The following is a 72089-nucleotide window of genomic DNA, read 5'->3' on the forward strand; positions in this document are numbered from 1 at the left end:
TGTGTGGCATCAAAGTACCACAACAGCGTTTTGAGAGCAGCCAGGGTGACTCTGCTGGCGCAGTTTCTCAAGAGCGCAGGAACTCTGATGACGACACAGCTGTTTCACGATTGGCCAAATTCACCACATGACAACAATGACGTGTGTATCTAAACAATTTTTTTTTACTGTAGTCACAATGTTATATTGAGTCACATTTAATAAAAAAAAAACACTGATAAAAGCAAATATACCTCCACTTTATTGGTATTTAAATAGTATATGTTTATGTTCAAATAATGAATTTTATTCACTTCATCTGTGATAAGAGTATGCAAACACCGCAAGAGCATCACTACCTGGAGCAGAAAGTGTCCGACTTCACATCTCCGCTTTCAATACAGCCCCTGACTGCAAGCGGCTACTCTCCCTGATAGGTCTGCAGAGCGCATGAAGTCGAACACACCTTTTGGTTAGCTGGTTCAGATGTGTTTGATTAGGGTTGGAGCTAAATTCTGCCAGACACCGGCCCTCCAGGACTGAGTTTGGTGACCCCTGCTCTATATGGTCATTGTGACTTTGTTTGTCAGTGCAATCAGACACAGTCAGCTGCTTCTGCTCCAGGATAGCACATCAACACAACACCCTAGCAGAGCTGATCTTGTCTCTCTCTAACTCGAGAACACTCTCACTTTATATGTCTCTCTTTCCTCTGTCTTTCTAAAATTGACATAACCTACTCACAGAAACACACACTATCAACATGCCAAATGAAGTAGGCACTTCAGAACAATATATTATGGATGGTAACTGATATGTGCGTTCATTGAACAGACTGGGCAGCATGGTTCAAGGCTCTGCATTTCGTGCCTGTCAAGGCTTGAGTCAAACACACAAACTTCTGTGTCAAACCCATGGCTGACCTGTTTTTTTGACAGATTCCCTGCAGAAGCATCAGCAGAAAAAATCTCCAGCAGCAGGACATCAACATGAATGTGATATCTGAATCCTTCTGAAGCCTTCAGCTCCTGCAAGATAAATATGATTTTTTTTTCAATATCTTTATTAAGCTCTCAGCATAGACATTAACAGAGATTTGCACTTACAGAAACATAAGTCATATGCAAAAAAAATTAAGCATAACATCAAGCATAAAGCATATTTATTTATCATTAAATATTTATATAAATATTAAAATCAACTAAATTACTTACATATTACACCATATAAATACATACACACCCATGTACTGTATGAGTAATTAAATATAAATTTGAACAATACAGTTAAGTTAATATTAAATAATATATAACTATGAGAATATATATTAATTTTAATGCTGGAAGCTTTTACAGGCATCTAGAAACAGTTATATATTTCAAACAAGTAAAAAAAAAAAAGTAAAACAATAAATAAATAAAAAAAAAAAAAACAAAAATCCATACAATTTCAAATAAAATTACTTAACTGTCATTGTCTGCAGAACAGCCTATATTCAATAATACCAGATGCAGCAAGTTGCAACAGATTGTTCTTGTATAGTTATTAAAAAAAAAAAAAAAAAAAAAAAAAGGCTGTAAACGAGGAGGCTGAGGCCAAGTGTGAATCCATATGCAATTTATTTAAAGGGCAATCCAGAATCAGTGTCAGAAAACAGGCAGTAGTCAAAACAGTCAATCAGTCCAATCGGCAGCCAAAACAGAGGGAAATACAATAAACAAAAGTTGAGTCAAACAGGCAAGAAGTAATACACAATATCAACAGGCAATGTCAAGTCACCTTTATTTATATAGTTCTTTAAACAAAAAAGATTGCGTCAAAGCAACTGAACAACATTAATTAGGAAAACAGTGTGTCAGTAATGCAAAATGACAGTTAAAGGCAGTTCATCATTGAATTCAGTGATGTCATCATGCAGCTCAGTTCAGTTTAAATAGTATCTGTGCAATAATTTGCAATCAAGTTAACGATAGCGCTGTAAATGAAATGTCCCCAACTAAGCAAGCCCAGAGGCGACAGCGGCATGACAGATGACAGAATGGAGAAAAAAACCTTGGGAAAACCAGGGTTCAGTCTGGGGGCCAGTTCCTCCTCTGACCAGACAAAATCAGCAGTTCAATTCCAGGCTGCAGCAAACTCAGACTGTGCAGAAGAATCATCTGTTTTCATGTGGTCTTGTCCCGGTGGTCGTCTGAGACAAGGTCTTTACAGGGGATCTGTCTCTGGGGCTCTAGTTGTCCTGGTCTCCGCTGTCTTTCAGGGCTGTAGAGGTCATTTTTAGGTGCTGGATCCCCATCTGGGCTGGGATACGTACTGGATCCGGGTGACTGCAGTGACCCTCTGACTTGGCAACAGACTGGATCTGGTGGCTACGGTGACCACGGAATAATAGAGAAACAGACTAATATTAGCATAGATGCCATTCTTCTAATGATGTAGCAAGTACATCAGGTGTTATGGGAAGTGTTCCCAGTTCCGGTTGACCTAATTAATGCAGCCTATAACGGATTTGGATATTAGAAGCATATTAGTGTGTTATATTAGTGTGATTTAAACTGCAAGAGTGTGTCTGCCTCCCGAACAATGTTAGGTAGGTTATTCCAGAGTTTAGGCGCTAAATAGGAGAAGGATCTGCCACCCGCAGTTGACTTTGATATTCTAGGTATTATCAAATTGCCAGAGTTTTGAGTACGCAGCGGACGTGGAGGACTATAATGTAACAAGAGCTCGTTCGAATACTGAGGTGCTAAGCCATTCAGGGCTTTATAATTAATAAGCAAGATTTTAAAATCTATAGGATGTTTGATAGGGAGCCAGTGCAGTGTTGACAGGACCGGACTTATATGATCATACTTCCTGGTTCTAGTAAGAACTCTAGCTGCTGCATTTTGGACTAACTGGAGTTTGTTTACTAAGTGTGCAGAACAACCACCCAATAAAGCATTACAATAATCTAACTTTGAGGTCATAAACGCATGGATTAACATTTCTGCATTTGATATTGAGAGCATTGGCCGTAATTTATATATATTTTTAAGATGGAAAAATGCAGTTTTACAAATGCTAGAAACGTGGCTTTCTAAGGAAAGTTTGCTATCAAATAGCACACCTAGGTTCCTAACTGATGACGAAGAACTGACAGAGCAGCCATCAAGTCTTAGACAGCGTTCTAGGTTATTACATCCAAAGCTTTTAGGTCCTATAATTAACACCTCTGTTTTTTCAGAATTTAGCAGTAAGAAATTACTCGTCATCCAGTTTTTTATATCGACTATGCATTCCGTTAGTTTTTCAAATTGGTACGATTCGCTGGGCCGCGAAGAAATATAGAGCTGAGTATCATCAGCATAACACCGTGTTTCCTGATGATATCTCCCAAGGGTAACATGTAAAGTGTGAAGAGTAACGGCCCTAGTACTGAGCCTTGAGCTACTCCATACTGCACTTGTGATCGATATGATACCTCTTCATTCACTGATACGAATTGATGGCGGTCATATAAGTATGATTTAAACCATGCTAATGCACTTCTATTAATGCCAACAAAGTGTTCTAGGCTATGCAAAAAAATGGTGTGGTCAATACCAACTCGAACGCAGGACTAAGATCCAATAGCACTAATAGAGAGATACAACCATGATCAGATGATAAGAGCAGGTCATTTGTAACTCTAAGGAGAGATGTAACTCTCCATAGCTTGGCTTTCGTTATGGGTTAGCAGGTACACCCTACTTTTGGGTGGCATGGCACTAGAAAGAAGATCAATAGCACAATCCCAGGGACGATGAAGTGGAATTGGGTGGCCTTCATCTTGCTAAATACCTCAGCATAGTCATTGTAACAGTCTGGGACTTAAGTGGTTTGTTCGATGACAGGGCTTTCAACACTGGTAGACAGACATTGAGGTGAAATATAAGAGTGCATACAATGGGTTAAGCAGAAATTTGACCAGCGGGTTAACTCACCATGATGCCAGGAAATAACTGGGTCGGGAACTGATAGCCAAGGAAAGCCTAGGATGATTTAATTTCTTGGGGAGTCAATTACATAAAATGAGATAATGCCCCAGATAAGATGCCCATTTTGAGCCCATGCCCACTCTGTATCCCAGTAAACCCATGTGTAACCCATATGGGCGCCACATAAACATGTATGCTGGGTCTACATGATTTATGCAATTTCACACAAGCAGCAAAGGTATTGTGTTGTTATTGTACAAACTTTTTTTATACAACAGTTCAATAAATACAAAGATAATGCTGTGTTTTTATTTAAACACAAAATTGTCAGCAGAACCTTTGTGCATCTCTGAGCAACACATCATTTACTCACCCTCATGTTTTTTTTTTTTTTTTTCAAACCTGTATGACTTTCTTTTGTGGAACATAAAATAAGTTATTCTGAAGACTGTTGGTAAGCAGATTGGTTAACAATTACTTTTATTCCATGAAAAAAAAAAAAAAAAAAAAAAAACCTAAAATACTGAGATGTTTCTTAAATTATTTCCCATAGTTTATGTTTATGAAGCCTAAACAAATAAAAAAAACATCTCTCTAAAGCTATTTTTGTAATGCCTACTTGATTATTTATACATTTAACACAATAATGACTTTAAATGATCTTTTGTGGGTATTTTCACAGACAAATTTAATTTGTGATAAATTTGATTAATCAATCACCACATTATGTAATTAATTAGATTAAAATGTTTAATCGACTGACAGCCCAAATATAGATGGATAGATAGATAGATCGACAGACAGACAAAGATAGATAGATACATAGATCATACACATATACTGTACATGTACAATACTAGATGTTTACAATAAGATCTATAACATGCATTTATAAAACAGTGGGATTTTAATTTCATCCTGACTTATAATCAAGAAGTCTTGCTGGATCCTATGCCACCAAAAACAACACATGCTGTTGTTTTCAGCGCAGTTGAAGACCAAACAAGGGTTATTCTCAGGAACATGACCACTGAAATCAGAACGATAAGCCAGATGGCCGTTTGGTGGCCTGTGTACATCTAACAATGTTTCAGACAATTAGCAAGGTCACGACAAAAGATTATTGAGGATAGGTGGGCATCAAAGAGACCTCAGATGACACTATGTTTAGATAATCACTAACACTGGCATCGGGCTGCTCGCTTTTAGCTCTGGTTCAGATCACTGATGCAAACTGAGCTTTTGAACCTTTGGTTTCAGATGTGATAAGAGCCTGAACATTCGTCTCTGCCACGGGAATGTAACATTGCCCTGAAGGATTGACGAAAGTACAATGAATCAGACAACCAAAGAGGAGTTCAACAATATAGGCCTCACTCTCGTAGTAGGTGTTTGCTTATCCTGTGCAGCCCTGCGAAACACTATCAGCACGTTCATCGGCACTCCTCCAAAGCTCTTTGTGCTTTTGCATTGGCCTTTACTGAAGCAGTGTAAACGTTGAGGTATTTCATGCATCGTTTGCATCTCATTGGTGTAAAATGGGCGTCATCTGTCAGTGAACCTTGATGCTTGTGAATCATGATTACGCAACTTAAATCTTTGTAGAAACACAGTCTGTAGCCCAGCTAACATAAATATTTTCTAAGAATGTTTTGTTAACCTTTCTATTAAGTTACAAAAGCATTTTTTCTGAATGTTTCCAGTTTTTTGTTTGTTTGTTTGTTTGTTTGTTTGTTTTTTTGGTTAAACAAATGTTAAGGGAACATTCTATTGATCATTTTACAAATGTTACTTCTCTGAAAATTCAAGTAGTAACATTTAAAAAAGATAGATTAGTTGAACAGTAGCAGAAATTATTTGAAAGGAAAGTATTACATAAATCATGCATAAATAATGTTTTTGTGCTAATGTTTTGAGAACATTATTAAAGACTGGCTACTTTTAATTAAGGTTACTGGAAGAACATTGAGAGAACCTTGCCAGAACATTGGCCAAAATTCTAAGAAGCTCCCCTGTTAGCTGAGAAGCGGCACGCATTTATTAATTAATTTAGTTATTTATTTATTTTATGATGGTTAATAGTGGTTAATCAGGACTCTTTTAAACATATCAGGGTTAAAAGAGTCCTGATAGTAATCTAACTGAGGATGATGTCACGTTCCGCAGCAGTTGCAACCGATAAAATGTAAGATTGGCAAATCCTGCATGGGTGGGCACGAGAAAAAAGCCTTGCTGAGACACTGGAGCCCACTGCAGTGATCTAAAAACACATTTATTAGATATGATCTGTTTGTCTCAATAAATCAGAAGTGTAGCATACTTTATCTTCACTGGCACCTGTGAGAATGGTTGTGCACCCGGCTGTGCCAAAGATTGCAATAAAATCACACACAGTAGCGCGGATTTCGCCACATCGTGCGGCCACAAGTGGAGGGAGAGAATGTAGAGCAGCTCTGCAGTCGAGGTGAAAGGTAAGCGGGGCCATAAATCACAGGCAGTTCTAGTGTATTTCTCTCTGTGAGCCCAGAAGGAGCACATTTAAAAGCCATTAGTGATGGTGAAGCCAGCTGCACATCAGCACAAGTCGTAAATTGTTTTATTGGATGAAGTTTCTTTCTGCAAAGAGATGAGCTCAGCAATATCGATTTCCCGGCAAATGTGTGCCTTTCTATTGTGCATTCACATTTTAACATTTGCAATTCAAAAATAGTAGTAATAAAGTGATTAAAATTAAAATACAGCGTAAACAAGACATATTAATCTGTTCTAGTTCTAGAATTATGTGGGAAAAAAGGCTTTTTAACAGCTCAGAAACTAAAATTCCTCACAATGAATAAAAATGGTCAGAAATTCATCAGTATACTTGGTATTTAATCAAACTTACGAATTTGCAGTTCATATTCTGCCCTTTTGTGAGACTTTATGCACAAGCATATAAGATATCAGAATCAGAATGAGCTTTATTCGCCAAGTGTGTACAAACACACAAGGAATTTGTTGTGTGTGTGTGTGTGTGTGTGTGTGTGTGTGTGTGTTTTAGGGGCTCAATTTGTACAAACATACATACATACTGTATATTTACACTTACATTTAGTCATTTAGCAGACGCTTTTATCCAAAACGAATTACAAATGAGGACAATGGAAGCAATCAAAATCAACAAAAGAGCAATGCTATACAAGTGCTATAACAAGTCTCAGTTAGCTTAACGCAGTATACATAGCAACGGCTTTTAAATAATATAATAAATAAAAAGAAAACAGATAGAATAGAAAAAGAATAGAGCAAGCTAGTGTTAGAGGATATGAGTGTTAGAAAATATTATATATATATATATATATATATTATATTATATATATATATATATAGATATATATATAATATAATTATATATAATATTATTTAAGAATAGAATTAGAATGATTCTAAAGTTAGAGGGTCAAATAAAGATGGAAGAGATGTGTTTTTAGCCAATTCTTGAAGATGGCTAAGGACTGCTCAGATTGAGTTGGGCAGGTCATTCCACCAGGAGGGAACATTTAATTTAAAAGTCTATAAAAGTGACTTTGTGCTTCTTTTGGATCTCAAAATCAACATAAGTCCAATTGCAGAATGCAAGCTTCTAGAGGACACATAAGTCTGAAGTAATGAATTTAGGTAAAGGGGAGCAGAGCCAGTGGTGGTTTTGTAGGCAAACAACAATGCCTTGGATTTTATGTGAGGAGCTATTGGTAGCCAGTGCAAACTGAAAAAACAGAGGTGTGAAGTGCATTCTTTTCGGCTCATTAAAAATTAATCTTGCTGCCGCGTTCTGGATTAATTTTACAGGTTTGATAGAACTGGCTGGAACCTGCTAAGAGAGCATTGCAATAGTCCAGCCTGGACAGAACAAGAGCTTTAACAAGGAGTTGTGCAGCATGTTCCGAAAGAAAGGGCCTGATCTTCTTGATGTTGAATAAAGCAAATCTGCAAGACCGGACAGTTTAAGCAATGTGGTCTGAGAAAGTCAGCTGATCATCAATCATAACTCCAAGGTTTCTGTCTGTTTTTGAAGGAGTATGGTTGATGTGACTAACTGGATGGTGAAAGTGTGATGAAACGTTGGGTTTGCAGGAACCACAAGCAGTTCTGTCTTGGCAAGGTTGAGTTGAAGGTGATGGTCCTTCATCCAGCAAGAAATGCCTGTTAGACAAGCTGAGATGTGAGCAGCTCATCAGGATGGAATGAGAGGTATAGTTGAGTGTCATCGGCATAGCAGTGGTATGAAAAGCCATGTTTCTAAATGACAGAACCTAATGATGCCATGTAGACAGAGAAGAGAAGTGTTCCAAGAACTGAGCCCTGAGGCACCCTGCAACTTAGACACCTTACCTCTCCAAGATACCTTGAAGGACCTATCTGAGAGGTAAGACTCAAACCACTGGAGTGCGGTTCCTGAGATCTCCTTTTCCAATAGGGTTGACAGGAGGATCTGGTGGTTAACCATGTCAAAAGCAGCGGACAGATCAAGCAAGATAAGTATTGAAGATTTGGATTCCGCTCTTGCCAGTCTTAGGGCTTCAACAACTGAGAGCAAGGCAGTCTCAGTTGAATGTCCACTTCTGAAGCCAGATTGGTCACTGTCAAGAAGGTTGTTCTGTGTGAGAAAGGCAGAGACTTGGTTGAACACAGCTTGTTCAAGTGTTTTTGCAATGAAAGGAAGAAAGGAAACTGTTCTGTAGTTCTCTAAAAGAGATGGGTTGAGAGTGGGTTTCTTAAGTAGTGGAGTTTTACGAGCCTTTCTAAATGTTGAGGGAAAAACACCAGTGTGGAGGGATATGTTAATTATGTGAGTGAGTGCAGGTACAACTGTAGGAGAAATGGCTTGAAGGAGATGAGATGGAATAGGATCAAGCGGACAAGTAGTAGGATGATTAGATTTAGCTTTGAATGACTAATAACAGAAGTAATGAAATCTGCTGTTTACAGCAGACTGGCAATTTATTTTATTTTTTATTTATTTATTTGTTCTGCACGGATATCACATGGATACAGTACAAGGAGGGGAACGAAACCCAATTGGGTTTATACAGAGTTCCACTCCACTTACATGAATAAACAAAAAAAATTCCAGAGACCAATAGAAAAAGAAAGTAGTGTATTAGCAGACATTGGCAAAGTGTGTAGGTTGTTAGGATTGCGCTGCCTACAGTGTGTGATGCATTGTTTGCGAGTGGTAGTGATAGTAGGAATCTGGAAACACATAGTAAGAATTGGTTATAAAAAATAAAACAGAAGTGAAACAAGTAGTAGGAAAAAGGATTAATCAAAACAATACATATATCCCTTGCCGGTGTCCCTGCCCGGTGGAGTTGCACGGTAGAGTTGATGGTATTTACACTCTTCGGTCTTCACACAAGGAGGAATTAACAGGAGGCCTGCCGCGACCACTGCTGCGGTATACTAACCTTTTTTATACCCGTCAGACAAAATGGAAATTGAATTCAGCTGAACACACTTTACTGTTTATCACAACAAAGGCCTAAGCAAGCGCACAACACTGACAAGGTATATGACATTAAGAACATAAAGAACATTTTAATAAGTAAAACTAAGGGAAGATAAATAATAATAATAATATTAATAATAATAATAATAATGTGGTATGCGTATGGAACAGAAGATTTATGTACATATTTGTGCATTATTTACTGTATATACAACTGTATAAATAAAAATATGTTTATGTATTTAAATATTACATAATACTTAAGAGAGATGCAATAATTAGCTATTAAGAAATTAAATTACAGAAGACAGGTAATTATTTCCGTGTTAGCTGTTTAAGCTGGAGATGGCATTGGGGGATATTTGTTTTTATGCTTAGATGTTCTAGTGCACAGAAATCTGTAACGCCTCCCTGAGGGGAAAAGTGCATACAGGTTGTGGCTGAGGTGAGAGGGGACTGTGATGATGTTACCTGCCCTTTACCTTCCTCTGGATTTGTAGATTCCTGAAGGTTGGGCAGGTGCACCAATTACCCTCTCATCTGTCTTAACAGTCTGTTGCAGTCTTCTTATATCTGATTTGCTGGCTGACCCAAACCAGTTATAGAAGTGCATAGAGCCGACTCAATAAAAGCTGAGTAAAACTGTGTCTTCTGTGCCTGTGGAAGGTTGAACTTTTTCTGTTAATGAAGTAAGTGCAACCTCTGCTGGGCCTTTTTTCACAATGGAGTCAATGTGATTGTCCCACTTCAGGTCCTGTGAGATGGTGGTGCTCACGGCGCAGTTCATGATGGTGAGAGGGGGAGTGCAGTTTTTTTTTTTTTTTTCCTAAAGTCCACAATCATCTCCACAGTTTTGAGTGTGTTCAGCTCCAGGTTCTTGTGATCCTCATGTACATATATACATATGAGCTGAGTCTCTCTCATGATATATCTGTGTGTACGTATAATGGCCTGTTGACATTAGGCATCCATTTGTCTTCTCCTGAAGTCACACAGCTGTGTTCAGTCCAAACATGAGTTGCCCACCAACCTTGTATCCAGCCATGACAACTGAAGAACTCACACCGGTTGAAATCTAATTGGATGAGCTGCATTCAGAGCCATTTGTTCTATATTAATGCATCAAATCTACACATCTACAATATTGCTCAGAGTCAGTCTAATGAACTCCAAGTCACCACAATGTCACTTCCATCACATCTCAGATAATGTGCAGTGTCCAACAACATTCTGCAATAGATGGTCCCAGCTAAAAAAGGATATGTTCTAAGAAGATTTGGCTAAAGTTTCCAAAATGTTATTTCTGAATGTTGTCAACAAAAATGTTTAACATAATTTATTTTATTTTTATTTTTTTATTGGTTATGTGAATGTTAAAGACAACATTAAGGGGAACATCCCATTTTGTTATTTTGCAAACATTATGGGAATGAATGTTGCTTTTGAATGCTATCTGAACCATCTTAGGTGAAAGACCAATTAAACATTTTCAGAAAAACTTTCCATAAACAGTGTATATATAATGGTTTTTGTGCTAACATTTTGAGAATGTTATTAAATATCATTATTCTATTAAAATTACTGGAAGAATATTTGTTCAAAACTTTGAGATACTTGGCAAAACATTCTGAGAATATTCCCTGTTAGCCGAGGTGATAGAAATGATAATTTCAGCCTATTTGGCATTAAAAATTGGACTGCTTTGTCTTGCTAAGGTATCTTAAATATATCAAATTAAATAATATTTTATATTTATCATCATCTTAAAAATATAGTAACCAATATTTTTGGTAACACTTTACAATAATGTTCCATTTCTAAACACTAGTTAATTCATTAGTTAGCATGGACAATCAATGAAAAATCATTTAAAGCATTTATTAATTATTTAATGTTAATTTCAATATGTACTAATACATTATTGAAATCTGTATCTGTTAATATTGCTTTTTGGAGATGAGCAAACATGTCCCCACATGGATAATGATACTGATATTCTTATTCTTTTAATAAAAGAATAAAAAGTAGATAGAAAATAAATAGAATAGAAAGAGCTAATGTTAGTGGGTCAAGTTATTTTTTTATCATATAATAATTAAAATGAAACAAGTAGATAGAATAGAAATCGAGAATAGAGAGTTATTAGTGGTGTGCACGACTAAATTATAGTCGATTATATAAAAACGGTCGCGGTAATTGATTACTCGTTGTAAATGAATAGACATTGAATAGTTTTTTATCAATAAACGTGTAATTAACTAATTAATTAATAGCCTAATGCAACATTTACACAACATACGTAAACTGTCAAAACTTTATAATTATGACAATACATATTTTAATTTTCATGTAACCAGTTTTTGTATCTGTAACAGTCACAAAAGTATTAGTATCTGTTTTCGGATAAAACCAGGTGTCGTACAGTTACCTGATAAGACCGTTATGACTATCTTTTTTTCCCATAGTTATCACTGAAAAAATATGCTGCGTTAAAGTAAAATAATTATTAATTAAAAAAAAAATTAATCATATAAGCAGAGATGTCATGACAAACGTTTAGTGATCATTTCAACACGACTGAATGAATTCAAGGCACACATTTTCATTACGCAGAATTCTCTAAGCGAGTCTTTTTGAACTTCACTAAACAAATATGCATGTGCCACGCAAACCAGCAAAAGATAAAGAAGCAAACATAGAAAATCTATCTGCATCTAAGTTGATTATTAGCCTACTTTTAAGAGAGAACTGGTTTGGTTTTTGAGAGACTGGGGCGCGCAACGCGGCTGTTTGATTGGTAAGCGCTGTGTTTATTCCATTCATTCATGTATCATTTCGTAGCCTACGGTTTAAATAATTGCCTTTTAAATATATACAAATAATATAACGTGTATGATGTATTATTATTGGTGATATTACTCTTGCAAAGCTCTGATTTCTGAGAGATGCACGGAGAGGCAACATCAATGCGGTTTTTGATTTGTGCTCTTTTTGTTCATAAAGTTTATATTCATTCACTTCACACTCGTGAATTTAGAGGTCTGTGTATAATATTGCGCTGATCTCCTGGCTCAACTGTTATCTAGCAAACACCGAACTGTGCCAGCCTCACCCGAACATTCAGGCAGAATTATTCCTTATCCGTTATTCGTTTTTTAAGTCATTATACATGCTATTTTGGCTTCGGCCACACCCCTAATTATGAAATTACATATTTTAATTTTACATGTAGCATAGGGAAAGTGATAGAAAGTAACAGCTACACGCAATATTGTAATCCTACAATTTGCGTTGTAGGCAAACTGTGCATGCATTATGGTTAATGCATGCTCGAGTAGTCGATTATTTCCGACACTGCCGACTAGTGGTTAAAGTAGTCGATCACTCGACTACTCGACTAGCCTATGTAACCCCTAATATATACTATATATATATATATATATATATATACATATATATATATATATATATATATATACATACCAAAACAGTTACAAAAATATTAAAGTTATCCAATGACTTTATATCATTTTTTTGTCTTTTAACATTGTGAAGGGCTCACATTCTGTCCATTTTTTGCTTTTGGCCTTCATAGACGTAATTGTTTTTACATAAACAACTGGACAGCTCTAAACTCAATTGTGTATTTCAGATGCATCACATCCCATAACCTCATCCTCTGCAAAGAGAAACTGCTACTTTTTTGCATTTATAAATGGCTGTCTTCATGAGTTTGTCTGCATCCATATTGTATGTTTCCTCTCTCACTTGTAAAGTCTAGTATGGTAGCAGTTATTTCTTTAACAGAAGGCAGTTCTTTCTGTGTTTCCGCTCACATCTGTTTCATTGAGGTTCCAAATAAGGGCTCAGTGGCTTAGATATAAAACCTACAAGCATATATTCTCATGCACACATGAAAAGTCTGTTGCATTTGTTATTTTAATTTTTTTTCTTCAATTCTGGTCCTATTTTGGCACAATCCCTAAACTGAACTTGAGTAGTTTTACTAAGGGCATCCATCTCACATGAAAATGAGCTGCTATGTCAAACATATTCTACCTGCATTCCTGATATAAATCACTATCAATTTGATATGGTAAATAATACTGAGACACTAATTTGGGCAAAGAGCACTAATGTCTTTTTTAAGATTTGAATCTTAAAGTTGAGGACTTGCAACTCGACTTGGACTTGACTGTCTTGACTCAGGACTTGATTTGGAACTTGTCTTTCTTGACTCAGGACTTGACTCAAGACTTGAATGCAAAGACTCGAGACTTACTTGTGACTTGCAAAACAATGACTTGGTCCCATCTCCACTATTTAGAACCAAAAAGGGTTCTGCTATTGTTACAAGCTGAAGAAACTTTTACTTTTACAGTACTTTTCTGGTACTGTTTAGGACCATTTTTCTTAAAAGTGCAGGATGTTAAAACAAACAAAATCTCTCCTTTCAGTGTAGACATTGAACAAAAAGCATGTCCCAGCCAGGTCTGTCACTTTTTGCGGTTTCCTTAAACATTTCTGTTGTGGTCTGTGCATATTTGCTGTACATTTTTGGCCGTGTTTTAAGAATTTACAGCGCTTTTCTGTATTTGGTTGTGTTGTGAGCATTCAGAGGTGGGTAATTACTGATTACGTGTAATCAGAATTATGTAAACAGATTCCAAAAATTAAGTACTTGTAAAAATACTCGGATTCAGACACATTACTGTTTTATTGATAAAAATACTCGGATTCAGACTACGTTACTGTTTATTTGATACATGATTACATATTATTCACACAATAGATTATATAATTATATAATTTATTGATTCTCCCAAATTCCTCTTTTTCATTTTTTAAATGTTCCTTTCTAAAATAGCAGCTTATATACACCGACCAAGCATAATATTATGACCACCTTCCTAATATTCTGTTGGTCCCACTTTTGCTACCAAAACAGGCCTGACCCGTCGAGGTATGGACTCCACTAGACCCCTGAAGGTGTGCTGTGGTATCGGGCACCAAGATGTTTGCAGCAGATTCTGTAAGTTATGAGGTGGGGCCTCCATGGATCGGATTGATTTGTTCAGCACATCCCAATTGGATTGAGATATGGGGAATGTGGAGGCCAAGTCAACACCTCAAACTCATTGTTGTGCTCCTTAAACCATTCCTGAACCATTTTTGCTTTGTGGCAGGGCGCATTATCCTGCTGAAATAGGTATAAATAGGTTTCACTTCCATGAAAGTGTGTACATGGTCTGCAACAATGCTTAGGTAGGTGGTACGTGTCAAAGTAACATCCACATGTATGGCAGGACCCAAGGTTTCCCAGCAGAACATTGCCCAAAGCATCACACTGCCTCCGCTAGCTTGCCATCTTCCCATAGTGCATCCTGGTGCCATGTGTTACCCAGGACCAGGAAACATAGCACATGCACCCTCGGCCATCCAAGGTTGTGTAAAAGAAAACATGATCACACCAGACCACCTTCTTCCATTCCTCTGTGGTCCAGTTCTGCTGCTCAAGTGCCCATTGTTGGCGCTTTCAGCAGTGGACAAGGGTCAGCATGGGCACCCTGATTGGTCTGTATAATAATTAAGTATCACATTTGCATGTTCACAGTTCTCTGACATTGGTTAATGGCCACATGACATGCAGGTAAACAAATAAAACATTTAATTTTTTAGTAAGTGTTTTGTTTTAATTTGTTGTTTTAACATTTTTGTGATTTAATTAATATTTGCTTTTTATTAAACTCATGAACCCCCTGCAGTAATGTAATGTTTAATGCACTTTATGTTGTCACTAACAACAATTTTTTATTTTTTTTTTTGCCATTTTTATATCAATATGCTACAAGATTATCCTATTTAAATCAATGTGTCAAAAGTAATCTAAAAGTAATCAAATAGTAGTCTGATTGTATTACTTTAAATGTGTAATGTAATGGATTATGTTATTAACTACAATTTTTGGAATGTAATTTGGAATCAGTAACAGACTACAATTTGTATGTATGTCTTGAATTTGGTTGCATTGTGCATATTTCCAGCACATGTGTTGTCAAAATTATGAAGATTTTTTTTCTTTATTTGCTAGTATTTTTTTTTTTTCTCACTTGTTTTTCAAGTTACAAAATCTATACAACAATTATGCTATGAACAATTAAATATTGGATTGGGAGACCCACTGATTTTACAATGGTTAAGGATCGTACTAGTAAAACCACTGAAGCGCATAGTCTCTGTGGGTTTATTCCTTTATTTTTTTTTTTGAGTAGCTGTGTGTGAATTTCAGAAATGTAAGGATTGTGTATGTCAGTGTTGCCTGGAGACAAACATCCCAGTGATCCAGGAAACCACACGGTAGTTTTTCTGAGGGGTGTCCGTGCCGGACTGACGTCATCAGATGCTGTGAGAGGGAAGGAATGTGGTCTGGAGGACAGGTGCGCACCACCTGCAGCCCACTAGACACCAGTGATGGACACAGATAAATATTTGTCCCTTTAGAGCAAAGTCTAGCCTGAAGCCACATGTACAGACACAACACAAGTTACATATGTCCTGCCACAGGGTTCTTTACATATTAAATAACACATTTATTAAATGTATCAACAGTTGCCCCAAACAATACATACACCATCCCAGTTGCAAATAAATAAATAAATAAATAACAAAATAAATAAATAAATAAAAATGTGTTCTATATTAATATTAACAAATGGATGTAGATAAATACAAATATATGAATGTATATACATAATTATAAAAATTGCATTTAACGGTAAACGCAATAATAGCCAGTAGGCTAAGCACACATGACGTGTCACTTGCGCATCCGCGACCTTCCTCACCCTCACCTCATATTTGCAACTAACTGCAAATGATCATAATTGATGGACAACTATGCCCCCCCACCCCACCCCAAAAAAAAAAAAAAAAATACACAAGCAGTCCGGCTCCGAGAAAAGAAAAAAGTAAAAAATTCCAAGATGAAGCTTGTGCATCCCTTTCAGGTACGTTCCAGTTAATCTTTTTTGACTGTTGGCGTTAATAATGTTTATTAATGTTAATTAATGTTTTAATTATCATATGATGAGCTCATTGACGAATACACCTCCAGAAAATGCAGGAGTGTGCCTTTGTAAATGTTGAAATTTGGAATGCTTCAGCAGATGACGTACATCAGTGTTGATTTTCGGAGTATCTATTTACACTAAGTGCAAATAGGCCGCCTTGTTGGCAAAAGCTATTTACACTATTAGGCTAGTCAACACTAAAAAAGACTTACTGGCAAGGAACAGCTCCAGTGACATCGATTGTAAAGCATGTGCTGTAGCTGTTTTGACGTGATCGACCCGAGTTTGATACAACTTTTACAAAATGTTTTTTTCCCTCTCTTTTCAAATCTAATTTCACATCAGAAAGGCAGAATAAATACATCAAGTCATTTTTAACTTCAAACTGTTGTTTCAGGGTAAAATAATAATAATGCTTCCTCCAATGAAAATTTGTCTGGTCTAAATAAGGAGAGAAATATGCACAGCTCTAGCACCGTTTACAAGCCAAAACAGTCCAGAACAGTTCTAAACAAACATGTGGGTGGACAGACAGGTGATGGGGAATTCACTGGAGGAAGCATTATTATGGATTATGCACTCATATATCATTTAAGATTTAAGTTAAGAAGTTCTTAATGATGGATTTATTTCTTACAAACATACAGCTTTTGCTTCACAAGACATTAATTGATGGACTGGAGTCATGTGGATTACACATTATTGTGATGTTTTTATCAGCTGTTTGGACTCTCATTCTGATGGCACCCACAGTGATGTAATGCAACATTTATGGTGAACTTAAATACATCTCGGATGGCCTGAGGGTGAGGTCATTTTCAGCAAATTTTCATTTTTGAATTAATTATTCCTTTAATGTTAATAAGAGTTTTCAGTTTGATTGGCATGGCTACAAACCATTGTTGACATCTCTGAAATTGGAAATATAGAATCCAGTCTCAGTCCAATGAAACCCCCTTGCAGCAAGGCACATCATTTGCATAAAAAAATATATATAATACTTAAATGGTAGTGCATGTCATTTCTAAATGTTAAACATTTTGACTCCATCGGTGGTGTAAGTTTAGGGCAGTATCCGTTTGTCTGACCAATGAAAGACTGGAGAAAGTGTTCTGGAAACCTCTTCTTGGGGGGAGAAATTATCTTCTTTCCCATATTTCACAGGAATTACTCACTCTTTAGCATTAAAAAATAATAATGACACCATTAATCTTAGATTATCAGATCAGGAATCTCCGGCATCGGCTGCTATTCATCTTCATGAATCCACTGTAAGTAAAACTGAAGAGGGGAGAAAAACACACTGTTGCCCAAATACAACACTGCTGCTCATCTTGTGTGCCAAATTTTACCTGAACTATGTTGACAGTTACTGGAAGAACACAGTGTGGACTAAAAAGACTAAAATTTAATCTGTCTCCATTAATAAGGAACATTGCATATTGTGCAAAAACAAAACACTTGGTTTTCAACTGTGCTGGGACACAGTGTTGAGGTGTCAGATATTAAAAACGATAGCAAGACACAATGTAATGGGAAAATAAATTATTTTACATGGATACACTATATAAACAATTGTAACAGAATAAATCAGGAGGACAGTTAGCAGTTTAAATAATTTATTGCAGCAATATGTAAACAACAGATGGAGGTTAGTGGAGCTGATATAACACCAGATGAATGGATAAATACTGAAATAAGGGTGATTACTGTCTTTCATGTTGATGGGAGATCGTAGAAGTGGAGCAGGTGATGAGAACATAGTTCAAATTTAGCTCATGAGCATTCAAATCACTTGAAAATGTCATTAGATTTTGAGTGGAATTAACCTGTCGCAAAATTCTATTGAATGGGTATGATGTGGAAATGCACACACCTCTCAATAAAATGTCTAACAGCTGAAAATGCACATCAAAGCAAACTGACTGACTGTGCCCCGGTTGTCCACTAGAGGGAATTCCACCCCTGACTGTTTCTGCCTCACAAACTACATATCTGTCAATTCATACCCATAATGCTCTGCCCAGTCTCATCAGCACTTATTGTTTGCACCTGTGTCTCATTAGCCTTGTTAGCTCACCCTATATAAGCCCGTTTCCTTCTGCCATTCATTGGTAAGTCAACAACTGCATTTCTAAGCCTTTTATCCTGCTTCGCTTGTGTCTTGTTTTTCTGGTTCTGCCTGTTTATCTGGATTACTCTGTTTGCCTCATCCTTGAATTCTGCCATTGTTTGAATTGCCCTAGTGGTGGCCAGAGCGAGGCTTCATGAAACCCTGAAACAGTCGAAGCAAATGTGCCGAGGCTTCGAAACAATTTGACACCCGTCTCTACGGTGACACCTAGTGGTCCTATTCAAGTATTGCTCTGAAACAGCATTGACGGCGAATCAGTTCAGCGAATTGACGAATTATGATGTATATGATGTTCTTGTATTTCCATCATGTGGGTTGGGGGAGTGGTTAGAGTGCACGACTGATATGTTGTAACTTTAGGTTTGAATCTGGGGTGAAGCAACTCCACTTCTATACTTTGCGGGAGTTAGGTTAAGACAGATGTGTGTGGTTTGTTCCCAACCCTGTCGATCAAGAGCCAGTTCGGGTCTCGAAACACTTGTGAAACGCCCCAATGCTTTGAATCGCCTTAGTCACATGACATGGGTGTTTCGAATCACACTTCGGAGTGGTGTTTCGAAACATCTGCACTTTGGGATCTCGACACCGTGTCGAAAAGTCAGTTTTGCATCAGCCATCCCTACATTGCCCTTGTTATGAACTTTACCTGTTTTTGGATTATATTCGTGGATTACCCATTTAATAAATACTGCGGCTGGATCCTCAACCTTCATGTACCTGCAGTTTCATGACAATTGCCAAACCACAGTTCTGGGAATGAGTTCAGCAAAAAAAAAATCTGAATTTAAGGTTCACGGAAGCATGTAGCCACCATTATTCTTAATAGAAGTCTGGAACAACCAAGACTCTTTCCAGAGCTGGCCTTCTTGCCAAATTGAGCAATCCATGGAGAAGGGCTTTGGTTGGAGTGGTAAACAAGAAGCTGATGGTCACTCCATGATCATACTGTATATGAATATGGGAGAAACTTACAGAAGGACAAACATTACTGTAACACTCCACCAATCTGACCTTTTGAAGGTATGAGCAGACTCAATCCTCTCCTCAGTTAAGACACATGTACCCCCCCCCCCAAAAAAAAAAAAATAATAATAATAAATTCTAAAGGACTTTCAGACTGAGTATTTCAGCATCATGTATGGAGGGATCCAGGCACTGCTCATCACCTGAACAGTACAATCCCATTAGTAAAGTGTGGTGGTAGCATCCTCATGCTGTAGGGTTGTTTTTCAGTGGTAGGGACTGAGGGACTTCAGAGTCAGAGTAGAAGGAAGGATTAAAGCAGCAAAATTTAGAGATAGTTTTGAAGAAAACTTTGTCCAGAGCATTCAGAAACTCGGACTGGGCAGAAGGTTCACCTTTCAGCAAGACAATGCAGGAGTGGCTCATGGACAACTCTGAGCTAATGTTAATGTTAATGCTAATGTTAAAATGATTGGTCTTGACAGAATAAATCTGCTACGCTGCTGCTATGTACGTCAATACAGAGACTTGCTACTGCCAATACATCTATTACATCCACAGACATGCTGTTGTGAGAAATACTGCTGCACATATATGAAATATATGAAATAACCCCGATATATACCATACATGAAATTACCATGTAGCAGATCTATATAGGTGGAGCTGGGGGAGGTGGAAGGTTTCTGAAGCATGCTGGACTGCTACAGCAAACACTAGCCAAGTATTTGAATGTTGAACAGCAAGCACAGTGGCTGCTGATGTGAAAAGAACCATTCAGCTGCACCATGTGAATAACGATGTGATTATATCAGATTGAGTTGGAACATATCGGCCTGCACCATCCAGAGTTTCATGACGAAACTTTGTATTTTTATACAAAATATGGGTCAGAATAAGTATTTTGTTTCATTTTAACATAAATATATGTTATGTTGAATGAAGATGGAACATTATTTCACCCATATTTTGAAATTTTATTTCAACAAATGTTATTTGAAACATTAATCCTTTGAGCGGTATGGTCCCACATATGGGATTTTTATTTCCGTGCCCCTGGGCGTACAGTCCCACATATGGGATTTAGAATGTTCGGTGACGTCGCATAACTGCCGAATTCAAACTGCGTTTTCGGGAGTTGGCTGGCGCTGAGCCAGAGACTGATATGCACTGCTCTTGTCATATTATCACAACTATGCAGTCTTATTAACCACATAATGCATATTTTAGGTTTCAGACATTTAAATACACATAAGTACTAGTAAAATAATACATTTAGAGCTTGAAAAATACACACGTCTATGGAAGCAACAATAACAATCAATTCAAATTTAATTTGCAGATCTGTTTTATTCATATCAGATACACATAGTGTAAGTTACTATAAAACTCACCCTATTCTTCATCCAGTTCACCGGCCACTTATTACTTGTACTTCAGAAGAAATTGATGAATTCACGTGCTTCAAATCCGACTGACAGGATTCACAATTAAGATCATTTTGAAAGGGTTTTAAATGACCAAACACACTTATTTACACATATTTGTGAATCGGAATATCATATTGTTCATGACATGGTATGCAAGTTTGTGATTATTTAAAATAAAAAGGAAAAATGAAATAAAAGTGATCCATCTGTCATACAGTGTTTTTCGTGGCTGCGGTGTGTCACGTGACAAGCCTGACGCGTCGCCATGGAAACAGTAAGGGGAAACGTTCTAAAAAACATAATGGTCGCCTTAAAAACAAGTACACTTTGGGAGGACCGCTAGAATATTTTAAACTCACCACTGAAAAGGTTAAAGTAGACACTTTACTTACATTTAATGGGGTCAAATCATGTGATTTAAATTTTTCCTTTCTTTTTGGAGTTTTACAAGCTCTTGGTGCACACATAAGATCTGTTAAAGACTGAAGTCTCAAATCCAAAGAGATATTCTTTATAAAATTTAGGAGTCAACCACTCCTACCTAAAATGGCTCATTCTAACACACCCCACATGTCTACGTCATGATGTGGGAAGATTTGCATAACAGCGACCAAATGTTCATGCAAAGAAAGAAGGTGTAACTTTTATCTCTCGCGTTTGCCTCTGGTGCCATGTTGTGGAGACACTGTGTTTCGCAGGAGAAGTTGTGGCCTAATTGTTAGAGAGTTTGACTCCTAACCCTAAGGTTGTGGGTTCGAGTCCTAGGCCAGCAATACCACGACGGAGGTGTCCCATTGAGCAAGGCACTGAACACCCAACTGCTCCCTGGGTGCCGCATCATAAATGGCTGCCCACTGCTCTGGGTGTGTGCATCATGGTGTGTGTGTTTACACTGCTGTGTGTGTGCACTTTTGATGGGTTAAATGCAGAGCACAAATTCTGAGTATGGGTCACCATACTTGGCTGAATGTCACGTCACTTTCATTGTGAAAGCGAAGCTACTTTGTTTGGACTTTCAAAAGAGGACACAACTAGTATGACAAGCTTTGTAAAAATTTACGCGTTTCAGAAAGGCGGGGCATAGCATTACACCAAATACACAAAATAATGTTCTTTTTAGCAACATCATATGACCCCGTTAATGCTTTCTATGTATATAAAACCACTTTTGTAAATTTGATGCAGACACTAAAAATGTGACATCTCGTCTTGGACCCATTTACACCAAAACTGGTAGTTTATATTAAAACAACTATAAATGCAACTCCACAGTATAAAAATCATACAGTCTATTACTAATTTGCTTTATATTTTTAAGCCATTCTAACTGATGCTTCCAAACCCATCACAAGTCCAAACTAGATAACGTGGACCTCTCCTGACTTAACTCTCTGAAGTTTTTAAGTTTTGTAGATTTTGTGTATCATGTCGATTTCAAATTGAGCTGTAATTGTGTGTGATTAAGCAAGTAGTTGATGCTATAAAGTTATAGCAATGATGCTATAAAGTTTCAGTAAACTAGTAACAAAATCGTTTGCCAAGAGAAACTAAACCACTGACCTACAAACCAATGTGTGCGACTGACTGACAGTTAGAGATACCACATAATGATTTCCACATAATGAAATCAGAAAACTCTCACACTGTACAAGGCTGAGATCAAGTAAATGACTGTCTGATGTGATGCAGGTTTGAAATCAAGACGTGCATGTGAAATTGCACAACATCTGTCAGCGATCCACCACCACACTGTAACTGCACCAGAATGACGTCTGCATGATACAGAGCTCATCAACACCATCAACATGTATTCTGGAGGGACTGACAGACAAGAGGGAAAGTTTTTTTATGAGGCAAATTAAGCCTGCTAGGCCTATGAGTGACTGTTTTTTGGTCAGGTTACAGGGCAAAGCAGAACCACACTAGACTGTCATGAACACCACTCACATTCGAAACATCTGCAGATCATAGAGTTGCATAATCTCACATAACAGAAATATTAAGCCATATACGTCAATGGCTGGGACTGAACGAGCATTTGGATGGCGTGAGGGTAATGGAGGAGGAGAAACCGACAACAGCATATGAGACCAAACATCATCACCCGCTTCCTGAACAAACTGTGCTCATATTACAAAAAAAATATAAAACAACACACATCTGCAGTGAGTACTGTTGCTTTTAAACAGAACAACATACGTACGGCCCAACCGAGGTCATGAAAAATAGAACAGTGCATGATGGGATATGTTATCTGAGAAAATCTGTCCAGAGCATCGTAACACAGTAGTGCATGATACAGGCAATAAGATGTCATGTATATAATGAAATATAGTCACATTAAAGGCCAATTTATACTTCTGCGTCGAGTGTACGCCGTAGTGTACGTCGTAGGACTCCGACGTAGGCGACGCCGTTATGTTGAGCATTGTAGTACTATTCTGCGGGGGGGTATGTCTGTTTTGCTCTGCAGTTGTACAACGCGCCGAGACGCTAGTTGACCCGAGGGGTGTCCACTTGTGTTTACAGGTCCACGATTCTCTGCCGTCTGGCAGTTCTTGTTAATCCTCCCGAAGAGGAGTCATACAGATGGCTGTATTTCCTCCCAATTCTTCAATTAATCTCGTCGGGTCCGGTGGTCCATTTCCATGTTGGCTCTTCACTGAATTTGGAATTTAAAAAAAATGCGCGGCGTCCAGAGTGCACAAGATCATTCCGGAAAGCGTAGGAAAGGTAAGTGATACTCACCAAGCCGACCAATCACAGATCTTGCAGTCCGCTTCGTCGCGACGGTAGTACATTTTTGAGGAGTTGCGCGTCATGGTGAGCGCGAAGGGTCGAGTTAATGGTATCACGTCCATGAGCTGCTCCGACTATCGACTACGCGCCCCCGATGCAGAAGTATTAAATTGGCACTTAAGGGTAGTGTTGTTTGACACCCAAACCAACAGCGTATAGAAGTAGAGTGTCTTATTGCTTCATGAATGTTATGTATGGGTTTGTGTGTGTTATATAATATCTATTATATATACTATATATATCATAAATATATCTTAATATAATATAATCAGTCATCTAATTTTAAACAAATATGTTACAATTGTATATTTTCAATAATATATCAGAAAAAAATAAAAATATTATATTGTATATTTTCAATATGGTAGATTAACTTTCAAATTAATTAATATATATGTGAATAATATGTGAAGTAGGCATCAATGATGACATCAATGCCAACAATGAATGCATCAACAATCAGAGTGAATAAACACTTGCAGCACATGTATCCAGTCTTGACTGAAGATGTCCGTTAGGATGGCGCGGTGACATTGCCTACGGGCTGTTGTAAGTGATTAACAGAAATACATTACATCTCAATGGGAGCATTTAACCACTGCAGCCAATCCTAGTGAAATCTACAACAGAACGCTAACGCTGAGACACGACCTGTACGTGAGCTCCTGGGAATACAATTACAACCCGCTGTCACTGCAGAACAAAAACACATATGGCTGCTGCTTATGAGAAATGATGCTAACAAATGTTTACAGCAACACATCTTGCTTAATCAACATATAATTCTATTAATTATGGTGACAGAAATAATTGATTTGGCAGCCCATCATATTCCCGGGTATTCCTTTGAAAAATCACTATAACATACATGCACTTTGACGTGTCCCAATCACATGAAAATAAGTTACTTTGACAAGTTACACTTTTGCTTGACCGTTTATATGTGAAACATTGTGGTTATGTGGTAATTAACCCTTGTGCCTCAATTTCACGAAGGGACGCCGACGGGTCTTCTCGAGGACCAAAAAGGTCATGGCCAAAAAAATAATAGATAATCAGGATTTAAAACCTTAAATGCCAATGGTGACATAATGCCACTGTTGTTGTGTTGTTTGTTTATGACAAACTATGCTTATTTATCTTAGTGGCTGTTGACATTTATCTGGTGAAATCTCGCGGTATTCCTGACGTAGGTTAGAGGATGATCTCATCTGGCCAAGTATATGAATTTTGATTTGTAAAAACGTAAAACAAGGGACATGAAGTAGCAAAATGTTAATCGTTGTAAGCGTGTTGGACAGTGTGAGTTGAAGAACCGAAGAGCTCGAACAAATTAACATTGGTCCATGCCACATCCCTCTGAAGGCCAGAGCCCATCGCGACAATTCCCTAGCGGATCTAGAGCTGGTTTAATGCATTGTGGATGCACTCTTGACCATTGATAGATAGAGGAACATTATGATATTGTAAAATCTCATTTAGCTGTGTCCGCCGATCTCAGAATGCATTTTGCACAAGCTTCAGTCAAAAAAAAAAAAAAATAACATTAAAGACAAGCCAGAGAAAAATTTAAGTTTACTTTTTTGGAACAAAGCTATTAAGAGCCATTAGTTCATTGAGATCTTCCAAGCTTCGTCCTGTGTGTGGTGGGAGTGCGTACCGGCAACCGCCTAGGCGTGTTGAACGAGCTTGTGATTTTCAACAATAGCTCTGGATTGCCCCTGGCACACTCATTCAATTGCTGTTTCCCACATAACATAACAGCAGTTCAGACAGCACAACTCCCCCTTCCACACCCCATTTTCATATGCTTCTACTAAACAGTTGGTGTCTGCCTCCCCCAAATCCATACCCCTAAATCTAAATAAGGGCTTTCACACCATACACGGTGTTCATTGTGCGCCTAGGTTTTTTTAGGGTTTTTTTTAACGATGAATTGAATGAACAGACAATTTGATCCCCGACATTGCTAGCAGTGCGGCTAACATGACATTTATATTATAACATCACGAATTTTGCAAAGGGTGCTTGTGTCGTGAGTAGTAGACCACACAGGAGAGTCCGGTGCAAACTCATATTACACTGCAACTTGCGTATACGTTAAACCGCTCTAGCATAGGTTTGTTCGCCTCCTCACGCAGTGCTAACTCAGTACCATGCGCATTTCAAGGTTCGGCGAGAGCCACTTGATTTTGCCTTGTTTAACGTTGTTTGTCTTTACTTATCAGTGTTCTAACATGGCTCAGTTGGCTAAATATTTATGTTTTCATCCCAGTTTTCTGAGGGAATTCTGTTTCAATTGTTATATTCGATAAGCAGGGTGTTCCGTGAATTTGTCGATCGCTTCATGCGACAGGGATTTTTTTTGACTTTGTGAACAGTCTCGGCGCGTTGTCTCTATTGTGTGGAGCGTATTGGTTGCGCGCACTTCATTCAAGAACATTTGATCTCATTCACGAGATCGACAGCAGCAGAAGTTGTCAGTCCGTGGTTTCAGTATCTTAAAGTGATGAGAAATGAGCTGTGTGTTGTAGGAAAGATTTTACGATCTCACACCCGAGCAGCTAACTGTCATTTTGTGTTCTCAAATGCTTGCTCTTGACCGAAATCTAAAAAACTGCGGCTGGTTAATGAAGCTTTGACGGCTTGAATGTAGGGCGACCATTGGACTCTCGGCGTTTCGGCAAGTGATTAAGACTTGTGTCAGGTTTAGGGATCATAGCCCTCGTTGATAGTATTCACCTCCACTTTTAGCATTGGCCCTTAATGAGCCGCTTTGCCTCTCGTTTGCGCATCCTCCGACAGTGCAGACAGCCGCTCCTGTTCACGTTCTCTGTGATTAGGACATGCTGGAGCCTCACAAGTTCAAGTCAGCGATTTGTCTGTATACAAAAATTGACAGTGTGAACGTAGCCTTTACAGATTCGATGAGTCTTGCACTGATCCGGTACGATCAAAAAAACTGCAAAAAAGGGTAATTTAAAGTCATTTTAGGGGGTTCTCAGGAGAAACTACCCCAAAACGCGTTAGCGCGTATCGACTCTCAGAGGGTGAATTTCACAAACCTTGCAAACTTAGTTCGAATCCAGCGGTGAAGAGTGCAATTTTATATCCAGCATTTGTGATCGCTATGTATTCCTTGAGTCTGACTGTTGGTTCCGTGTGAATGAATAGCTTTAAACTAGATGATTTCCAAATTATGCTTGCGGCTTTATACATTGCACACTGTCCGATATTCAGTCATTTTCAGCTGTGTGTTCGTATGTTAAAATGAGATGTTAACACTGGCTATATTTGAAAAAATTATGATTCCAAAACATCAACAAACGCCTTACCAGAATACTGAGTTGCCTTTGGGTTTACAGTGTTTATTCCATTTTTTTAATTATAGTTTGTATTAAATGTTTATTTATTTGTGAAAAATACTTTGTCATCTAAAGTATAAGTATGTTTATTTTACACATTTATTTTTTTATCAATTGTCAAATGATTTCAAATTTCTTAAATATTAATAGTAATAATAAATATATATCGGATATCGGCCCCCCTGCATTCCAAGATATCGGCATCGGCTGTCAAAAAGAAAAAAATCAGTTGACCACTAGTTAGGGTGCTCCTTTAGAATGCATCTCCCTATGTAGGCACTAGGCAATTCACTAAACTTTGGAACAGAGCTCTTGTCTAGAAGGTCCAATACCCACCTGGGTTGCAAATAACCAAAGTGCTATTGGAAAATTAGCAATTCAAATCCGGAAGCCTGAGCTATCCTGCTCTTCACGTAGGTCAGTGTTTAGCACTCCGTTTCCTGCTTGCCTGAGCTTTGACAGGTGATAAGAGAGGAGCGTACAGAGGAAGACAGGCCGATTACAAGGCCGGAGTCACGCCAACCACATCCTAACAATGGTGCAAAAATAAGCCACTCAATGGAGACGAAATAGGGAAAGGAGAAGGAATAAGATAGAAAGGTAGCACAGTCAAGAGCTCTGTCCATCTTGAGATGGATGTAAAAGAGAAGTGTGACTGTCCCTGAATGTCTTATAAAGCTGGCTCACAAATAACACAATGGCTCAAGTGTGTGCAGAGATAGGGGAGCGTAGTGTTCAACAAATTTACTGTAACAAGCCCAAACAGCAGGCCTCTATATGTGGTGTGTGTATGTATGTACAAACAGTAAGAAAGTAGTATATACTTGCACTCACAAAATAAGTAACTTCTACTATTCTCAGCCACACCTTTTTTTTAAGATTTTTGGGCACATTATGACAAAGGTGAGTTACAATATTTTGTTATACTAAAAGATACATATAATATAACGTTAATATAATTTTTAGTTTTTTTGTTAGTTGGAAATAGGGGAACTTTTTTTGTATGTTCAATGCACCCAAAACTACTGTAAATCATGCTGGTGATCAATAAAACCTCACCTAATTCTTCATAGGGCTGTTGTCGGTAAGTTTGCTATTCATATAATGGTATGGCGTCCTGTACAAGATCGACAGGGACTGGATCATTTTAGCTCACATCACTACATGGTAATTATAATTTCCAAACTCATAAGCTAGAGCATCAGGACATTTCCAGCAGCTGACAAAGGTCAGTTGACTGGCAGTAACATGGGAACATTGGACAGCCTCAGAATAAGGACATTTCAGCATTAGAAGTGTGAAGGCCGCAGTTGGGCAAACACCACCATGGTATCCAGGCAAAAGCACATATTCATAGCATGCTCAAAACATCAAAGCTAGCGTTGCCATGACAGTGCTCACATGGAATAACACAGTGTATACTGAACCTGCAGACCTGTGCGCCGCCAACTTGACAGTGGGTTCAGAGAGAGCAAAAACTTTCAACACTTTCTGATGAAAATCTGCAACATGGCTCAAAATCAACAAGACTGGCAGACGCGTCACCCCCTCATATCCCATAAACATAGCCGCTTCAAAGCGCCTCTGGGACTCCGTCATACTGGTTAAACTGTCCATCACTGGATTTCTGGGAAGGGGTTGAGTGTGTGGTTTGTGTTTTGGACATCATGATGGAAGTGTGTGTTTGAGAGTCTTGTCTATAATATCTGTATGCATTAACTGTAAGATACACATTGGTTTGTGACTCTGGACAGGGAGCAAGAGTTAAAGGGGTCATATGATGTGATTTAACACTGTTTCTCTTTGGAGTGTTACAAGCTCTTGGTGTGCATAAAGAAGATCTGTAAAGTTGTATGACTACAGTCTCAAATCCAAAGAGATATTCTTTATAAAAGTTAAACGTCAACCAAACCCCCCTAAAATGTCTCCACCTAACATGCCCCAACATCTCTATGTCAAGATGTGGGAAGATTTGCATAATCCCGCCCAAATGTTCAGGCCAATTTGTAGCATTTTATTCTCTTTTGCCGCAGCTGCCATGTTGTGGAGTCGTAAAAGCTTTGTTTCGTTGAAGTGAAACTTTGTTTGGCCTTCCAAAAGTGGACAGGAATAGAAATCAGTGGTTAGGTTTGTATTGTCAACACTGTTCCAGAACAGTCCAACCCAAATATTCTGATGTGTGCTGCGCATTTTATGGAGGATGAGGACTGTTTCCTGAACCAGTAGCCTGCAGGAGAGCGTCTGTGGAAACAATGGCTGTTTCTATAAAGTTGGGCACAAAAATTTCAAACTTTGCAAGGACAGTCTGGCGAATCTTCTGACTCACAGCCTGTAGGTGACGTTTTTTTTATTTAAATAATTTGTCAATGATGATTCAAATCGCGAGTTTTGAGCAGTAGAGTAGGCTTGTTGCTTCCGCTGTTGTGTTTGTTAAATTGTTACCAGATCACAAATGCAGACATGGTTTTATGTTTATGCAGAGTGATACGAAACGCAACGCATAAAAAATTATTTAGTCATCAGTCATTATAATCAGTAATTATGTCCCCACAGGATTATAACAAATTATGTCCCTCGTTTGCAACAAATGGGTTTTTATTTGTTTTGTCTCATCTAGTGATGTCATCGTGAACAAATCTTTCTATTTAACCGGATCTTCTTAGCGAACTGGTCGAACCAGTTCACCAAATCTATCTGAATCATTTGAAATGGCTCACATCTCCAGTATGCACTAATCCATTAATCCATGCACTAATTAAGTTATTTGGTTTATAAACGTGCCTTACACTCCCTCTGACGAAATAAACCAATATATAAGTTATTCAGTTACTCCTAACAGTACATTGACTTAAGTGCTAAAAGAGAACCAATGATGGGATGTGCACGAGCACAGCAGCTGGACCAAGTCTCGTGCTGCTGGCCTGGGAGACAGCATAGTATGTTAAGGGGTGCAACATTTCCGTCACACGCTTGAGGCATTCAGCCAATCACAATGCACTGAATAGCTGGCCAATCAGAGCACACCTTGCTTTTCAGACCCATGAACTTTGTAAAAATCAACGCGTTTCAGAATGTGGGGCATAGAGGAGAAACTATAATGTACATTCTATGGAAAATAATGTTTTTTTAACCTTAAACCGCAAAAACTCATTGCATTACACCAAATACACAAAATAATGTTCTTTTTAGCAGCACCATATGACCCCTTTAACATATATGGTAAATGCTGATTTGTGGAACAACTCTACAGCCTCATCCTAATCAACCATCTGCATTCTTCTAATTAACATGACTGTGCTAAAGTCTCTATGGAGATTTTCCCGTGCCAGCACTCAATAGAGCCCATGGCCTGAAACTATCCATAATGTGGAGCTTTCCAGACCATGAACGCTGCCTGCAAGCCCCAGCATGAACCAGGTTAATTGTTCTTCCAGTCTGGTGTTTAACCCTGTAATACCCAAATATAGACAAAAAAAATGAGCAAAAATTTTTTTGACCTCTCAGATATTGTTTTAGGAGGCCTCTGATGTAGAAATTAAAGATTTTTCACATTTTTTACATTTTAGTAAGTTTTTAGGGAAATGTTGTAATATTGCAACGTTGGCCCTAGTTAGGAGCAGAATTTCTGTATTTGTACTCACTTTGTCTGAACAGATATACAGAGCATTTAAGCATTCATTTGCAGGGTTGATAAGCATTTATTAATAAAAATATTGAAAAAAAAAAAATATTTATAAAACTTTTTCTTCTATCACTTACAATGTGTTTTGAATGAAGTCTGTGTTTACTTGCAGTGATAGTCCCTAAGACAGTTCTTTTCATCTGAGAAGCACAGGCGAACATTGCACTTGTTACACAGTGTGTTTGTGTATCCATTATTGCAGTGTCTGAAGCGTCCTCTATTCGTCTTTACTGGGAAATGTGCAATCATGTCTTTGTGTACATCCAGCGGGGGGTGGTCCGATGACCTCTTGGCTGGGGGACTCACTTCTGTTGAGGATGGTCTCTTCTGAGGATCCAAAGGGCTCCCTGATGTCACCTTCTGTGTGGATGTGTTCGTCTTCCCTGAAGATGGTTGCCCTCTCTTGGGTGTTGTGTTCACCAGGATGAGAGAGGTTGCAAGTTGTGCCTGAAACTATCTCCTGTTCAGTATCTCTTTCTTAGTCATCTTCAGAGCTTTACAGTCACGCTTGTAGAAGAGCAAGGCGTTAATCACAGCAAGGATGATGGTGTGCCAGAAGATGTAAATGTACCAGCGGTGGGATTTCATGGGGAACTTGTACTTGGCAGCAAATGAGTCCAACAAATCAACACCTCCCATGTGTTTGTTGTAGGTACCAACAATGTAAGGCCTCTCAACATCAATGATGGTTTTGGAGGCTTTGTCCAAGCGCTGAATCTTCTGCACAGGTTCTGGTCCAGCAAAGGATGACACAAGTGTGTCCGCTCTGTTGTCATACTGTTTGACAGTGAAGATGTTGTGGTTCCCCTCCACTTGGACATCAAAGCTTCCTCTCCCCTTTTTCTTCAAGCTTTTCTCATCTTCAAGGTTGCAGTTGGTAGGTGTACCTGCCTCGCTGTTCCCACATAATGGATTCCATGCTCAAGGAGCTTGACTACCAATGGGACACCGGTGGAGTAGTTGTTTGTGCAGATCTTGTAGTTTTGACCCTCTGGAAGTGTGGAGGTGAGCTTCATCACATCATCATCACAACATCACCTGACAGTCCAAGTTCAGATTTGGCTTGTCGTATTCCATCTACACTCCCTTGGTACACATCAAAGTCACACAGCATGCCAGAGATTCCAGTTCTTACTCACAGTTTGAACCCCCATAGGTGTCAAGTCAAGTTACCTTTATTTATATAGCGCTTTAAACAAAAAAGATTGCGTCAAAGCAACTGAACAACATTAATTAGGAAAAGGAATTAAAAAGGAATAGTTCAGTTTAAATTGTATCTGTGCAATAATTTGCAATCAAGTCAACGATATCGCTGTAAATGAAGTGTCCCCAACTAAGCAAGCCAGAGGCGACAGTGACGAGGAACCAAAACTCTATCGGTGACAGAATGGAGAAAAAAACCTTGGGAGAAACCAGACTCAGTTGGGGGGCCAGTTCTCCTCTGACCAGACGAAACCAGCAGTTCAATTCCAGGCTGCAGCAAAGTCAGATTGTGCAGAAGAATCATCTGTTTCCTGTGGTCTTGTCCCGGTGGTCGTCTGAGACAAGGTCTTTACAGGGGATCTGTCTCTGGGGCTCTGCTGTCTTTCAGGGCTGTAGAGGTCCTTTCTAGGTGCTGATCCACCATCTGGGCTGGATACGTACTGGATCCGGGTGACTGCAGTGACCCTCTGACTTGGATACAGACTGGATCTGGTGGCTATGGTGACATCGGAATAAGAGAGAAACAGACTAATATTAGCGTAGATGCCATTCTTCTAACGATGTAGCAAGTACATTGGGTGTTATGGGAAGTGTTCCCGCTTCCGGTTTAACTAATTAATGCAGCCTAAAAATCCTTTAACGGATTTGGATATTAGAAGCGTATTAGTGTACTATGTGTAAGCCAGGTTAAAGAGATGGGTCTTTAATCTAGATTTAAACTGCAAGAGTGTATCTGCCTCCCGAACAATGTTAGGTAGTGGCAAAGGTATGGCATGCCCCCCCAAAAAATCCAGAACATTCAGAGCCTGTTTTTCTATGTCTCAATGCTATAAACTGCTACTTGGGCAACACTCATACAAAATCTCAGGATAATTCAGAAGTTAAAAAACAAACAAAAAACTACAAAGATACACCAAGCCTCGGGACCCACTCTAGATGATGGAGTTCCAAATACCACATACAATGTATTCCTGTGTTTAATTATGGTCTAAGCTAAACTAAGTACAAATTTAACAGAAAAGCACATTTATAACTTAGTTACAATGAATCATCTAACAGTTTAAATTTCCATTTGTGACCATGTGAGAAGTGCAGTGTCCTTATGTAATGTGTAAGGAGCACAGGGCACAGGCTATTTTGACTACCACTCTGGCCCAACGTTTTAGAATTACAACATAGACTTAACAAGCTCTAAATCAAATTTGATTAATGTTTTCCAAAATAACTAAATATGTATGTGTTCTAGACGCTGTAATAAACACACACAAAATAAATAAATAAATAAATAAATAAGTAAAAAATAATATGTAAAGATTTGTTCTTACTTGAATCTTGACAAATCCAGTCATGCAAAAAAGGAGATGAGCTCAACGTGAAGTTTGCAGGTAGAGTGAGTTCATGGCCAAACAATAGAACCCATTAACAATGTAAATGTGGTCTTAAAAAAAAAAGAAAAAAAAACATTTGCAGGCCTTTTTTTAAAATTGTTAAAAGTGATGTTGTAATTATGTAACAGTGGGCTTTACAGGGTTAAGCTCTTTCTGGTTTAAAACATTAATGATGGTTTTATCAACAGTGATTCATGCTTCACTTACCAAGGCTAATTTGTGCCATTTAAATGTACACATCATATTACTTAGTTTTCTCTTATTTTTTCGATGCATCATAAAACTATACACTTAAAGGAGTAGTTTGCACAACAATGACAATTCTGTCATCCTTTATCTGTCATATGACTATTTTACCTTTTGTGGAACACAAAGAGGTAAGTTTAGCCAGATTTTGTCACTGTTTCACCATGCAATGACCACATTGGGTGACAAAAAGCACCATAAAAGTACTCAATATGACTTGTGCTCTGTGTTTCAAGTCTTCTGAAGTTATTTGACAGATCTGTACAGTAACTGACTCAAACTGAAGTCATTATTCATTGAAAATCTTGCTATTTGTGTTAGCTCTCAACTCTCACTTATGCATAATTGAATTGCTATATTGCAAATTATAATTTCATGGTGCTTTTTGTCTCTGTAAGAGATTGACAACCATATTCATTATCTGTTTGAAACCATGAATTTTCTGCATTTGTGTTCCACAGAAGAAAGTAGTCATTAATGAATTAAAAAGGTTAAGTTGTATTTTCATTTTTTGGTGAACAAACACATTAAAGGAAGAAAACACAATAATTCTGTCATAATTAACTTTCCTTTGTGTCATTTAAAACCTGTGTAACACAAAAGATGATATATATATATATATATATATATATATATATATATATATATATATATATATATATATATATATATATATATATATATATATATATATATATATATTGTCTATTAAATGAAACTCATACAAACACTGAAAGCAACTTTGATAAACCGAATCAAGTTGACAAATAAAAATAAGTAAATTTTTAAATATTTACATAATAGTTTAAAATAAGGATATCTAAAAAAGTGAAAATGTTACAAAATAAAATGTTAAATAAATGAAATGTTAAATTAATCAATAAATCAGCACTGGTCTTTATAGCAGTAGTTTCTGTCTGGAAGTAATCTATTAATGTTCAGAATCTCCCTGCTGCTAAATGCGATTAAAGGCATGAAGATATTAAGATATCATAAATATTAATATCATGATTTTATGTAAAGCTGATTTGAAACAATGTGCATTGTGAAAATCACCATACAAACAAATTTGACTTGACTTGACTCGACTCAGGGTTGCAGGCTCTGTGTGCAAGATCAATGTGTTTCCCAGAAGTTCTCAGCCTTCTAAAGCATCTTGCAGTGATCACATAAGCCCCCATCCAGGGCAACAAGACCAACTCCAAGATTATGATGGGTCAGCGGTTAGTGTCAGACAACTGTCTGACATCATCAGAGGTCTGTCAGTTATCATTTCCCATCAACATTTGTCAGTATCCATAGAGATGACAACTCTGCCTGTTTTCCTGCTATATGTTGATCCTTAAGGTCACAAACTGTGGAAAAAGGTCACCTACAAGGTCAGCAGAGGCAAGGCAGTCTGTGAGATCAGGGTCTTCTTCCCCAATCGCCAAGAGAACAGTGACAGTATAATTCCTGGTCAACGTTTCTCATTCAAAGTTTACAGTGTTCTGAAGGGTTTGGTCATTGGACAATTAAACTTTCATTTCATCCATGAATGCTTATCTCCACATGCTTAAATCTTCAAATAAACACTACAGCAAGATCCCACATGCATTTTATGGCCCTGCATTCATATAACATGACCTAACAAATGATTATTTTTCAGTGTTTGATTAAGCATACCTAAAGAGTAAATGAAGATCAAGGAAAAGTAAAGGTCATGACCAGTCATGGGTCAAGTGTGAAGTGCCTGGAAAAGACGGCTCTTCTGATGCTGGTTGAGGTGGCACGTTCTTTCTAGCATTCTGTTCATTCTGCTTTCTCACTTCTGAATGGAAACGAGTGCTGAGAGGAGAGAAAACAGACGTTTTGCCATAGCGACCAAAACACAAGCTCTCAAAACACTCCGATTTATGGCGTATCTCTAGTGCATTTGCTTTTTGCACAACGTCCCTCTTTTTCCTTGAATCTATATGTCAAGTTTATTATCCTGCACTGAATACCTACTCAATCTCAAATGAAAGCTCTTTAATTCACAATTATTCCTCCTATATCCACGAGATTAAACTGAGAACAATGGAAACAATTGTTCAAATTCCCAACTAAGACCACAAGTTGTACCAAATTGTAGATTTTCCAAAATAAAAGTCTGCAATCAAAGTCAGATTTCAATAAAAACTTACAGTGTAAACAATATAAACTGAACTCCTTCAATATCAAATAATCTGCAGTTGTAATTAATTTAGTGGTCTAATAAACGTGGCTTTGTACATTACAAGTATTGTTGTCTCTTTGACAAATTGTTTTTTTTAGTTTCTTTGGGTAAAAGCATCTGCTATATTAATTTAAGTGCAAAAAGAAAAATTTAAATAAAAACAAATAAAAAATTATACAAAAAACAATATATCACCTATTTACACTCAATATATGTACATATAAAAAGAGCCTCTCAGAGTGGCAGTGTCTCTCAGAAGTCAAGATGGGCAGAGGATCACCAATTCCCCCAATGCTGCGGCGAAAAATAGTGAAGCAATGTCAGAAAGGAGTTTCTCAGAGAAAAATTGGAAAGAGTTTGAAGTTATCATCATCTACAGTGCATAATATCATCCAAAGATTCAGAGAATCTGGAACAATCTCGGTGTGCAAGGGTGAAGGCCGGAAAACCATACTGGATGCCCGTGATCTTCGGGCCCTTAGACGGCACTGCATCACATACAGGAATGCTACTGCAATGGAAATCACAACATCAGCTCAGGAATACTTCCAGAAAATATTGTCGTGAACACAATCCACCGTGCCATTCGCCATTGCCGGTTAAAACTCTATAGGTCAAAAAAAGAAGCCATATCTAAACATGATCCAGAAGTGCAGCCGTTTTCTCTGGGCCAAGGCTCATTTAAAATGGACTGTGGGAAAGTGGAAAACTGTTCTGTGGTCAGACGAATCAAAATTTAAAATTCTTTTTGGAAACTGAGACGCCATGTCATCCAGACTAAAGAGGACAAGGACAACCCAAGTTGTTATCAACGCTCAGTTCAGAAGCCTGCATCTCTGATGATATGGAGTTGCATGAGTGCGTGTGGCATGGGCAGCTTACACATCTGGAAAGGCACCATCAATGCTGAAAGGTATATCCAAGTTCTAGAACAACATGCTCCCATCCAGACGTCGTCTTTTTCAGGAAAGACCTTGCATTTTCCAACATGACAATGCCAGACCACATACTGCATCAATTACAACATCATGGCTGCGTAGAAGAAGGATCCGGGTACTGAAATGGCCAGCCTACAGTCCAGATCTTACACCCATAGAAAACATTTGGCGCATCATAAAGAGGAAGATGCGACAAAGAAGACCTAAGACAGTTAGACCTAAGCAACTAGAAGCCTGTATTAGAAAAGAATGGGACAACATTCCTATTCCTAAACTTGAGCAACTTGTCTCCTCAGTCCCCAGACGTTTGCAGACTGTTATAAAAAGAAGAGGGGATGGGGGATTTGATATGTCATCTATGTTGTATTCTGAATAAAATATTGAAATTTGAAACTTCCACATCATTGCATTCTGTTTTTATTCACAATTTGTACAGTGTCCCAACTTGTGCTATTTACAGATTAAGGTTTGATGAGTTATTTAATATATATATATATATATATATATATATATATATATATATATATATATATATATATATATATATATATATATATATATAATTGAGTTTCTAAAAAAAAAAGTACACATCCCAAAATAATTCTCTAGAACAGCTAATCCTAAACACGTCTCTTCATAATAACAGATATCACCAAGCTGGCTCTGATTGTTCTTTCAACTTTATGTAATCTTTAATGAGTCCTCAAAGCAGCTGTGCAAAAACATCTAAAGGAATTATGTCATGCAATGAGAGAGTTCCAAACACAACAGCCTCCCTGCTGAACGCGTTCCCACTGGCTGTTTCCCTCCACAGGTGAGCAAAGACACAGTGGCGGAAGAGAGGAAATGAGTAAAGAGAGGAGAGGACAAAAGCAGAGGGTAGATGAAAAAGCAGGAAGAACAGTCGGCAAATAATAATCGGAGTGTGCAGGGTTGTGAGAGGGCTCTGTGTGGAGCCAACGGGGCCCGGGATCAGGGGTGAGATGGGAAGAAATCAGAGAAGGGGCTGTACACTGATCATTATTAGGCCTGCTTGATCACAGACGATACACCGCCAACAATGAACCCTGTATAAGCATGTGTGTCTTAAAAAAAAGGTTTCTCTTTGGTAGCTTTGTCATGGAATTCCAGAGCAGATAAAATGCAAGAGTTTCCATCTCTGGTCCCCTTCATTCTGCGTTCTTCAAGATCCCACAAGAGAACAAAGATGAGCGACAATTAAAGCAGGTACAACCAGGAAACGAGGAAAAAATAAAAAATAAAAAATTGGCTTGTATGTTAAAAGCACAGCATCAGATGTCCATTGTTCACTTATAACATGCTTCATGTATGCAAAGGACTTTATGTTCATCACTATCATTTTCTTCACAAACCCAAGTTTACAAAATATTCCTGTTCAAAACAATGTCAAAACAATGTCAAAAGTATATAAACAAGGTCTAAAAGAAATGAAAAAGTAGTCCGAACACCTCAGCTAACAAAATATGTTTGAAGAAAGTTTTACTAACATTCCTGTTAAATTATGAAAGTGTTATTTCTGAACGTGAAATGTTTTGAAAACATTTTTTTTCTTTTCTTTTTTTCTGGAAACATTCCATTTGACCATTTTGCAAACATTACGGGAACATTACTGTTAAATGTTTTCTAAAGATCCTGAAACAAGTAATAACATTAAGACCAATGTCCAACTAAATATTTCAGAAAAAATAGATAGAATTAAATATTAGGTAAATATATTTTGAAACATATTTTAGCAAATATATTTTTACCCCGTTTTTTTTATTTAAATTCATGCAATTCCAAGTGTATTAAGTCATCACAAGTACTACTATACTACTTCCCTACTATATAGTATGTGATAAGCAATGGGTCAAATGAGAAGTATGTCTGAATATGAAGCATTCATCAAACAGGTTTACCTGTTGCTCTCATCTTAGAGGAGAGCTTTTAAATGTGCATGTGCTTCTACTAGAGACTATTGCTTTCATAACATGCAATATTAGACGCATAACGTGTGAAGCTGTGATGAAATCTGCAGAAAGATCCCTTGTGCAATTATTAATTTCCACCATTGTGGAGGTGACAACCACAGAACAATGCGAGAGAAGCCTCCGTGATGACCTCACTTCCCTTTGGCATCATCTGTGCTTTAGTCCTCTCTGCTATTATTTTTCTCTCTTTCTGTTAACCCAGATTCCAGGCCTGATGGCTGAGTCATGGCCAGGTTTGGCAGGCCGTCCAAACAGCCTCCAAAATCCTGTCAGCACTCAGAGACACGGCACGCATGCAGGCTGCTCAGCACACGGCAGCACTCCAGATACACATATACATTTGGAGATCACTAACTAAACACATATGACATCTCACTGGTGTTCTGATCTCTATTTAGAGATTTATTATGATTGCAAATAACCTCAAATGAGCTGTAATGGCATACTGTATGTAGTTCTGTCATATTTGTAAGGTCACATTAATTTGTGGTCAACCAAAAAGGTTTTTTTTAATGGCCAGTGTTATATCTGGACAGCAGGGTGGCTGAAGACAAATTTAATGTCAGGAAATACAAGTTAAGGATGACAAATGAGACCTACACATCATGATTTTTCTTTAATTCAAAATAACGTAAAAATGTATAAACCAAAAACTGACTATGAAGCTAATGCACACTACATATCAGTGTGTAGTTATTTTAAAATTTTATAATTTTTTTAATTAGCATTTATTTCTAAATTTACAGTTTTAATGTGCTTTACATTTTGACCACATTATTAGAAAGGTTTACAAATGCATTTGCTAGAAAATACATTAAATAAATATAGAATTAAAAATATCTTTTTACTACTTTACTTCTAGTAATTGCACATAACTTATGAAATGCATTGCATGTACACAAAACATGTGCTGTTTTTCATCAGCACTCAGTTAAGGATGTTCCAGCAGAGTTTTTACGTTTTCTCACCCCACATGGCCAACACCTGATGGCGAATGAAAACTGAGAAGAAATCTGGCCCATGAGACTGTGGCCATATTGATCATATAATAATGCAAAGAAATGATTAGCAAACAAGAAAACAAAATGGGTCTGTTTATTCTCACTCACATTCCTGTTCACAGAAAATACCACCACGTTAGTCCTGGTGCTAAACTGCTTCTGACCTGAAGGAAAACTCATCTGTTCTGCCTCTTTGACCTTGAGATGAAATGCTACAAGCTAAATGCCAAATGTAGCCAGGTTTTTTTGGGAGCCGTCCTGGAGTGGTACACTGAAACGGTTGGATTCATGTCTGTTAAGAGAATGAGATGGAACCATACGTGAGAGGAAAGCAAAATACTAAGGTCAGAGGAGAGAAGCTGAAAAACAGAAATGAACTGAAGAATTGAGTAGAAAGACTGGAACAGACAGCAAATAGATTTGGGAAAGACACAAGAGAGGATTTGGTGTGAAAAGAAAAGATATTGTTTTGCACCCAGAACAACCTACTAATCACATGGAAACAGAATAGCAATATGCTGAAAACCACTCAGAACATCTTAGCAACCACAAAGTGAAGCACATTAGTACCTGCATAGCAGCACCCTGGTAAATACCCAGAACAATCATGTAACCACATAGCAACACACTATCAACAACCTAGCAATATCTTAACAACAACAACATAGAAATGTGCATAAAAAAAAAACTCAGAGCACATTAACTACATAGCAACAACCTACAACAATCTTGAAACCACCTGCAATCCTACCTGCCTAGAAACAGCCTAGCAAACACATAGCAACATGCTGCAAAAAAAAAAAAAAAAAAAAAAAAACACTCAGGGTGAGTCTCAATTAGCTCCCTAGTTCAGTAGTCAGGGCACTGATCAGGGAGTTTCCAAGCCATTTCAAGCTGTCTCAGTTGTGAAGGTGCTCACTATGCTCCCTTGCCAGAAATTATGTCACATTTCTGAAGCGCAAAACATAAACCACATGAGCCAACTCAATAAATATAATGACACACGATAGAAGATTTAAAAAAAAGACAAACCATTTTATTAGTATATTTCAGCGTAAACACACATCGCTAGACAGGTAATGAACACATCTAATTAAGATTTATCATTAACATTCGGCTGAAATGATGTAAGAATATGTAACAGAAAAATGTGTTTAAAGAGAATAAAAATAATATCAAAAAGAGATTGGTCATGCCTATTGATTATTAATTCCAGAAATGACATTCTACAATGTTGTCCGTTGGCGTTGTATGTAGTGATGTCACGAAATTGAGTAATCACAGTCCGAATGTGCTGTGATCCAGGGAACTTACCAGTGACCGAATTTGTGTCACGATATACAGTACAAATAACACAATATACTGATTCACAAGCTCGGGATCTAGGGAGCTGATTGAGATGCACCCTCAGAATACCTTAGAAACCACACAGCACTGCTTTAGCAACCACTTGGAACACCCTAACAGCTGCATGACAATGCACAAAAGAACACCCTACCAATCTCATAGCACACCCTAACAACCACAAAAGACTTTAAAAAAACACTCAGAAACACTCTAACAACTGCATGATTATACAAATAATGGCAATCCCATACCAACACCCACACATTTTTCTATTCAAGAACTCTACTTATCCAGAGTGGGCAAAAAGGCTGGCAAAATCACTCTGGACCCCTCACATCCAGCACACTTCCTCTTTGAACTGTTGCCATCTGGTCAACGCTACAGAGCACTGAGCACCAGAACGGCCAGACACAGGAACAGTTTCTTTCCTCAGACAATCCATCTAATGAACACTTGATAATAACTGTGGAACACACTACACTATTTATAGTTACATACACATACACTTATTTATCTAACACACATACTTAGTGTACCTTAAATTTTTTGCACATAATATACCTGTACATACACAACTGCTCATTGTAATATACCTGCCATACAATTGTCAATTTGTATATTGTCATTCCTTACTTACTTATTTGTATTTTTTTATTTTTTATTTTTTGTATTTTTTATTCTTTATTTTAATTCAAATTATTAAATGGATGCCACCTTATTGGCACAATAAAGCCCTCCCTATATGTACCTAACCATACCCGATACTTTATTTTGAACTTTTTGATTATTTCCTTCATTTTCATTGAAAATAAATGCTTTTCTGATGTGATCTGAAATTTTAAAAGGGAGAAAAAAGTTTGCCAAAAGGCGATTAGATCCCGGGTCGATCGTGTCAAAAAGAGTATTACACATTTCACCATCTGCACCACTAGAACTGATGACAAGCAACTGTCTTTTATTATCTTGATTAGCCGATTCACACGTTGGTGGGCGGAGCTAGTATAAATAGCCTCAGCCAACAAGGTGGGCTATTTGCACTTAGTGTAAATAGACACTCTGAGAAAAAAGAAAAAAGCAATAGAAATGTCCTTATTAAAGAAATAACACTCAGAGCACATTAGCAACCGCATAGCAACATCCTTGCCAAAATCCAAAGCAATCTTGCAACCACATACCAACACCCTTGCAACCACACCCTACCAACAGCATAGCAATATTCTGCATAAAACCACTCAGAATACCTTAGCAACCACAATGCAATGCCTTAGCAACCACTTTGAACACCCTAACAACTCCATTGTCTAGTCTTATTGTCTGATGCAATTTTACTTCTCAAAAAATACTGATAAAAATACTGATAAAAATACTGATACATTTCTGGCTGATCTATGCCTCACCAATGTCTCCATCTCTCTACTGCGCATACACACACACACACACACACACACACACACACACACACACACACACACACACACACACACACACACACAAACACACCTGTTTAGTCCATCAATGGTTGTCTGTGGGTGGGTGTGGCCTCTCAACCGCTGTTTTAGACATTAGGGCATCCGCTCAGAACTGTTGGCGCTGCCACCTTTATTAAACAAGTAGAAATGACAACCTGATTCACATCCTGAGCTCCTGCCTGCAAACTGCCAGTATCTTTAATGAATGATCTTATTCACTGGGCTGATTTCCTCTCTCGCAGTGGCCTGATTTAATCTCTGCGCTCTGTTGCCAGTGTGCTTTCTCATCAAATAAATAAACACTTTTTTCAGACAATAATTTAAAAAACACAAATGTAATATTTAATATAATTTTTTTTTTACCAAGACAGCGAGATTAAAGTTGTTTTTCAAAATGCATCAACCTGAGATAGATTCTGCACTGCAAAAAAGAGTTTCTTTCTCAGCATTTTTGCAATGTTTTCCACTACAAATATCTAATTTATATTTGTATAAATTTATATAAGAAGCAAAATTGCTTAAGATTATTAGGTCATTTATGAAAAAATATCTGCCACCGTTGTCAGAAAAATAGTCTTGTTTTCCCCTGGAACAACATTTATTTTTCTGACCTATAATTATATATATATATATATATATATATATATATATATATATATATATATATATATATATATATTTCATTGATTTACCTACTATTTATATATTTAATGCACAGTCTAAGTAGCTGACCATGTTTACTTTTTTCCCCTTAAAACATGAATAATATCTGCAGTAACACTTTTAAGGTATCCTTGTTACACGTTACATGTACTAACTATTATAATGACAATTAATTATGCATAATTACATGCAAGTAACCCTTCAGCCAAACCCTAATTCTAACCCTAACCTTATAGTAAGTAGATGTTGTTAATTAATATTACTCAGTACTTACATTTCATAATTACACTGTAACAAGGACACCTTAAAATAAAGTGTTACCATATCTGCCAATGGCATCAGAAATATAATCTTGTTTTCCCTTTCAGTTAAACTTAATTTTCTGACCCTACTGCCAGATATTTGTTTTATGGACAAAACTCACCTACTTTTGATGACTTTTTCAAAGATAAAAAGATCTAGATCTGTAAAAAGATCTGTATCTTGATTTAAGAATGTTTAGATATTTACACTGGAAAACAAGACAAAAATGATGAGTAAGACAAACATTTTTGTGCAAAGTAAGAGTCAGCAGTTTGAGGTAAAATTGGTCATATTGATTGTTAAAGAGGCAATAAAGTTGAATATTTAAGAAATTAATGTAATGATATTGACATTTAAAGCAAAATTATATCACCCCTCCGAGTACTAAGTCTTATTACTGCTATAACAGCACATTAAGTATGCAAACTTTTAATGACCAAGCTTTCAAGTCTGTGTTTCCATACTTCCATAAATTATACTGTCAGCCTTGGAGTTTTGGCTAAGCATGCTATATCCATGTGCTGTCCAGACATAATTAAATGAATAAACTAACAAAGAGACCTAAGAGATTTATCCGCTCTATTCATGCCTACAAATGACTTTCCATGCATGTAAAAATGACTTAAGTGAACCGAAATATCTGCAGAAAAGCTGTGGACGAGACAAGCCATCAATCCAACATAGACACTATCATTAAATCAAACTTGCTTGCAGTTCAAGTGATTTACAACTAGTATCAACAATATTTGCCATGCAATGTCTCAGCAATGATTAGCGACCTTAATTGAAGCACGATGACATCTTAATACTTTTAAGCCAAAGTGTCAAAACAACAAGCTAACTTTCCATGGGATATGGAGGAGAAGACGAGTGAGGGCTGTACAGCTGAAAGGACACGGGACAAACATTTGGAAGTCCTGCTACAATGGACCTTTTTGCAAAAAGCAGACAGCAATATCATGGTACAATTTGAAGGCAGCAAGCATCCTTCACAAAGAATGCATTGGAACAAGATCGCTGAAAACAAATCATCTAAGATGGCAGTGATCAAGTAAATGCATGCTATCTACTGTTAATAAATCTACAAACCTGCTCCAGAAAACAAAGTGATCCTGTTACCTGCTCTAGATGAATGATTACTGCAAAATCCGAAGGATCAGGAGCAAGGCCTGAACTCAAGTTTGAACACAAGTTCCCTCCTGCCACATTTGAAAGGACTCATGCTCTTGACTTCAGTCTGACACCTGCTGGACACTCACAGTCACAGAACTCAAATCTACATGTCAGCTCGGTGTCATACTGGTTCACCTGCAGGGTGCACTGTAGGCATAAAAAACACATTTCAACTACAACATGTCCTTCCACTGTACAGACACATGATGACGCTGCAGTCTCTTCAAGTTTCCAGTGAACTCTATAATACTATAATGCTACCATGGAATAATTATGATAATGTCTATATACCATGGTATCATATGATTACCTTATTTAGAAAACATTCTCCAATCATATGTGTACCCTAAATGCAGTGTCACTTTAAAATAAAATAAATGTGTCTGCCAAATGCATTAAGTATAAATGTACTGAGATAATGTAATAAGGGGGGAAAAATGTCTTTATTATTTAGTTAGTTGGTTAGTTAGGTAGTTAGTACATCACACAAAGGAGAGAATTAGCTTAAAAAGTGCTGCCCAGGTAGGAAATGTGAAGCAATAGCACATAAACAAATAAATAAATAAATGTCCATTAAGTTTCGGTCATTGTGTTCATTTATCACCAGTTTTACACTAGTCAAATGTTTGAACATGTGTAACTGAATTTACATTTATCATTATCTAACAGCTTCTGTTTAAAAACGAAGAATATATATATATATATATATATATATATATATAATTATTATTATTATTTTTTATGTATGATTTAGAAATGTGGGAAATATCCATAAGGGTTTTATTCCTCATCTTTTCCTGATTGACAGGTTTTTATCATCTTTGCTCTACTGTTTAAGGCTGTCTGAAACAGAGGTCTGTGAATCTGCACAACTCCACTTATCTCATTAATTCCAATCAAAAATTTAACCTTGTACAGATGCTGGTCATATAATTAGAATATCATCAAAAAGTTGATTTATTTCATTAATTCCATTCAAAAAGTGAAACGTCTATATTATATTCATTCATTACACACAGACTGATATATTTCAAATGTTTATTTCTTTTTATTTTGATTATTATAACTGACAACTAAGGAAAATCCCAAATTCAGTATCTCAGAAAATTAGAATATAACTTAAGACCAATACAAAGAAAGGATTGTTAGAAATCTTGGCCAACTAAAAAGTATAAAAATGAAAAGTATGAGCATGTACAGCACTCAATACTTAGGTGGGGCTCCTTTTGCCTGAATTACTGCAGCTATGCATAAAGGCATGGAGTCGATCAGTCTGTGGCACTGCTCAGGTGTTATGAGAGCCCAGGTTGCTCTGATAGTGGCCTTCAGCTCTTCTGAATTGTTGGGTCTGGCATATCACATCTTCCTCTTCACAATACCCCATAGATTTTCTATAGGGTTAAGGTCAGGCGAGTTGGCTGGCCAATTAAGAACAGGGATACCATGGTCCTTATACCAGGTACTGGAAGCTTTGGCACTGTGTGCAGGTGCCAAGTCCTGTTGGAAAATGAAATCTGCATCTCCATAAAGTTGGTCAGCAGCAGGAAGCATGAAGTGCTCAAAAACTTCCTGGTATACGGCTGTGTTGACCTTGGACCTCAGAAAATACAGTGGACCAACACCAGCGGATGACATGGCACCCCAAACCATCACTGACTGTGGAAACTTTACACTGGACCTCAAGAAATGTGGTTTGTGTGCCTCTCCTCTCTTCCTCCAGACTCTGGGACCCTGATATCCAAAGGAAATGCAAAATTTACTTTCATCAGAGAACATAACTTTGGACTACTCCGCAGCAGTTCAGTCCTTTTTGAAGCAAGACGCTTCTGACGCTGTCTGTTGTTCAAAAGTGGCTTGACACAAGGAATGTGACAGCTGAAACCCATGTCTTGCATACGTCTTTGTGTAGTGGTTCTTGAAGCACTGACTCCAGCTGCAGTCAACTCTTTGTGAATCTCTGCCACATTTTTGAATGGGTTTTGTTTCACAATCCTCTCCAGGGTGCGGTTATTCCTATTGCTTGTACACTTTTTTCTACCACATCTTTTCCTTCCCTTCGCCTCTCTATTAATGTGCTTGGACACAGAGCTCTGTGAACAGCCAGCCTCTTTTGCAATGACCTTTTGTGTATTGCCCTCCTTGTGCAAGGTGTCAATGGTCATTTTTTGGACAACTGTCAAGTCAGCAGTCTTCCCCATGATTGTGTAGCCTACAGAACTAGACTGAGAGACCATTTAAAGGCCTTTGCAGGTGTTTTGAGTTAATTAACAGATTAGAGTGTGGCACCAGGTGTCTTCAATATTGAACCTTTTCACAATATTCTAATTTTCTGAGATACTGAATTTGGGATTTTCCTTAGTTGTCAGTTATAAACATCAAAATTAAAAGAAATAAACATTTGAAATATATCAGTCTGTGTGTAATGAATGAATATAATATACAAGTTTCACTTTTTCAATGGAATTAGTGAAATAAATCAACTTTTTGATGATATTCTAATTATATGACCAGCACCTGTATAGTTTCTCTATAATCTTCTCTTCCGTTCTCATCTTCCTCTCAGTAATGCTCTGGACTAATGGCTTACCACAAACACTCCATTTTGAACAGATGCATCTGGATGTTTTCATGATTCAGTAATTGACAGCTTGACATGACATTGACATGATTTACATCATTTTTCAAATACATGCAAACATACATACACAATATATAATAATATAAAAAAAAAAAATCATTGACTGAAATATGAAAGAAAAAAAATATACATTCCACCCCTAAATAGTACAGTAAATAAGTAAATTACATGCAGAGATATCACTATTTGACATTTTCTTTACAAACACATTAAACAAATACAAATATTCATATAATAATAATAATAATAATAATAATAATAATAAATAAATAAATAAATAAATAAATAAATTAATTAATTAATTAATTAATTAATTAATACTCAGAAAATCAGCATAATGCATAAATCAAAACAATGTTTGTGCATGTAAGCACGTTTTCCTGTTTATTTTCTGTCACACAAGGACATCTGGGTCGTCTTTCCTCAGCACAGTATCTGTATGGCTATACTTCTGTATGTCTCTCTACAGTAAAAGCATTGTTAGCCACTCAGTAGCATATTGCTAATGCTCTAATAAACTTCATAAATCAGCAGACTGTACATTCTCCAGTTAAACGGAAAGCAGGTCAGTACTGAGGCCTAAATGGATTCAGTTAGGCAGCAATGCAGCATTCGCGAGGGCCACATCAACCACATCAATTTCACAGGTCTCCAATCACACCAGTTATGCTAATATGACAAAAACAAACCTGTGATAAGACTATCATCAAATATGTTTGCTGGAATAATTGACACAAGACTAGCTGTCTCTAACTACACAAAATAATGTCAGTGCTTACATCAATTCATATGCAATGACAGTTCATGACAAATGTATAGCAAAAAAATAAATAAATAAATAAAAAAAAAACACTTTCCCAATACATTTCAAAAACATAACCAGCAGAAGACTAGTATGATAAAACCCACTTACTAACCTCGTGTTTGTGTCAGTCAGTCAATTCATCTTACTGTGTGTTTACAAGTTCAATGAGTTTAAACTCATTTTGATGAGTGTCTTAGAATTAGATGAACAGCTGATTTGAGTGAAAATTAAGAACAGTTTGATAATTGTCTTTATTCTGATAGTGTTGTCAGCAATTATTTCGGAAATTGTTGGGAATGTGTCACTGCTCTGTATAGTTACGTTTCTTTCTTATTGTCTCGTTTTCCTTGTGTCTGTTTGCCTGTGTTCCCTTTGCTTATTAGTTGCTATGGTTTCTGATTAGTACGCACCTATTTTAGTTCCCATTAGCTATCTAGTCTGTGCATTTAAGCCCTGAGTTTCTTCTGTAATGTATACTGTGTTGCTTTGTTTCCCCATGTGTATTAAAACTCCTTTGTGCACTTTGTTTGGATTGTACTACACAGAAATGTGGCAGAAGAAATTACACTATGCCTTTATTCAGAAAAGCAATGCATTCAGCTCATGGGGTATTATTTCATATTTTACAAAGAGTTGTTGAAAGTTTTTGAAATGCAGGATGATAGAGATAAGCTGAGTTTGTATTTGTTGACATCATGAGAAAAAGACCAAGAGAAACTCTTACTGAAGGGGTCATTTAGTGACCTGATCCTCCACTGACCCTGAATGAGAAGCCAGGAGTTCTTGTGTTAAACAAACCAATGCCTGTTTGTGTGTGTGTGTGTGTGCGTGCGTGCGTGTGTGCGTGTGTGTGTGTGTGTGTGTGTGTGTGTGTGTGTGTGTGTGTGTGCGTGTGTGTGTTATGAATGGCGAGGCTCTGATAATGGGCTTAGCTTCAGGAAGTTTGGGGGAAGCCTGTCTCCGGACTTCACTTTGACCCCATCTCAATGGCACTCAGCAACACTGATAGATACACTCGCTCACATCCGAGGGAAAACAAAGAGTACAGAATCCAAGCTAAAGTCAACACCATCTACACACTAGATAGATAGACTTCAGGCAGCAAGATCACAACATTTCTGTCTAGCACAATATGATCAAGCTACAAATTCTAAATGCTGCATATTTGATAAACATCATAAAAGTATCTAACCTTTGACCCACACATGTTTGTTTCGCTATCTTAGTGAGGCCATTGCATAGAGTTCCACTGATTTTATATCAGGTTAATACTATTTTCTATCACCTAACCCAACCCTTGACCCTTAAACTTAACCAATCACAGAAACATGTGCAGAAATATGTGTATACTATACATTTATGTATAGGCTTATACATAAGTTCTCATGTCACTAAATTCCTAACAATCCTTTTGCATGACAGTGTATATCAAGTATAACTTATACTGTATGTAAAGTAACATCCTTTAAAATGGCATGACTTCCTCTTCTTGCATAAATACATGTGTAGAATCAACAAACAGTCAGTCTCTTTTTGGCCTTCAATTTCTCGTTTTTGGCAGGGATTGTACACAAATGCACATGAAACTTCAGAGGGAAGATATTTGTTTTGCAATTGCCACTTGTCCTTCTGTCTTCTGCTTTAAATAGTGTTCATTCCTTTGTCTATATTTTATTCAGATGGCAGCCACATGTTCAGATTGGGGTAAAAAGCACATCTGTAGGGAAACTCCAGTCCTGACAAGTCTTTTTGTCTGTTATTCAGTCACAATCTTTATACTCAATGCTATTTGATCTTAACATTTCAATGCTTTTTAAAGCGTTTTTATTCAGAGTTTTCTTGATTAACTTTGCTTTTCTAGATTCAGCTATTTCTGCAGTGAGATGTTACAATGAGTTTATTCTATGAGTAAAATGAGGCATCAGCATTTTCTTTTATGCATGTGGTTGTCGTGCTGAGTTTGGTGTTTGATGATGTAATGACAAAACACTGATGATTACAGAGTTGTGCATTGAAAGACCTAAAGAAGAAAAGAAAAGAATAGAAAAGGGTGGGGGTGGGGGTGAGTTTTGCATTCGTGGCACAATGGTTGGAGAGTCTTGTCTTGGTTGGAGAGTCTTATAACCCAAAGGTTGCGGGTTCAAGTATCTGTACCAGAAGATGTGAGGGAAGTGAATGTACTCTTTCACCCTCAATTCCACAACTATGGTGAGACCCTTGAGCAAGTCACCGAACCCCCAACTGCTTCCTGGGCGCCGCAGCAAAAATGCCTGTCCAATGCTCCAGGTGTGTGTTCACAGAGGACAAATGCTGAGTATGGGTGCCACACATCATGTCCTTTTCCTTTCATTTCGACAGACATTTAATTGGAAAGGCTGGAAACAAATCCAAAGTATTTTATGATTCGGTTTGAAAATTCACACATCCCACTTAATTTTATGATCTACTCACACACTACCTGTACATTATTTAGCATTTTAGGTACAACCTAGCACAAATATGTTCTAGGAAAGTTTTGCTAATGTTTTAAAGGGGTCATATGACGTTGCATTTGGTGTAATGCAATGTTTATGCGGTTTAAGGTTCAAAAAACATTATTTTCCACATACTATACATTATTGTTTCTCCTCTATGCCCCGAATTTCTGAAACATGTCGATTTTTACAAAGCCCATTGTTCTGAAATGCAAGGTGTACGCTGATTGGCCAGCTATCCAGTGTGTTGTGATTGGCCGAATGCCTCAAGCGTGTGATGGAAATGTTATACCCCTTAATTTTGTGATGCCATGTGTCTGGGAGCGATGAGACAAAACGAGGCATTTGTTGCATATATATGGTTCTGTATTTAAGTCATAAAAATAGCACAAATAACATATATAATAACGCATAGCAGATCTATACTGGTGGAGCTGGGGAAGATGGAGGGTTTCAGAGGAACTCTGGAAGTCAATGCGAGAACTGCTCTAGTGAATGTTAACCAGCCATTTAAATGTAAAGTACTTAATCAATTTACGTTAAGGACAACTCAGCCTGCGCCATCTAGAGTTCCTTGGTTGTATTTATTTGTTCTGTTGCTTGTAATTAGATTATTTGTTCTTATTTTCTTTATTTTTATTTGAGAATATAGCCCTTTTTCCCTAAACATAGCCCATGCAAACCGTACCTAAACCGACTTTGAAACCGTAATACAAACCGAACCTTGAGTAACTTGAACCGTTACACCCCTAATTGCTATGCAGTATGGCTAACATTCTCTCAAAGTTAAGAAGAAATGTTCTTTCAGTAACTTTCAGTGTCATGTGTCTTTGATTAACACTGTGGAATCTCACAATATTTTTTTTCGTTTCAATCTATTTGATCATAAACATATCATAAACATATCAATTATTCACTTTCATGTGGATTGGCCAATTTTTCCACCACATCTGACAGGAACATTGCAGGGTTTCCAGAATCTATTGATGTGGTCTATTACTTTGACTCCCATTTAACTGCTACTGAAGTTCGGTATTAATCATTCACAAATGTGCACACTGAGATTTAATTTCAATAAAATCAATGCAAACCATATGTAACTATTTTATTGTGTTGCTAGCTTGCTATGGTGTTATAGGTGGTTTCTTTCTTTGTGTGCATCTGTGGGATCTGTTTTATTCCATGCTACAATATATATATATTATATATATACCATATTAAAAAAAGATTAAAAAAATGTATTTGAAAAAAAAAAAAATATTTCAGCGGCAAGAAAATATATTTCCAGTCTTACAGCAGCTTACATTTAGTCTAAATGCAAATGTGGATGGAATAGCCTTACTAGAGATCAAAACTAGATTTAAGCAGCACAGCTGTTGTCAACATTGATAATAATTGGTTCGATCATCCTAAAGATAATATAATATATATATATATATTATATATATATAATATAAATATAATATATATATATATATTATATATATATAATATAATATAGTACTCATTATAGGTTAGTATATATGTCATATTATATATATATATATATATATATATATATCTATATATATATATATATATATTAATATATATATATATATATACTCACCTAAAGGATTATTAGGAACACCATACTAATACTGTGTTTGACCCCCTTTCGCCTTCAGAACTGCCTTAAGTCTACGTGGCATTGATTCAACAAGGTGCTGAAAGCATTCTTTAGAAATGTTGGCCCATATTGATAGAATAGCATCTTGCAGTTGATGGAAATTTGTCGGATGCACATCCAGGGCACGAAGCTCCCGTTCCACCACATCCCAAAGATGCTTTATTGGGTTGAGATCTGGTGACTGTGGGGGCCATTTTAGTACAGTGAACTCATTGTCATGTTCAAGAAACCAATTCGAGCTTTGTGACATTATCCTGGTGGAAGTAGCCATCAGAGGATGGGTACATGGTGGTCATAAAGGGATGGACATGGTCAGAAACAATGCTCAGGTAGGCCGTGGCATTTAAACGATGCCCAGTTGGCACTAAGGAGCCTAAAGTGTGCCAAGAAAACATCCCCCACACCATTACACAACCACCACCAGCCTGCACAGTGGTAACAAGGCATGATGGATCCATGTTCTCATTCTGTTTACGCCAAATTCTGATTTTACCATCTGAATGTCTCAACAGAAATCGAGACTCATCAGACCAGGCAACAACATTTTTTCCAGTCTTCAACTGTCCTATTTTGGTGAGCTCGTGCAAATTGTAGCCTCTTTTTCCTATTTGTAGTGGAGATTAGTGGTACCCGGTGGGGTCTTCTGCTGTTGTAGCCCATCCGCCTCAAGGTTGTGCGTGTTGTGGCTTCACAAATGCTTTGCTGCATACCTCGGTTGTAACAAGTGGTTATTTCAGTCAAAGTTGCTCTTCTATCAGCTTGAATCAGTCGGCCCATTCTCCTCTGACCTCTAGCATCACAAGGCATTTTCACCCATAGGACTGGCGAATACTGGATGTTTTTCCCTTTTCACACCATTCTTTGTAAACCCTAGAATGGTTGTGCGTGAAAATCCCAGTAACTGAGCAGATTGTGAAATACTCAGGACCGGCCCCGTCTGGCACCAACAACCATGCCACGCTCAAAATTGCTTAAATCACCTTTCTTTCCCATTCTGACATTCAGTTTTGGAGTTCAGGAGATTGTCTTTGACCAGGACCACACCCCTAAATGCATTGAAGCAACTGCCATGTGATTGGTTGATTAGATAATTGCATTAATGAGAAATTGAACAGGTGTTTCCAAATAATCCTTTAGGTGAGTGTATATATTATATATATATTGGCATTTTGGATAATATATATATATATATATATTATATATATATAAATTTTTTATTATTTTTTATTGTATTTTTATTTATTTATTTATTTATTTTGCTGTACGGGATGGTCCAGCATGTCAAAATTGTGCATTTAGCCAATAAATTAGTCAAACAGTTCATGTTTATTTGTATAAACACTTTTAACAATACATATGGATTCAAAGCAGCTTTACAGAAAACACACGTGATCAGGTCACTATAGGAGCACTATAGGGCGTATTACTTAAATGGTGCTATTAAAGAATAGTGCATAAAGCATAACCCTTCTTATATCTCTGATGTGTGGAATTGCTATCGATGTGTCTCTGAGACATTATCTTGGACGAGTCTCTTGTAAAATAATGCTGATTGTCTGTTTTTACTAATGAACTCAAGCTACCAAGCCCCCCAACCCATATCCTCATCTTAAATCTCCAGTCCCACACCTGCTCTCAGGACTGCCATAAAACTGGGATCAAAGTGTCTGCCCCAGTTTTACCTGCAATCCCCCCCAGTGTGACATCATCATCTGCCTGTTTGCACAGCTGTCTCACTCCAGGACCAGCACTTTCACTCCCTACCTGCCACAAACACACACAAGCACGCACCTTCTTCCATTCCTGTGTGTGTGTGTGTGTGTGTGTGTGTGTGTGTGTGTGTGTGTGTGTGTGTGTGTGTGTGATTGATCTTTCATCTTTACATGGACTTGTGTTTTTCTGAGAAAATGTTGAAGTATCAGTCATTAACAAATGCTTTGGCAGTGTGTGGTTATAGGACCAAACTGATTATTCTTATTTTTGGTAGCTTGGGACATGTGCACAGATTATGTGTCAGAGGCTTGCAGATCGCTGGACTGAGTAAAAAACCTCTAAGCAAACAGCCAGATATTGTTCTGTGTCAGCAATCATAGGCAGTCTGCATGTTTGGAGAAGACGATGTCATCTTTATCCGTAGTCTACTTATTAATGTGGTTGCGACTATTTGCATTGTCTGTATTGTCAGGTGAAACATAATAGGCTCTTTGAATATTTGGATGCTGTGTTTTTCTAATCAGTATTTGTCATTCCAAATAAAATAATCAAGTGTGTGTGTGTGTGTGTGTGTGTGTGTGTGTGTGTGTGTGTGTGTGTGTATTTATTGCTGAGATTTAAGTGCATGACTGAGTATGCAAAAACTTTGAGGTCCACTGGTAGAATTAGTGTTCTTGTAGCTCAGTGGTAGAGCATTGCCTTAGTAGTGCAAAAGGTTGTGGGTTTGATTCCCAGGGAATACATGTCAGGTAAAAAAATGTTAGCTTGAATTGTAAGTATTTTTTTTTTGTTTGTTTTTTTTTTGTCCTCTGAAGTTAATAGCAGCCAAATTAACGTGTGTTTGTGCTCCAGACATAAATTATTTCTCAAATCATGTTGCTGAGGAGTGTGTTGGTACTTTGCTAAGTGATCAGATGCAGCATTTTCACCTGCTAAACAAGAAAAAAAATACCACAGATGCACAATGAAAAAATCTAAAATAATTACAGTTGGTTTGATTTTATTGAGAAGAAATCTCAGTGCTTCTGCACATTTGTTGTAAAAAAGCCGAAAAATCCCAGAGAAAGAGGGAGGAGAGGAGCCGAGCTATTATCTTAAACACTATTCAGATTGAATTAGTTAACATTAAATGAAAATCCATGAATTTTAATGTAGCAATACATGAAAAGATCAGGCCCTTTCTAACGGAGCATGCTGCACAACTTCTTGTCCAGGCCCTTATCATTTCTAGGGCTGGACTACTGCAATGCTCTTCTGGCTGGACTTCCATCAAGCACAATCAAACCTCTACAAATGATTCAGAATGCAGCGGCATGACTGGTCTTCAACGAGCCCAAAAGAACCCATGTTACACCTTTCTTTATCTCCTTGCACTGGCTACCGGTTGCAGCTCGCATCAAGTTCAAGACATTGATGCTTGCATATATAACAGCCACAGGTTCAGCACCCACCTACTTCCACTCACTACTATGAATCTACATCCCCTCCAGAAGTCTGAGATCTCCAAGTGAGCTACGCCTTGTGGTACCATCACAGAGAGGCTCAAAATCACTTTCCAGAACATTCTTGTTCACCATTCTGGCTGGTGGAATGATCTTCCCACCCCTATCCGGAATGCGGAATCTCTGATAATTTTCAAGCAACAGCTGAAAACTCATCTCTTTCTAAGCTACTTGACTTCATCATAAAAAAATACAATAAATAATAATAATAATAATAATAAACAATTGTCTTTCTCTTTATTTATTCCTTCCCTTTCTAGCTTGTACTTATTTGAACAATGTCTAAAACTTGGTATTACAAGCACATCCTGTGTCTGTTTGCCTCTTTAAGAAGAATCGCTTTATGTATCCACCAATTGTAAGTCGCTTTGAATAAAAGCATCTGCAAAATGACTAAATGTAAATGTTAAATCACTATCCTATTACAAAAATGTTTAATCAAATTGTCATAACTGTTGTTCTATTCAAAGATTGTCATAACTGGATCTTCTCTTTGGTGACCATATGCAGGTCTTCTCCACATCAGTTTAGTGCTCTTAAACTCCGACCCTGCAAGCTCACGCTCATCTGCATACACCTTTAATAGCCATGACCACACCTCAACATCCAATCAACAACTGATGTGTAGAAACAAGCCCCGCCCTAAAAAAAAAATAAAAAAAATCTATTACTACTATTATTTCATTGTGACTTTAAAAAGCAGATTGGAACATGCAGTACTGAGAAATTTTTGCATTTGAGTTTCAGATTGTTTATGTCTATTTACAGTTTATGTCAGGGGTTCTCAAATCTGGCCCTTGAGGCCCACTTTCAGGCCTGCAAAAGTTTAGCTCCAACCCTAATTAAACACACCTGCTAACAAGTTAATCAGGTAGGACTCCTTTATAGCATCATTACCAGCATATTTGTGTCGCATTATTCTTTAATTAAATATATGTAATATTGTGTATTGTCTAAAAATATTGATGTTTTCATTCTTTGGTTTTACCTGAAATTAGACTGAATTGTAATGACGTAAAATTACAGTGACCTGTTAGTGACCAGCAATTTATGCTTTTTTTTTTTTTTTACTCTGCAACGTAAATTGTAACTGACCTTTGTAGAACTATGAAAGAAACTGCCATTGTATGAATGGCTGAGGTGCCTCACATGATCCAAGTTAGGTGTTACTGTCACGCCTCCACATTACAGAATACTCAGCCACATTGAGCTTGGCTTACCAAGGTCACCACCATGTAAAGTTATTATGGTCGCAACTCCTGTGTTCTCAGCACTCCCTAATCGAATGGCTATCACAACAGAGCTTCATCCTGTCACGGCTTCAAGCCCAGAGTCTCTTCCTTAGATGGCTGTCAGCCCAGAGCATATCCACAAGCTGGCCGCCATGTCAGAGCCTCCAGCCTTCATGGATGTCTTCATCCATCACAGATGCCCCTCCAGTGTTCCCGGTCATTGTGCACATTGCGTTTAAAGACACCCAGGCCTTTAAGGCTAGCTTCAGCTCTGCCAGATCTGCCTTGGCACCCTGCTCTGCCGACTCTACCCTGGCACCCTGCTCCAACTGCTCAGCCCTGTCTTCCTGCTATGTCCCGACTTCCTGCTCTGCTGGCTCAGCCCTGCCACTCTGCTCCACCATGTCTTTCTGCTCCCCCCAGCTCCACCCTGGCTACCTGCTCCTCCGGTTCCAACCTCAGTCCCCAGGACCTCCTTCAGCACATGACCCTGGCCCTCCATCTTGGGGGGGGGGGGGGGGGGCACTCTAGTGGGCACTCCATCCCTTACCCTTGCCACTCAACCACGGATCCCATTTCCCAAAACCCCTGCCTTGGAACTGAATTACAGACAGACCCCAATGAGGAGGTCTTTTTAAGCTGCACTCATTCATACACACACTGCTGAGTATTGTGTTTGGATATGCTGAGGAATTGAGACAAGACAGGAAGATTATTTACAAAGCAGTCTTCTGTGGCAGAAGTGATGGTTCTACCATATTTGTAACAAGGAGTTGAATGTGCAGCTTTAGCGCAATATGGATTATACACAAGGACTAGATAATGATCTGAGATATAATCACTCTGCTGCAGAATTTCAATGCCATTAACATCAATTCCATGTGACAGTATTAGATCTAAAAGTATAATTTCGACAACGAGTAGGCCCTGTCATGGGTTGTCTAACCCCAGTGGAGTTCAGAATGCCTATAAATGCTGAATCCCAATATTCTCTTTTTTCATTATCAACATGGATATTAAAAAATCACCATCACCCTGTATACAGTAGAGCAGTACAAACGTCATAGAGGATTTATCATTAACCCTCTGGGGTCTAAGGGTGTTTTGGGGAGTAGAAAATTTTACACACCCCCACACTTTTGCTTCTTCCACCAGCTAATAAAAAACAGATAAATGGCTAAAGTCTGAAAACACTGTATTCAGTAAAAACTGGGCTACAATAGTATGTAAATAACATGTATGTACATGATTTAATTTTTTTTAGAGAAAATAACGTTTATTCGTGGTTAGTGAAAAACTACACGTTTTGTTTTGAAAGGGAATATACGATTTTTATATATATATATATATATATATTTTTTTTTAAACATTAAAACATAAAAACAAAAAGACAACACTCACTAAAAAACTAAAAAACTGATTCTCAGCAAGTTCCTGCTCTGCAGAACATAAATACCACATACCCAACAAAACTCCTAGACAAGACAGCAACAAACACACAAAGAGAGTGAGCATCAGGGGGAGACAATGAAGCCATCTCAGTGGTCACAGATATACCTGTCCAAAGGCAGAAGTCCATTTGTAACAGATCTCGTAGTGCGCTCGTACCTTGAGCTGAGTTTTGGAACCAACCAACCAAGATTTGATAATACAAGTTTATCCCATCAGTTATTTTATAGCTCTGAAATGTCAAGGCATTACACAAAGATAGTGCAATACAGTGGTGTGTCGTCCAGCCTGGAAGCCTGTTATATGGATCTTATAGGCTCTATTATAGAGTCTTGTTACTGGTTCAAGGATCTTATTTGTTGTGAGTGACCAAACAGGTAAACAATACGACAGAGTGGACATAATGATAGCATGAAGATATGTTTTAGAAACAGAAAGCAACAAATATGGTCTAATTTTACTATAAACAAATAACTTTTGGTTTAACTTTCTGGTTAAGGTTTGGACATGCTCACGATAAGTGAGATGTGAGTCAAGAAAGACTCCCAGATACTTATACGTGGATACAATTGAGAGCTTTTTTTTAGAAAAGTCTGATGGGATTGGATATAGATAGCTGTCTCCTAGATGAATAAAAATACATACATTCCGTTTTCTTAATATTAAGTGTTAAGTGGTTATCTTGCAGCCAGTTATGTAAATGCTGCAAATCTATGTTAAGTTTGTAATTAACTGTGTCAGTGTTTGAACCAGACAGAAAAATAACAAGTGTCATCAGCATATAACAAAAACTAGAAAAATTAAGCACATAAGGAAGATCATTAATGTACATAAGGAAAAGTAAAGGACCTAAAATACTGCCCTGTGGAACTCCCATAGAACACACTTGTGGCTGTGATGTTTCTGAGCCGATTTTTACAGTCTGAGATCTATCACTTAAATATGATATAAACATATCTATTGCGGAGGAGGACAAATGAAAAGTAAGAAGTTTATTTAACAAAAAATATGATTAACTGTATCGAAGGCTTTTCGAAAATCTATGTATACAACTCCAGTAACCTGACCCTTATTTAAAGACGCACGTATCTGCTCAGTAAAAAGCAGCAAAGCCGACATAGTTGACCGCAAGGGTCGAAAGCCATGCTGGCAATCACTGAGCAGGTTATTGTCTTCAAGGTATATAATTAGTTGACTATATAATGTCTTTTCAAGTAGCTTAGAAACAGTTGGGAGAATTGCAATTGGGCGGTAGTTGGAGACATTGGTTGGATCATCAGACTTAAAAATCGGGGTGATCTGGGCCGTTTTCCACATGGCAGGAAATACTGATTTGCCTAATACACAGATTAAACTAAATGATGAAAAAGCGGTATAAGAGTACTGGCATAAGTTTTAAGAAAAAATATGTTTAAATTATTTTACATCACAAGCATGGGAATGTTCACACGACAAAAATTTAGTTATATCATTTTGTGCAATTTCAGAAAAAGAGAATTGCAGAGATGCTGCTGGTACTGATGTGAGAAACAGAGGAACAATAAATCCAGAGGATAATTATTGTACAGATGCAATAAAATATTCATTGAAAGAATTAGCAATTTTATCATGATCAGTGAGAAGAGTACCATTTATGGATATTTGTAAACTGTAGGCGTGAATGATCATAAATATTAGTGTGATTCATGCCTGAGAAGACAAAGTCCCACATAATGAGCTGCATAGAGTTAGGTGTGACTGAGAGGGAAGAGTTACAAGAAAGAATGTGAGGACAAAATAAATGTATATATTTTTTGTTTGTAGTTTATTTCAAATATATTTATTATCCCACAAAACAAAATTGAAATTAACTTGCCGGTGCAGATAAAGAGTTTATTAGGAACAATCAAAGCTGACTTTCAAAGCTGAATTTTTAGTATCATTGCTCTAGTCACACAATCCTTCAGAAATCATTCTAATATTCTGATTTGCTACTAAAATAAATAAATAAATATTAATATTATTATTATTATTGTTATTATTATGTTGAAAAGAGCTGAGAATAATTTTTCAGATTTCTTTGATGAAAAGAAAGTTCAGAAGAACAGCATCGTTTGTAACATGATAAATGTATTTATCATCACTTGTGTGCTAAATAAAAGTTTTAATTTCTATATATACTGATTTCAAGCTTTTGAATGTTATAGTGTATATTTTTACACTCCGAGCAAGACTGGAGTAATGATGCTGAAAAATTAGCTTTGATTATAGCAATAAATTACATTTCAAAATATATTAAAATAGAAAGCAGTTATTTTAAATAATAAAAATATTTCACAATATTGCTGCTTTAGTAAATGCAACTTTATGTATTTTGGATGAAATAAATGCAGGCTTGGTGAGCAGAAGATAATTCTTTACAAAAACATTAAAAATCTTACTGTTCAAAAGCTTTTGACTAGTATTGTGTCATGCTGAAATATATAAATGAACATAACAAACAAAGCATATACAAATTATATACTCTTAATGACATAAAAAAAAAAAAAAAAAATAAAAAAAATAAAAAAATAAAACACTCTGAAGATACACAAATAAAACACAGCTGTGTTCCGGGTTCCTGAGTGGGCTGATTTATTGCATTGGCTCACTTTGCAACAGGTTCTTTTGCACTGTTATCCTCATATCTGAAATAAAAAAAAAAGTAAGCATGCTGTTTACACAAATAAACTACATTATTATCATGATTGTGATGGTCAGTGATACTAGTATTAATTTATAGAAAAAAAGAACACATTTTCCGCATAGCACACATATTATCAGTGATATTTACAGCTTACTTGATACATTTACACCTCAGACGATCGCAAACACCAATGAGAGGGTATAACACATTCAGAATATTTACACCAGAGCAGATATTCATGAACAGAAGTTTAGTTACATTCATAAACACAAGCATGCTTTGTATGCAGGCCTATACAATCAAATAAATATAGTTATAAACACATATGGCTATATTCGTGAACAGAGAATAGCCTATCACAGAAACGTTTTATCTAATTCTTACAGACATTAGGCTAGTAACATTATAACTAATATTACTTTTATATCATATTGTTGTCTATGTTATAGAAACTAAAAAAAAGTAAATAAAATAAAAATTTAAAAATAGTCCTGACATAGTTAGACATTTGGATGCTGTGAATGAAACTTCATGTTTCACTTGATTATACATTTAGTCAGGAATTATAGTTTGGAAAAAGTCTAACTAGTAAAATGTGTACAAGTTATGTGAAAACTAATACAAGTAGGTTAATAAAATAAGACATACTCATGTTTATGATCTCTGCTGGATCAAGCCGCTATATTTTATTTTATTTTTTTCTGCGGTAATCTAAAGCTTATTCCTCTCAGCGCGTCTTCTTGAGGTGAATTCTGTCTTATTCCTCTCAGCGCAAAGAGAACAGTAAAATTAAAAAAAAACTTGAGGTACAGTCTTGCTGATTTGTTTGCTGTGATGTGGGCATTTACATGCCGTGTGCTTCACGTGGACCATTGTAATATCTATAGCGTGCTCAGCGTATGGGCGTGGTCACATTAAATATAATGAAGGGAGACTTGAAAGACTGGACATCGTGTTGTTTTCATATGGATTACTTTATCGCAGAATATTTGTTTTAAGACTTGCTTAGTTTAAAAGTAGACATGTAAAGCTTTCTATAGATATATCTCTTGTGTCTCTATGTTAAGTATTTGCTGTTACAGTTCATTTTAATGACGCGTTTCTAAATGAAGATCACTCAGACCAAGGCGGGAGACAGAGCACCGTGTTTGTTTTCTTTATTTTATAAATGCACAAAGTTTTGTTGTTATTGTGTGTATACAAATAAAAGTGCAGAAGAGTGTACCCAGCTGGTGAAGGGCTGAGCGGCAGTGTGTCTGGGAACCAAAACAAGAATTTTTTTCTCTTCACTCTCTCGTCTCTGTCTCTCCTCATCCTTCCGTCTCCTTTTCTCTCACCTCGTCTGTCCATACACCCAGGTGCTGTAGCCACTGTGACAGGGCCCCCAGGGGGGTGGGGAAGTAGAGTGCATTCTCGTGGGTACCTCCCGGCCTGCAAGGTACAGTACAGAGTCAGGACAGTGGAGTGAATGATAATGAGTGACACCTGTGCCACTCACCGGTCTCGAGTCCCACGGAGGAGCTCCAGAAGGATTAAAGGAGGAGTAATGACAGTATAGGATGAGAGAGGACCAGGCCTGAATTTTATGTTGTTTTGTTTGTGTGTGGCAGCCCTCCGTAAGGGGCTGTCACATTATTTTCAGTTTTGTGTTTATTATATTATTAAAGTTGTTTAAATGTTCACCGTTCCCGCCTCTTTCTTCCCAATCTATGAACTTTGTTATAATAAGCCAACTTGTTTGCATTGTTCATTGTGAAATATTGCCAGTTTCCTGTCTTTTGTGTAAAGCCTTCTACACACTGCATGATTTTCGGCTGTTCCATACCAAAGATTTGCAACGTGAAAACAATTGTGGCGATTTCTGTGATCGTGGCTCTTAAACGGTGGTCCTATGTCAGAGTGAGAGAGGTTCAAAGACAGCCGTTGTCATGGTCTTGCGACCAAAGATAGCCTACAAAAAATTTCTGGCAGTGTCAGAAATTCTACATGATCATTGCACAGTGTGTTTGCTGCTACAACCTACATCTACTGACCAGCCAATAAAAATGTCACATGAAATCAACACAACACAGCGCTAAAACATAAAACTGCTTACCTCATATCCTTTCCTCTTTCGCTGCTTCCACTTTTTTTAGCACACATAAAAACTACAACTGCCAAAGTGTTATTCATCATCCTCTTTTTGTTTACCACTAGCGCATACTGATGTTTTATTCTTTAATAGAAACTTGCGTTGTAGCCTACGAGAAAATAGGTGTAGAAGGCTTAAGACTTCTTTGCAGGCCCGGTTCTTAAGCGTTATAGAAGGGTGGGCTAGCAGATATCATGGACGGGTAATTATTTATTTATTTGTGGAGGGTGGGGATGGGTGGGATACAGACTAGAAATTTAGACTGTAGATATTGCTATTCAACTATGTAACTAATTGCTGTGTTGTTGATATATGTACACTGAAAAAAAAAGCAATATCATGCTTTCATGGGCAGCCTATAGCGAACCATAGAATATCATTAACTTTCTCAACAAATTAAACTTTTTTTCTTTACTGAATAGTAAAAAATGGCCCTCTTTGTTCTTTATCTCTGGATCATTGTTTTTACACTGGTGATTCTTTTAACCAAGTTTTTTTTTCTTTTCATTTTTTTTTTTTCATTTATACCAAACAAGGCCGTGATAATGTCAACTCTAGAAAATTAGGGGGGACCAGTTGTTTTGAGGAAAATAAAGACCAGACCTCTATGGTACTGTTATTTATTTAAAGGAACTAAATAAATATAGGGATTAAATTGATTTAGGAAAATAAATTAAAAGAAGAAAAGAGAACAGTAAAAGAACAAGATAAGATTTTTTGCAAAGTAATCAATCTGAACGGCAAATAATACTTTTATTTTAAAATATGCACCATTCAATTTTATTTGTATTCCTAATATGTTGAAAATGCAAAACAGAAAAATACTATTATCGTCCCATTCAATTGACTTAGACAATGGTTACATGTTACATGAATCACAAATGACAGGTCTACATTTACTTCAATTCATTGGATATTGTTGGTCGTTTAAGTCTTTGCAAAACAATTGTAAAATAGCTATTACACGTTTTGCTACTTGGTACCTTCACTGAAGCATCACGGTGAAATTCGCGCTCGGTTTCTGTGAAAAGTAAGGCCGCCTTCTTTGATTTGATTGGTTAATATCAATTATTTTGACATTGATGAGCGCTGTTAGATGGCTGGAGCTGAAGCAGACCAGAAAATGTACAAACATGTTTATCCTTTGAAAATTCTGAAAGAAAACACTTTGTGAGCCAACTGCTGCTATACAGTAACGAACGCAACTTTCATCACACAAGCTCATTTTGGTGTTGTTGTTTCTAACATTGTGGTCATTTAAGCATGCAGTTTGTTTTATTACATTCAATTTAACAGCATTAACAGCAAGTCAAAATGGGTAAGCTTTAAACTGAACTGTATACATGCTTTTTGTATACATGCAGTAAATGCACATTATTGAATAAGCTCAGGTAATTTCAGTGGTAGGCTAAGGCACATATTCATGTAGATACGTATAAAACTCCCGTAATACGCACACTGATAGCGCTCAAATATTTCTGCCCGTTTTTGTTCATTGTCAGCCTCTGCTTTTCCGCAACAGACTGATGCCTCCGCGTGAATGTAGCACCCCTTTGGGCAAGACAGACATTTGGGTGGGCTCAACCTGCCCATGCCTGGAGCCGGCTCCACTTCTCTGCCTGTGCTTTGGATTGTGTTTCTTGGATTACTGTTTTGTCCTGTTTGCTGATCAGATTTTATCAGTGTGTTTGACCTCTAGTTAAACTGATTCATCAACACTGCCTCATGTGTGTCTGTTACAAGAACTTTCAGACAATGTCCCTTGATCTCACAACTTTAACAAAAATAAAGTTAGTAGAATGTCACAAGAAAGGTTTTAGGATCCTTTAAAATAACATTATAATCATGACAAGAAAACTTTTCTCAGAAAGACATTTTATAACTTTTTCAAAACAATGATCCATCAATGTTTTTGCTACCTTGGATATTTGTGTTCGTGTTTCCTTGTATAGATAATTTTATACTAAACCAATCCATGTTGGTAGCAGATACAGTTTCAGGCTTGACCTTTGATCTTCAGTAGAATCGAGGTACTCAACACCCCAATCCCAGCCCTTCATAAGCAGGTAATTGCACCACTTACACTCTGTCAACCTTAAGCCCAAAATGCATTGGAGGAAAAAAAGTGGCCATAGTCCAGAAACTGCAGCCATATGGCATGTTGTCTGTCATGAAAGCTTTTGAGCTTGTTCCAACTCGACGGAGATGTTTGTTAACACTCCAGAGCTTTGTGGTGGTATTTTGACACATTCCAAGAACACATTCCGTGACCCAAGAACATCATGGAGAAACATCAACCTCAGGATCATCAGGATTAGCTTGCAGAGCTCTAACTGATTAGCTATGAACATGTACATACAAATACAAGATTTTTTCTAGTTCATATACCTCTGTGCATGTCAGAAGCTCACAGAAGAGTGATTTAAAAGTGTCCATGAGGTGATTTGTTCTCATAGATGTTTGTGCGTTTGCACGTGTTTGTATGTGGATTCCTGCACGTGCATTGCCCTTTATTCAAAATAATTTTTAAAATTTATGTATTTGAATTACTTATAACATTTACATGCTTTTGGATTAAACCGTGTTTAACATAAACTAAATGTGATGCATGTTCATCAATTGCAGTGCAGAGGACTGTTTCTAGACATTTGGAGACCCTAGGCAAAATTCATATTGGATTTTTCAGGATTTTTTGATGATTAAAAAGTTGTTTAAAATATAAAGAATAGAAATCTTTAATAACAATATAAGACTTTACTGTCACTGTTTTATTAGTTTAACACATCCTTGCTGAATATTGCTGTTTTTTTTATTTCTGTATTTTTGATCAAATAATTGCAGGCTTGATGAGCATACGAGACTTCTTTCAAAAACATTAAAAATAGTTATGTGCCCAAACAGAGCCGTAGACAGGGTTTTAAATTTACCAAGGTCCTAACCCCCATATAAAAACTATGTCAGCAGTATATTATTTGTCAATGCCAGCTCGCTGCTTTGATTGATAATATTTTAATTTTCATCTTTGTCAGTGAACAAAGTAAACAAATGGCTGACCAATATTTCTATTTTATGAATCTTTTTATTAAACAAGTTACTTTACTGAAGGCTACCCGGAAAGCTACATAAGTGAGTTTAATAAATTCACAATATGTACCAAATTATAGCCTGATAACAAAATGCTTCTTGTCTTGTTCCCTCACGTTGCGAATCACATTACATGAAGCAATTCAAAAGGCAAAATATATCAAATATATATGATATGAAATGTTTGGCTACTTACATCTTACACCGCAGCAAAAATGACTGCCCACTGCTCCGGTGTGTGTTCACTGCTGTGTGTGTGCGCTTTGGATGGGTTAAAAAGCAGAGCACGAATTCTGAGTATGGGTCACCATACTTGGCTGTATGTCACGTCACATTCATAATATGATATTATGTATTGCATTACCTTAAATATGCACTATACACACAAATCAAATGTAAGCGAAAGAGACAATCACAACTAAGCAGAAAAGAAGTTCATTTCTACAATATATAATTAAAGTGCCCCTATTATGGATTTTTGAAAATTACCTTTCATGCAGTGTGTAACACAGCTCTAAGTGAATTCAAACATTATGCAAAGTTTTAAATCTAAAAGTGCACCGTGTATAAAGTTATTGTCTTTCAAAAGAAAGAGTTGACACCGAGTCATGCAAACAAGTCGTTTTCAAGGTGACGTCAAACTGAAACATTAGCATATTTATGCCCACCCACTTGTTGTGCATGCAGACCTGGGAAAACTTGAACCTCACCTCCCTCAAACACCGTGGCGGATTTGTGTGGAGAAGATGCTGTGCTCTGCACTGTGAGGGGAGATCCGTTAGGGTATGTTGAAAATCTCCCAACTCATTTTCTCCTCCAACTCCAAAATCGCTGCAGAAGCACCGACCCAGTGTTTACAAAGTGAACATGCAAGGATGGTCAAACACTCTTTCCCCCAAAAAAATAAATCAATAAATTAAATTTAAACACAATGTGTAGGACGATTTTGAAGTTGGAGGAGAAAAGTGTTGGGAGTTTTGTAGACATACCCTGCCTTGAACCGTTGTACACAGAGTATGCATGTGCATGGCAGAGCTAGACAAGAGAAAAAAGTGTATATTTTATTTATTTATTTTTTTAAGAAAATGACAGATCGTTTCGTTATGTATGTTGCAACTGATAAATTATTTGCGTTTGAAGAAAGGGAGACATGAACATCTTGGATGACATAAACGTAAAGATTGTTATTCACGCCGGCGCTAATGATGTTCGACTTCGCCAGTCGGAGATCACTAAAAATAACATTAAAGAGGTGTGTGAACTTGCAAGCATGATGTCAGACACTGTAATATGCTCTGGTCCCCTCCCTGCTTACCGTGGTGATGAGATGCATAGCAGATTGTCATCACTCAATGGCTGAATGTCTAAGTGGTGCCCGCAGAATAACATAGGTTTCATAGACAATTGGACGAGCTTTTGGGGCAGACCTGACCTGTTGAAAAAGAGATGGTCTTCATCACTCCTGGGGTGGTGCTGCTCTTCTCTCTAGTAATATGGCACATAGTCTTAGAGTCTGTACTTGACTAACTGGGGCCCAGGTCAGGAAGCAGACAGACTGGCTAAACCGACCGTCTGCTAGCCGCCTCGGATAAACAAATGATAAAGCTTGGCTTATTGAATATCAGGTCCCTTTCTACGAAAGCACTTTTTGTAAATAATATGATCACTGATCATAATCTAGATGCACTCTGTTTTGACAGAAACCTGGCTAAAACCTGATGATTACATTATTTTAAATGAGTCTACACCCCAAGATTACTGTTATAAACATGAACCACGTCTAAAAGGTAAAGGGGGAGGTGTTGCTTCAATTTATAACAATGATTTCAGGATTTCTCAGAGGGCAGGCTTCAAGTATAACTCGTTTGAAGTATTGGTGCTTAATATAACATTATCCAGAGAAACAAGTGTTAATGATAAATCCCCTGTGATGTTTTTTCTGGCTGCTGTATACAGGCCACCAGGGCACCCATACAGACTTTATTAAAGAGTTTGCTGATTTTACATCCGAGTTAGTGCTGGCTGCAGATAAAGTTTTAATTGTTGCTGATTTTAATATCCATGTTGATAATGAAAAAGATGCACTGGAATCAGCATTTATAGACATCCTGAACTCTATTGGGGTTAGACAACACGTCTCAGGACCTACTCATTGTCGAAATCATACTCTAGATTTAATACTGTCACATGGAATTGATGTTGATGGTGTTGAAATTATGCAGCCAAGCGATGATATCTCAGATCATTATTTAGTTTTGTGCAAACTTCATATAGCTAAAACTGTAAATTCTACTTCTTGTTACAAGTATGGTAGAACCATCACTTCTACCACAAAAGACTGCTCTGTAAGTAATCTTCCTGACGTATCCCAATTCCTTAGCATATCCAAAACCTCAGAAAAACTTGATGATGTAACAGAAACGCCTTGGTTACGTATGTAACCCTCGTTCCCTGAAGGAGGGAACGGAGACGTTACGAATGGGATCTCACCCGAGAGCCCAATCACCTTCGAGTGGTACAAAATGAGCCAATGGTACACAAAGTACCTTGGTCTGCGGGATTTGCATCGCAAGCTCCGCCCCGCAAAGCGGGTATATAAGGAGCAACGCGAGCAACTCGCATTCAATTCTTCGCTGAGGAGCCGAGCCAGTGACCCGGCCATTCAGCGGAACAGCGATGTGGTAAGGGGACGTAATGTCTCCGTTCCCTCCTTCATGGAACGAGGGTTACATACGTAACCAAGACGTTCCCTTTCAGTCTGTCACGTTCGACGTTACGAATGGGGTCCCTTACAAAACGCCACATGGCTGTCTTCCAGCGACCCTTGTGAGTGATAGCACCCTGTCGTGTGGCCAGCACGAGTGAGGGCCTATAGCTCACACAGAATACACTGGGTAGCATATTCCAGCTGGACGTATGCTAGCAGGCCGCCTGCCCGTGGGAGGACTTACCGAAGGCAGGTATCTACCAAGGCGGTGATACATAAGAACTCTGAGGTACCCAGCCCGCAGGGTGGAAGTTTCAACGACAGAGCCGGCAAGGGGCTTGCTAAGCACATGCTGCAGAGAGACTTACTGTGGAGATACACACGTGGGATTACCCAGAAAAGGGGAATCACAACACATGGAGGCACCTAGTCCCACACAGGGCTGACCAAAGGGCATGTACGCAAGTGTTGGACATCAACAGTGCTGGAGGAACCCAGGGTTCTGACTGAGGAACTCACCTGAGGGGAATAGCGCACGCATCCAGTCCATGGAGTGGAATGGCGCAGCAAGCAGATTGACACCTAGCAGGTCCTTACTGGCCCAAAGGGGCGAGTACCCGGGAGGACATGGGCTCTACACCGAGATTATAAAATCTCGCAAACGTGTTAGGTGTCGCCCATCTCGCAGCTCTACAGATGTCTGCTAGCGAGGCGCCATGCGCCAGCGCCCGCGCCCAGGAGGAAGCTACGCTCCTAGTTGAGTGAGCTCTCACCCCTAGGGGGCATGGCAGGTCTTGAGCCCTTTTAAGCCAGGACAATGGCATCCGTTATCCAGTGGGATAACCTCTGCTTGGAGACAGCCTTTCCCTTCTGCTGGCCTCCGTAACAGACAAAGAGCTGGTCTGAGGTCCTAAGGCACCGAGTTCTGTCCACATAGGTGCGAAGCGCACGTACTGGACAGAGCAGTGCCAAGGCTGGGTCTGCCTCCTCCAGGGGCAGCGCTTGCAAGTTCACCACCTGATCCCTAAAAGGAGTGGTGGGAACTTTGGGCACTTACCCAGGCCGGGGTCTCAAGATAACGTGAGAGTTGGCCAGCCGAATTTCAGGCGCGCTTCGTCAACTGAAAATGCCTGCAGGTATTTTCAGTTACCCTCTTCACCGAAGCCAAAGCCGTCAGGAGCGCAGTTTTCAAAGATAAAAACTTTAGCTCTACTGAGAGCAAGGGTTCGAAGGGAGCTCTCTGCAGTGCTGATAGAACCACTGCGAGGTCCCAAGAGGGGACTTGCTGAGGGCGAGGCGGGTTAAGCCTCCTTGCTCCTCTCAGGAACCTGATGATCAGATCGTGCCTCCCAAGAGACTTACCTTCAACAGGGTCATGGTGAGCCGAAATGGCGGCCACATAGACTTTGAGGGTGGAAGGAGACAGCCTTCGTTCCAACCCCTCCTGAAGAAAGGAAAGCACTGACCCAATCGGACATTTCCAGGGGTCCCCACGCCGTGAAGAACACCAAGTGACGAAGAGGTTCCACTTCAAAGCATAGGCGTGTCTGGTGGACATGGCTCTAGCTGAAGTGATGGTAGCTACCACCTGTGGTGGCAATGTACCTAAACCTTCCGTGACCCGTCCAGAACCCACACATGTAGGTTCCACAGATCGGGACGTGGGTGCCAGAGGGTGCCCCGTCTCTGAGAAAGTAGGTCCTTCCTCAGAGGAATTGGCCAGGGAGGGGCTGTCGCGAGGAGTACAAGTTCGAGGAACCAGGTCCGGCCGGGCCAAAAAGGCGCAACCATGAGGACCTGCTCCTCGTCCTCCCTGATCTTGCACAACGTCTGTGCAAGAAGGCTCACTGGGGGAAACGCATACTTGCGCAGGCCCAGCGGCCAGCTGTGTGCCAGGGCGTCCGTGCCGAGGGTGCCCTCGGTCAGGGAGTAAAAACAACTGGCAGTGGGAATTTTCTGGAGAGGCAAACAGGTCTACCTGAGCGCCTCCGAAGTGTTCCCAAATCAGCTGAACCGACTGGGGGTGGAGTCTCCATTCCCCGGGGTGAGACTGCTGCCGTGAGAGCTCGTCGGTTGCACGATTGAGCCTGCCCGGGATGTGAATGGCACGAAGCGACCTCAGATGCTTGTGACTCCACAAGAGGAGATGGCGAGCGAGTTGCGACATGCTGCGGGAGTGCGTAGACCACCCTGACGGTTGATGTACGCTACGGTCGCAGTGTTGTCCGTACGGACCAGAACGTGCTTGCCCTTCTGCAGGGCCCTGAAGCGGTGCAGAGCAAGACGTACTGCTAGCAACTCGAGGCAATTGACATGCCACTGAAGTCGGGGTCCTGTCCAGGAGCCCGATGCAGCATGCCCGTTGCACATGGCACCCCAGCCCGTGGCAGAGGCATCTGTTGACACAACAACATGTCTGGACACCGGTTGTAGGGGCACGCCGGCCCGTAGAAACAAGGGGTCCAACCACGGGTTGAAGTTTCGGCGGCAGGCCGGAGTGATGGTCACTCGGAGCGTGCCCCGTTGCCATGCCCATCTCGGGACTCGGTCGTGAAGCCAGTGCTGAAGCGGTCTCATATGGAGTAACCCGAGCGGTATGACTGCCGCCGCGGACGCCATATGCCCCAGGAGCCTCTGAAACAGTTTCAGTGGAACCGCTCTCTTGCCCTCGAATTGTCTAAGGCAATTCAGCAGTGACTGCGTGCGCTTCATCTGTAAGCTGCGCGAACATGGCGACCGAGTCTATTTCCATACCGAGAAAAGAGATCCTCTGCACAGGGGAGAGCTTGCTCTTTTCCCAGTTGACCTGAAGACCCAGTCGGGCGAGGTGTCTGAGCACCAGATCCCTGTGCTCGCACAACCGCTCTCGAGAGTGAGCTAGGATCAGCCAGTCGTCGAGGTAGTTGAGGATACGGACACCCTGTTCCCTGAGAGGAGCCAGGGCCCCCTCCGCAACCTTCGTAAAGACGCGGGGAGACAGGGCCAACCCGAATGGGAGAACCTTGTACTGATATGTCTGCCCCTCGAAAGCAAACCGAAGAAAGGGTCTGTGTCGAGGAAGAATGGAGACATGAAAGTACGCGTCCTTCAGGTCGATCGCTGCAAACCAATCCATCTGACGAATGCATTCGAAAATGCATCTTGAACGGGAGTCTGTGCAGAGCTCGGTTCAAAGCACGCAAGTCCAGGATTGGCCGTAACCCACCTGTCTTCTTGGGTACTATGAAGAAAG

This window comes from Cyprinus carpio, chromosome A1 (genome assembly GCF_018340385.1).
Source record: "Cyprinus carpio isolate SPL01 chromosome A1, ASM1834038v1, whole genome shotgun sequence".
NCBI lineage: Eukaryota > Metazoa > Chordata > Actinopteri > Cypriniformes > Cyprinidae > Cyprinus > Cyprinus carpio.